General features: G+C 34.2%; 1 protein-coding gene and 1 pseudogene across 3 annotated transcripts; one reads left to right on the forward strand and one right to left on the reverse strand.

Moving 5' to 3' along the window:
- Nucleotides 1-8,025: 8,025 nt before the first annotated feature.
- On the reverse strand, nucleotides 8,026-11,511 carry LOC149560260 (uncharacterized). 3 transcript variants are annotated; one of them, XM_089824574.1, is made up of 2 exons: nucleotides 11,137-11,511; nucleotides 8,026-9,663 (listed from the first exon to the last, which is right to left on the reverse strand). In XM_089824574.1, the coding sequence occupies exon 2, from the start codon at nucleotides 9,191-9,193 to the stop codon at nucleotides 8,237-8,239; it is 957 nt and encodes a 318-aa protein (XP_089680700.1). In that variant the 5' UTR covers nucleotides 9,194-9,663; nucleotides 11,137-11,511; the 3' UTR covers nucleotides 8,026-8,236. The 3 variants fall into 3 exon arrangements, with proteins under 3 accessions (XP_089680700.1, XP_089680698.1, XP_089680699.1); XM_089824572.1 differs by lacking the exon at nucleotides 11,137-11,511 and adding an exon at nucleotides 10,955-11,118; XM_089824573.1 differs by lacking the exon at nucleotides 11,137-11,511 and adding an exon at nucleotides 10,936-11,058.
- A 3,862-nt stretch (nucleotides 11,512-15,373) lies between these two features.
- LOC149560261 (T-complex protein 1 subunit delta pseudogene) lies at nucleotides 15,374-47,530 on the forward strand (annotated as a pseudogene).
- Nucleotides 47,531-68,682: the final 21,152 nt, after the last annotated feature.

Raw genomic sequence — 68,682 nt, forward strand, 5'->3', positions numbered from 1 at the left:
TTAGGTATCTGTTATTTCTTTATGATCTTGAGACATTGTACTTGGAACTGAAACTAATTAATTTTAAAATTATTAAATGTGACTCAACGTAAAGGAATCCTTGAGGAATTGAAATTGTATCTGTAATTGCAAATGTGTATTTGATGTGTATGTTCATGTTGCTTCCGCATTAATGTTATCTTGATGTTGTTTAAACTTCAAAAAAAAAATAGTTCAGTAAACATTGTAACATGTTAGGTTTATTTTACTTCCGCATTAATGTTATCTTGATGTTGTTTAAACTTTAAAAAAAAAAAAAAATAGTTCAGTAAAAATTGTAACATGTTAGGTTTAATTCTCTTGGGTTCCCGAGCGGGGCGTTACATATGGTATCAAAGCTTGAGTTTCAACATTGGGAACTCTGGGCATTATGTGCGCCATCACTTGAGAAATTAGTAAACTTGCAACTTATTTAAACAACAAACTTATATTGACATCAAACTTGAAACCAAACTATTGAACAACAAACTCTGAAATGATACAAAATTCTAAACATGGAACTAGAAAACTTATAAAACTTTCTAGATTATTGCTTTATGTCAGTAAGTTATGACCCTATGATTATGATGGATTCTTAGGTGTCATTGTTGTGTTTGGGTGTTGTAGGAGAGATGACTTCTAGTTCTAGATCCATTACTAGGGGTCGTAGCTCAGGTCATGGTAGAAGTCATGGGAGAGTTAGTCATCGTATTCCTTCCTTGGTCCATTTAGGGGACCCTATTCAGGAAGAGGCTAGAGAGGATGCTAGTGTTAAGAAAGATGCTGAGACAGAAGGACCGATCACTAGAGACTTGGTCAAGGAGATCCTAGTACACCTACCATTTCAGGATAGAGCTCATCATTCAGAGCATGGAGATAGAGATAGGTCCATGAGTCCTAGAGGGAGGATCCTAGAGAGCAACTGGCGGTCTAGTCAGTCCATCTAGATGAAGGACCTATTATGGGTCAAGATCAAACCTTTCAATGGAGAAGGTACTGGATATGATGCTGAGAATTGGTTGATTGCACTAGATAGATGTTTTTCCATGCAAGACTTTGACTCCAATGTCAAAGCAAGATATGCCATTACCCACTTAGAGCTCTTTGTAGCGATTTGGTAAAATATGGAGGAGAAGAAACTTGGGATAAATATGCAGACTGTTACATGGGAGTTGTTCCTTGAACACTTCCATGAGCGATTTCTATCAAACCAGTGGCAACTTCAAAGGGCAGATGAGTTTCATGATTTGAGACAGGGTACTAAGATTGTGGTGGAGTATGAGCGTAAGTTCTTCGAGCTTATGTCTTATGCAGGAGTTAGTGATAGCTCACCATTGATGGTCCAACATTTCATTAGAGGACTTAATGCTAACATCATTGGGTGTGTTAAGGTTTTCCAACCTAAAACCCTTAAGGATGCTATATTGCAAGCTACTTTGGTTGAGATGAGTGTGACTTCGGGTCAAGGTGGCCTACCAGGTGTTCAGGCTAGAGGGTCACTTTATTTAGGAGCATTGAGGGATAACCAGTCTCAAGGGGCTGGAAGTTCTAGAAATTCTCCTAACTTCTCTAAAGGTATTCAGAAGAAGTTGAGAAGAAAGTTCTTTCATGGTAACAGTGGTGGTTCACAGTCAGGGAACTATCGCAACTGGAAGCGTAGTATGCGCAATAGGTTGGATCGAGTTCCTCGGGCTCTTAGTGAGGATGCTAGTGTTGGTAGTTTTGATCAGTCTCGTGCACCTAGAGCTCAGGGAGGCTTTAGTGGAGATTGCTACTTTTGTGGACAATATGGTCATAGAGCGACCAATTGACCCGATGGTGGACCTTAGGTTGTGTTTGAGAGTTTGATTCATGTTTCTTTGTAATGGGCTTCCAGGAGTAAGCCAAATTCTAGGGGGGGTGGATGTAGTGCCTGTCCCTAGTTCACATTTCTGTTATCATTGTCAAATATTTTTAAGCTGATTATATGCATTGATTAGTTTAGAGATATTGGATTTACAATATTATGATATTATTTCATGACTTTGATTACAAATGTATCAGTTATTATTGCTTAGTTGATTTCATTCATGTGTTGTTAATGATATTTTGATGATCCTAGTTAGTAAATGTGGTTTCTTTCATAAAAATGTTAACATGATGTCTTTAATGATGATTATGTTGTATTGATAGAGATGCAATTATTATATGTACGCATTTGATGTTAGACTTGTGATTTTTACGATACTTACCCCATACTTGCATGTGTATGGTGCACGTGTTTATTTTATATTTCTATCTAACGTGTTTGATGTGGTGAAGGGAGGGAGTCGTAGTCACCTGCTAGTCGGGATCTACACAATGAACCACTCCCTGCCATTGTCTGTTTAGTTTAGATATATTATATACATGTACATGCTCGTCTTTTATGTAGGATGCAGGTACCGGGCATCAACTTCCCTGAATTGCCAGGATGAGCATGCCCTATTACAATACTCAAATGGTGAGAATGGGAAGATAATGATCAGGTCCAATCCTAGCCATAGCCTAAAATACTTGTCCTGCAAGGAGGACTCGTAACAGACTGTCTACCCTTTTTAAAACCCATGAGTATTTTGTGTGTATGTTGTTTTGTGAGTCTTTGATGAATTTCTATTAATTAAGTCTAATTGATAGATTAAATTAATAATTTAATTTAATGAAAATTATCATGATATTATGAATATTTAATTATATTTAATTAATTGAGAAATTAATTAAATATAAAGAATTGAATTAGAAGATAAAAGCTATAAGATTAAATTTAGAACATGATAATATTAATTTAATTTAATAATAATATATTTAGAGTTCATTTTTAAATAAAATGCTAAATATTATTTTTATTTAAATTAATAAATATTTATCAAATTAAACGTTCAAAAATAAATTAAGAAGTGAAAAGATATTAAATTATGAATATGTTTTAAGTTTGCATGAATGCGTTTAAATATAAGAAATTAATTAAAAGATTAAAAAAAAAATGTGAACTTGAATAAAGATATTTTAATAATGTGCACATGAGATTAAAGTTAATAAATTAATTTAAAGAAAAGTAAAGTGGAAAGTTAAATAAAGTAATTTAACAATTTACTTAAAGTGCATGAAGGATTAATAAAAGAATATCTTAATTAAAAAAAAGAAAATTAATTGTGCATGAATGAATTAATTAAATAAAATTATTCTATTTTAGAAGTGGTGGTGACAGAAACCCTAAAGGTAATTAGATTCTATATTAGAGTGTTATCGGGTCATTATTGGACACACAAATTTTTAGACACAGGTTTCAGGGAACACACTTTTGGAAGGGGAACAAAGAAATCTTTGAAAGCTTGAAAGGGTTTGGATTAGCAAGGGTTTCACTAGATTGTTAGCATCAGATCAAGGTAGTGTTTGTGAATCATTGTAGAAATACTTCGGATCTCTGTCTTCTTCGTGCTTGTTGAAAGTTGTTTCTCAAATTTTGTTGTCTGAATCTTGCCATCCTTCGTTCTGGATCTTTTGCTATTCGATTTCATCTGTGAACCCTGGGTTGAAACAACTATTTAGAAAACCTTGTTTCTACAATTGAAAGGAATTAGTATTAAATCGAGATTTGGTTGAATTAAAATGGGATTGAGAAATTTAAATTTGGATAAATGTTTGATTTTGGAAATAAAAATTCTAAATTGAAAATTTGAATGGTTAATAGGATTTTCTCTATCAGATTATTAATTGCAATATATATATATATATATATATATATATATATTTTTGATTATTATTAGGAAGGAGAGTTTTGATTATTTTAAATCTTTTTATAAAAATAAAATAAAAACCAAAATTAATTATTAAATATAATATAATGTATGTTGAGAGGGGTTTCACCACCCCCGACTTACCTCTCATACTGTCAGCAACTTCGTGTTTTCTATGCCTGCGTGGATCGCAGTTTGCATGCGATGGGGGTTATTTTGCTTTAAACATAAAAATAAAACACATCTTCATTTTACCCCTTACCCCACATATTTCTTGGTTGGTAGCACATTCCCACAGTCTGCATACAGTGTTCTTGCGATAACCATAGGCAACATTGATGTCGTCGCACGGCTATCAAGCCTGCGATTACCAATTCTCATGGCGAATTTAATCTAAAAAGTTCATACTTTTGTTTTACAAAGGGTGGGAATAAAGAGCATGGTGTTGGAGCGAGCTGAGAGCCTACGTGCAACAGGAGGTGGCTTAGGTGTCTGGACTAATGCCTAGAAGGCTCTCACTGCCCTTGGCATCGCCGACCAACTCCATGAACAAAGTCTTGTTCTTTTACAAAGGGTGTTAATAAATATTATTAAATTAAATTTAAGTTTAAATTATTAATTTTTATAAATTATAATTTACTAAAGATTATTTAATATTAATTGTTAAGAGTTGTAATTAAATAACTATAAAAGATTAGTAATTAATAATTAATAATTATTGATTTTTATTAATAAATTTTATTAGTAATTATTAATTTTAAATAATTATTGATGAAAAGTAAAATAGTTATTTTTATAATTATTAATTAATTTAATTAGTTTAATTGATTTTGATTAATGATTAGTATTGCTTAGAGAAGATATTAGACTTAACTTATTATTATTATTATTAATTGATTTTTTTAAAACAAAAGTGGTATTATTTATCATCTATGATTAATGTTTTTAATAATCAAGTAAATGACTATCCTTAGGCTATTTTGGAGGAAATTTTTTAAAAAATTGATATGTATGTTCTTATTGCTTCCGCATTAATGTTATCTTGATGTTGTTTAAACTTTAAAAAAAAAAAAAAATAGTTCAGTAAACATTGTAACATGTTAGGTTTAATTCTCTTGGGTTCCCAAGTGGGGTGTTACATAAATATTTGAAAATGCATTCTTGTGGAGATGATGCCCATGTTAACATGCTTCTAGGGGCCACTAAATTTCTCCATTAGCAACAAGATAAACTAAAGGTATTCTCCAAGCTCTTTTTTTTTTCAATTATAAGATTGCCACTATGGTTCTAGGTAGATTGGTAATGAATGACTTACTTCAAACTATGTAAGGAATCAAAACCAATAGATTTGAAAAAGTTTGCAAGCATGTAAAGGTGGAACCCATAAAGTCAACTTTATTGTTATATCATCTTAAATGAATCATAATTTAGGAATATGCATAGTTTAAGGTAAAGCACAATAAATACTTTTACATCTGACACAACTTATATACTAGGTAAACCTTCATGACTTGAGGCTCTATACTACCCATTTGGCTAATGAACGTGTCTTGTGAACCTTGTAGGGGGGTATGACTTATTTTTCAACCGGTAGAAGAAGGAGGTGCAAGTGTTTCTCAAATAACTAGTGAAGGTGCACTTGGCAATGCATAAGCTATATTTGGAATGCATGTTGCACCTAAAATATGGACAGACACAATAACTTCAAGCCCAAGTCCACTTTTGGCTGGTTCATATTTTTTTGAAGATTTTATAAATCTTGGACTACTCATAAGTAAGAATAGATCAAATACAAAAACTCTATCTATCAAAGAATTAATGTTTTTCATTTATCATCGTCTCCTCTACACAAATTCTTGTGTACAAAGACATCGATTTTCCATAGATCTAATTACTTAACAAATGCCATTTCAACTTAAAACATGTTGGTAATGTTGACCTTGACTTTAGTTTTGAATGGAAATATGCCTCCCATTTGTTATGTAATTTCTTGCAGGAAATTTATGTCTTTTTACTCAAGAATTTGTGAAGAGGAGGTGATGATGAATTTTTTTTACAAGATTACCATCTTGGCAATGGTTTCCAACATGCCTAAGGATTATGTTAATAACTTCTGTAGGTGCAATGATGTAGATCTGGAATAAATATAATCCATTTTCAACTTTGGGTTACAAGCACAAACCTTATTGAATATAAATTGGGTCAATATAACCTAGGATTTTAGTGCATTTAAATACCCTTGAACCTTTATGCCCCGCTTTTTCATCTAAAAATGAAAGGACATATTTCGCCAAATTTACTTTTATGCAAGCCTAATCGACAAGTCTTTTTGTTGTAAAAGTATATTTTATGAAAATATGCTTGGAAATCCCAACCCATTACATGAAGTTTTTATGTGAAAATAATCAAACTAAGCTGGGAATTCCATTTTAAAAGTACTCACACATAGCCACTATCATCAATAAGGAGATCGATACATTGGCCTAAGTCTTGCTCTAATAACTTTCTCAGCATGTAGTTATAGCATTGCATTGCTTCCTTGAGCATCAATATTTACACTATATAGTGCGCTCACATGGTGTAGTGCCCACATTTTTACTTGAAGCATCACACCATAAAAATAGAACCATAAATTTTACAAATACTTGGCTTCTAGAATGTCATCAATTTATGTTTAGGAATAACACTAACTTGATGAATTGATTGAATTGTCGATGCAAGATTTTAGAGGTCTTAGTCAAACTGGAAAAGAAGCTCCGATCATGGCAGTTGTCAGACAATCCTTTCTATTTAGGGTAGAAGTTGGAGACTCCTTTTATATTAATAAAATCAAACATAAAAATGGAAAACTTGATCCATTCATTTTGTTCATGGGAGTGTCAATGTTGATAGCCTCTTTTTTCGACTATTGTGTCACATTCTTGTTGGAATGCAAACTCCTAATAACAAATGTTGGTCATATGACAATGTTTGTAGCTGTTTTAATGACAATGTTGCTTGGTTTATTCTTTCTATAGTAGTTACACTTTTAGGTTCAGATACAAGACCCATGATAGTTGTCTGGATTTTTCTTTTTGGTATTGGTTTTATTATTCCAAAGTTCATTATTGTGAAGCCTCTGAAATGTTGGCTATGTTGCCAAACTCTTCGCAATGACTATGTTGATCAACTCCATGTATGCATCATAGTTATTGGAGTACTATTATCTCCACTTGCCAACAAATGTAATAGATATAGACATACTATTTGGTGCATTTATCTTTGGTCTCATCATTCCAATCTCTCTTTCTTAGAAATACTAATAATGAGGGGAAGGTGGGTTGGGGGGGGGGGGGATCAGGCGAGGGAGGGGGGAGGGGGAGGTTAGAAGAATTTGTTTCTATTTTAATGTTACCATTACATTTTGTTGTTAATTACATAAAAACCAATACTATTGGGGCATTGCATTGCATGGTTGATCATTTGATATTGTGGGGCTTAAATTCAACTCAAACCATGTTAATCTTGCAAGAATGTTGCACAAATGCATCTGTGTTTCTTGTAGCGTATACACTTATTTCTGTGGATATCGTGCATTTTATTATGATAACAAAGTTACATTTCTCTTTGACCATCTGATTTTGTAATCATTCAAGAGGAACTTTGGCAATTCTTAAATCTAAAAGGAGCTTAAATTATAGCACATGAATATTGTGTTGTAATAACTCTATTTTGCATAATACGATGCTTGATTGAATTTTATATTCGATGGTCAATATAAAAATAAAAATAAATTATATACATGTTTAGATATCCTTATAAAACTTAATTATTAATTAATTTTAAGTTCCAATTTCAATTTTAAATACATATTCACAATTTAATATTAATTCAATAACATATAAACTAATAATATGATTTTATGTAATTATTATTATTTTTAATATTATTTTATATTGAAAAAATATATTTAAATATATTTATTTATTTTTACTTCAAAAGAAGTATGACATATGAACTATTTGAAAGAATGTTATATCGACTTAACCATTGCACCTTAACATAATACAAATCAAAATAAGTAATATGAACTATTTGAAAGAATGTTATATCGACTTAACCATTGCACCTTAACATAATACAAATCAAAATAAGTCTTGAATGAATAGGTCATAACTTAGAATGTGTCCCGCCATTCCATATACCACATGAAAATGAACTCAAGAACAACTAAAATCTTGGTAGATAACGAAGGAGTTCCCATAACATGTAGTTCAGATAACTCACCCGACTTTTATTCAATCAGGGGAAAAAGAGATTGTCAATAGGAAAACAATTATACTACGGAAATTATTTTGGAGCAGTGGAAATTTATTACAAAATAAAGAGGTCACGGGAACCAATAACTAGTTTAATTTATGAAATAGGGCAGAAGAGATTCTAAGAGTGGCCTCTGGCCATATAGCCCGTTACAGCAAAAAGTTTCAAGCGGAGTCTTTAACAGCTTTGAGTTTTGCACGAGTTTCCTTTGGAGCCGCACTCTCTTTGGGTGCATGGAAAGGAGTGTTGGAAAGACCAAGATGCACACCAGGGTCCCTGTGAACACAAGAGCTATTATACAGAAGCGAATTGTTAGCAGCCTGAACGTTGCTATTAACATAGGCTAACATAGGGCCTGCCACTGAAGGACTATGCATTCCTTTCCCATTTGCATCCTTCTCATTCATTGTATCATCCTTATGACCCAGCTTCTGGCTGTCATATATGGCATTGCTTCTCGATTCAGAGCCCAAATCCATAGTGGCTCCCCTGTTCTCACCCGCAAGAGTGATTATCCTAACGCCCAAATCAGATTGCCCTGCCATTGGCCTCTGATCTCCATTGAGAAGCTTGTGCTGTGCCTGGAGCTCGGACAGGCGCCGACTGAGGCTGGTTATGTCTTCCTTGATTCCTGTCTGGAGAGACTTTTCTGGTTCAGAGCTCGATCCCTTCACAATGGCCTTGCCTTGATCTACAGGTACTATGCTCAACTCCTTATTGGTGTTCTCTGAGGCAGATAAGTTCACTGATTGAGTAGGGTTAGATGATTTGACTACAGCTGTAGGAGGAGGAGGGTTAGGAGGAGGCGTGGGTGTCTCTTTTTTAATCTCTGTAGCAGTAACCCTAGCTTGCTCTGGCTTGGGCTCAGCTTGCTTGGGCACTTGGGGTTCTTGCTTTGAGGGAGCCCTAGCAGGTTGAGTGGGCTTTGAGGGCTCTTCTTTCTTGGCCTCGGCCTTGGGAATCTGTTGCTGTTGCTGTTGCTGAGCCTGAGGTTGGGGACGAGGCTGAGGCTGAGGCTGAGAAGTTGGGGCACTGGGCCTGGAGGGCTGCCTAGAAGTCTGAGTTCTATCCCCTATTCCATATATTGAATAGGGATTCCTGTAACCTCCTTGTGGATACATGATTTCTTTGGTAGTGCTTGAGATGATGAGACTAATACTAGGCAAGCTTATTGAAATCCCCCAAGGGCAAATAAAGCCTAAGAAAAGTAGAGAAACTCAAACAGGGAATGTTCAGGGGCTCTCAGATCTTTTTCCAGAGTGATATGGAGAGAAATAAGACCGGATTGTTGTGGAGGACCTAAAAGAGCAAATGCTGTTGACTTGATAGTCTGTTGGAGGAATTAGATCACTAAGAGTGGGAAAAGCTCAATGGCAGTAGCTCCAAGCTTACAATGAGAAGCTCAAGTCCTATCCGAAGCGTATTCAGACAATTGCTTACAAAAGTTGCAATTAACTCAAGCTGATGAGAATAATTGCTTGTTTATACAGAAATTCTACAAACATAGGCCTTGAGCACAAGATGCAGAACAATAGCTCTGGGCAATCAAAGATTACACCTCATGACAGAAGGATGCGTCAGCTTGAAAATCCTGCAAATCAAATGGCAACTTCAAGATAGTTAGATTCTATCAGTGCATTTTATTTCCAAGGCAATTTTATAAGGAGCGAATATTTTCAAATTTTCAAGCTGAATATTTTTTTATGTTTATACAATGGGTATATGATTATTTTAGGTTTCAATTGTGTATTGCACTTCAATTGATGTTTCAGATAAAACACTCGGTGAACTCAATGATCTATCATCTTTTTTAAGTCAAAATATATCATTCCCTTCTTTATGATGAATCATTGAATGTGATCCAAAACTTCAACGGAAAATGAATCATCTAGATGAATCATTGAATGTGATCCAAAACTTCAACGGAAAATGAATCATCTAAACATATTTTCATACTGTCAAGAGCTCATGTCAGCTGTTTATATACAGAATCTCCTAAACAGTAAACACTTTGCCATGAATATTTATAAATATTCCTGTCTTTCTCAATCGATAATGTTTAGGTAATCTAAAAATAGGGGCAAAAATAAATTCCATAGTAAGCAGCGAACATAAATAGGAAACTCAGAGACATAAATGTAAACATACACAATTGCAACCAGATCAAACATGTAAACATATATTCATACTGTCAAAAGCTCATGCCAACTGTTTATACAGTATCTCCTAAACAATAAACATGTTAAATCTATCAGATTTCTACAATCTATTTAAATGTATTCTTTTCTTTTGGGATTGATTGTATAATATATTTTTGCATCAATATTTTGGATCATACTATATGATCAATCATCAGAATACAGAAGAGCAAAGGAAATAAAATTGATGGATCATGTAGTATAATTGGTAATGTTGATACAAAAAACTATTACACAATCGATCCCAAGAAAATATTTGCCACAAAGATATATCTCTGGCTTTCTAAAATGATAATATTTAGGTGATTTAAAAGAACAGTAAATATAATTCCGTAGTAAGTAGCGAACATAAATAGGCAACACAGAGACATCAATGTACATGGTAGTTTGCCTTTGTAGGCACCATTTCAAAGTTACACTGATGTGAATGCACACTCACAGATAATCCAGAAATTTTTCTAAAGCATTTTGTCAGGGTCCAATTTCTACCACAATAAAAATAAGTTTCCCCAGTGCATTTGTATAACAATATTGAATGCATATAAAATTTAAGAACTCCTTTAGACCATTTCTTAAACAAATGTAAGAAATTACTATACAACAAAAAATTTCAAACTATCTGCAATCAAGAAGATATCTTGAATCACAAAAGAAACCCAATTCACCTAACTTCAGTAATCTTACCTATGCACATTTAACAACTGATGTTACTCCTAACCAAATTGAGTATGGGCTCAAAACAAAAGACTAGTGCTTGAATGCTAATAAGGCCTTGTATATTTATAGCTGCAGCAATACAAACGAAATGTTATTGTATGTCTCTACAAAGGTCCTGAGTGTGATTTATAGAGTATTCTGGAAAGTACCTGAGTCTCATTTACCAGCTTGTAGATGCCTTATTCCCCATCTGTACATTGACAAAACAGCCCATGGGTAGCTTTACGGAAAGAAGCATATCAGTGTGTATGTTAACCCCAAATGTCATGTCAAGATCAATTTCAGATACTCTATGAAAGACAGCTGCATAGGACTACTTGTCTAAGCAGCAGTTTCCATTGCTTCCTGCTACTCAGATGCTCTGCAATGACGTACTGAGTGGGTGAAGAATCTGCCATTGTAGGGAGCTTCTTGTAATTTGAAGAATCCGACTTTTTTTCTAAGCGGGTTATTGTGAATTGAGGAATCCAAACATTTTTTAGGGGGGTTGTTATGAATTGAAAAATCCAACTTTTTATTGTGTCTTCGACACAAATTCAAATCGGAATATGGCTTTTTGTGAAAAACAGTCTGCGGCTCTGGGATATGTTCAAGTCCATCGTGGAAGAGACATTTTTTCGGTCAACATAAAGCCCTACCTTGAAAAGGAAGATACCTACGATTGATGCATCGACATGTTTTCCCGCGAGCCTCAATGTCGAGTAATGTCACATCTTGAGCTTGGAATCTGTCATACCTTAGTGGAGAATATAAAAAAGCTGTTTCAAATTGAGTTGATCTATGTATAGACTAGTATAGATATCTTAAATATATCTATGATATCCACTACAAAATAATTATAATTTAATTTATGCATCTAAAATTATTTATATTTCATTTATTTCCATTTATTTAGTTTTTTACTAATTTAAGTTTTTTATTTTAATTTCTTTAAAATGATGATTTATATCTACAAATATTAGTTTGAAGTTTGAACGGATATTTTATGTTCTATTTATTAAATTATTTTTAAAAGTATATTCTATTTATAATAAGATTTAAACTTTTGACATGTAGATGGTTGTCAAATTTAACCTGGAAGAATAAAAGTTAACAATAACACGTTCACACCATCCCACTTCCCCATTCTGTCATTGTAGAATGCCTATCGGCATTAAAAATCAAGTTTAATTTCTATTTTATTAGGTCGGTTATTTTTAATGAAAAATAATTTATTTAAAAAAAGTATTAGTCATCAGATTTTAGCTTAATATGTAAATCATCTATTCAAAATGATAGAGAATGATAGATCAAAGCATGGAGGAAAAAAAATTACTTTATATAAGAGCTTAGGGTGCTAGAAAGAGCACATTTCTTTTGAAGGTATTGAACAAATTTAGAGTTTAGAAGGAATGGAGTTTTCAACCTTTACAAATTCGACATCATATAACTATTTCAAATAAAAGTTGATTTTAATTCAGCTTAGAAGTAGATGCTTGTATCAAATAGTAATGGCAATAGAGGTTGAACCAAATTCAACAATGAAAAATCCAAATATTTCAACTAGATGGATGAGGTTTTTGGTCTCCTTTGTTTACCCATGTCTCCAAAATTATTGTTTAATGTTGAAGCATGTACAACTTCAAACAAGATCTGGACTACATTGGAGGCTCTTTTTAGGAAACAAGATGAGATTCAAAATCACATATTGGAAAACAAGTTGAACTCATTAAATCCTACTAATTTTGAAAATATTCAAGATTTTTTCACAAAGTTCAAAGCTTTATTACTTTAGCTAAAAGGATGTAGTATCGACAAATCATCACAAGAAAATAATTTAATTCTTGCTATTTTATCAATATTAGGCCCAAGGTATGTTGTATTTGTCTTTGCTTTTACACAATCATGCTTACAATAGGAGCAAGCTAGAAGATGCCCAAACTCGATACTTTTATTGAGTCTCTAATACATGAGCATGATAAGCTCATAAAGATGGGCACTTCAAAAAATTCTGAAGCCCATGTACTTGTGCATGCAAATGAGAAGAACAATTAAAAATCAAATCAATAATCCAAAGGAAAAGGAAATAAAGAACATGATCAGAAAAGGGGTCCAATCCTAAGCCTCCAGATGAATCTACCAACACAACGGAAAACAAGGACAAAATGGACAAATCAAAGTATAGCTACTGTAATCGTGGTTACCATCCAAATTTAATATGAATGAAGAAGAGCACTTATCTCATGGCTCATACACTTCAACAAAATAATCTTGGTAACTATATTCTTGAAAGTGCCAATTAGGAAGAAAAAGAACTAGAAACAAGAGGTAATGCTCATGCATTAATTGCTATTCACTCTTTAGATGCATGGATCATAGATTGGAGCTTCACACCACATGGTAGGTACAACATATGTGCTTTCATCTCTTAACCCCTATGAAGGTCCTCTTATTCTCTTTGGAGATAAATCTTCTATGCAAGCAACTAGACAAGGGAGGGTAGAGCTTGGAATTGGTAGCTTTGAGAATGTCTTAAACACATTCCAAAACTTTTAGTCAATCTTCTCTCTATATATCAAATTACACATATAGGCATTGGAAGAAGAGTTGAACTTACCCTTGATTCAGTGAGCATAATGACATGCAAGACACTCCAAAATTGTATTTGGTAAGGCAGGTAACCAATCTCATTTGTATACTTTTTCCTCACTTTGTTGTTAAATCAGATCCTATTTTGCTACTAACATATGCAAATGATGAAAGTAGAATTTGGCATAAAAAGCATAGTCATTTAAATTTTAGATACATGCACCAACTTAGCAGAGAGGGGATGGTAAAATGATTGTTTTTCATAGAATTTTTTGATGGAGTAGGACTCTAGGAAAGCATCCTCAAGAGAAAGGGAATGGATGGAGAGCCTCTTCTCTAGAACTTGTTCACAATGATCTCATGGGTCCATTTTCAAAACCTTTCATAAGGAAAGCCAAATATTTGTTAACATTTATTGATGATTGCATATGATATACATGGATGTGTTGTTTGAAATTCAAGTATGAAGTTTTTGAGAATCTCAAGATTTTCAAGGCCCATGTTGAGAAGCAGTCTAATAAATGATCAAGATCCTCCATACACATAATGGGTGAGAGCACATGTCAACAATGACGTCCAACAATAAAGGTACCCCATATGCCCATGAGACTTCTAGCCTCCTTTGGATAAATTTTGCGGGAGGACGAGGCTTAACCCGATTTTTCATTCATTGTGCCTTCACTTCCTTGCTTGTCCATGTGTAAAATCTAATCCTTGTGAGATTACTATTGTCAAAACACAGGGAAGGGTTTCCCATCTAATATCTCATAACCTTGCCCATCCACAATGCAAATGGCTTAGCTAATAAGTACCATGTGGGGTTCCGAGGAGAACAAAATAGCTCGAAGGAATACTGAGAATGTTACAAAAATTGAGAACTAAAGAGAACACAACATAATTACGCACACCTTTGCTTAACCTATTTTGATTGGCCTAAAGGTCAATTTCTAAATTGGCAAGTTCTTTCTCTTGAAAAATGACTGCACCCGACTATTAAGAGATGATTAAATTTATCAATCCTAACAAGAAGTTTTTGAAGACTTTTACTTATGCATGATCATGAAATCCACAAACACATGTTTTGAAGGTTCCTTGATGGAACATTACACTTAATTAAATATTATTCATTTTTTAATTAAAATTATCTTGTAATAAAACTTTAAACTCAATTTCTTTCTAACATGATTATTTTGCCTTAAATTATTATAAGTCCATATCTATTATAAATATTTTAGATTGTTTAAATTTTTTTTTAGTATATTTGACAATTTTAATGTTTTCAAGAAATTTTAATTTCTCCTACATATTGTAAACTCGTCATGTATATCCATACACACACACTTCTACATCTTGCAATTAAATACATTTTAGAATGTAATTAAAAAATAATACATCACAAACTTATTTCTTTCAAAATTTCTTCTTGTTATACCTGAATAAGTGATGCCTGGTACCAAGATACGTGTTGCTCTTCCTCCTTTCAACGTTATTCTTTTAAGATGAATTTCTCAAGGTCATAAAAATGTAGTTGATGTATACTTTACTTTAAACACAATCTGAATAAAGGATCTACCATGTGGCTTTCACAGCCCACCCAAGCTTTTCTTTCCTCTTTGAAGAAAAGCAAAAGCCACAAGAATCTCTTCATCAAATCGACTTTACAACTCACATTGATTGATACTTTGCTTCTCTTACAAATGATCCAAATCTGAGCACTACAAGGAAAAGCATTTCCGTCCTGTTATGTACAAAAGAAACATCATATTACAGCCCACAAATGTTTCTCTCTGTTTGTTCATTGAAAATCATCAATCAACCATGAATTCAAACAATGATAGAAGAATGATGCTTCTAAAAAATAAAGCTCCTGGGGAGAGAAGCAGTCAGAAAGGCTTTAGAAGTGATATTAGAAATCTGAGTAGAAGATTGGCTGAATTATATGCTCTGCAGAGGAGTTCTGTGAGTGAGGGGGATGAAGAAATGGCTGCCAAGGTGATTACATTGGTGGGAGAAAATAGAGGAGCTACCATGAATTTGAAGTCTAATAATGATGGGGAAGAACATTGCAGAGAAACTCTTCATTCTAAGGAAGCCCAACTGAATGCTTTTGTGAATAGTAATGTTCAGAATGCTAATAACTCTATTTTGTATGACAGCACTTGTACTTACAGAGATCCAGGGGCCAAATTATCTCTTTCTAACACTACCAAGGATTCTACTTGTTAGGGTTTTATGAATTTGTGATCTTATGAAAAAATGTTTGTTGTCTCTTCTATTGTATTAGAGCTAAATTCATTCTATCCTGAATTTTATTTGGTAATTGGCATTGAATTTTGACTGTTGAAGTTACTCCTAAAGTACCCAAGTTAGATTTAGTCTAAGTGGGGAAATGAAATTTTTGTAAGTCAATCATGTGATGACAAATTTGAGTTATCTGTGCTCTTTGTATTTCAAGGGTCTTCAGGCAGGCGGCCTGTTAAAATCTTTGGAGCATATTAATGTCAAATGATTATTCAACTGTTTATAGAAAAAAACATGATAATACTGCAGTTGTAAAACGCTCAGAAATGCCTTGTAAGAATTAATGTGATGGGTGTATTGAAGAATTCCGTAGGAGTTAAAAGAGCAAGATCTTTACCCTTTTCAAGCTCTTGAAGAGTCCAAATGTGGCATTTAAAAGTCATTAATTTTTGTTCTTTTCTTTGAGGAAACAACTACTGTTTGAAGGATGCTGTTTTGCATTGCTCTATCATTTCACATTCACTCTTATGATTTATTAATAAATTATATACATTACATTAACAAAGGCTGTGAGTACCTCCATCCAAGGAAGATTTGGATGTTAAAAAGAAAAAAGAATGAATCATGAGCTATAAAAACAATGTTATAGTATGCTATGAATGGTGATATAATAATTAATTTTGATTTTTGATATATACTATATTCTTTTGTATAGAGATTTTATATCTTTATTAGTTCACCCAATACAAGTCTATATTTTTTTTTTCAATTTGGAGCTAAATATTAAGGAATACTGATGTATTTGTTTGGGATATGATATTACTCTTCTTTTTTTTGAATCACACTTTTTAGGATTTGAATTTTTACTGATTAACAAATCAAGATTAAACATATCTTTATATATAATAATATATTTTTCATTTTTAAATTTCTTTTATTTGTATATTTTAAATTTATATTTATATTTCTTACTTAAGTACTGAATACTTGATTGTGATGGATATTATCATTCATGCAATAGTACTTTTAAATGTTAAAATCTAAAAAGATTGATAACTCAAAAAACTAGTGCAAAGAATAGATATCTAAACTATGAATGCAACTGATAAAATCAAAATAGCAGCATAGAGTTAGTCTCCAAGAGAGTAATGCAAATGCTAGAAGCAAAATAGCATTAAGAGGATGGAAATGAAATCGATCCCAAATACAAGCCAGGTAGCATGCTTATATAGACTAGGAAGAGGGAGGAGGTGGCAACACCGACCAATGAGGAGCAACCATCTATCAGACTAAAGATAGCAAAGTATCTTCCTAAGATAGCTAATGGATGCTCACATGTAGGAAGGTGACACCTCGCAACCACTTTCTAAATAAGACATGCTTTATTAACCTAAGCAAGATTATTAAAAGTGTAGGAAAACAAACTAACAATAAAGGGAAAAATAAATAACCCACTAGGAAATAAAAAAAACTACACTAACACCCCCCCATAAGTGAAGCTTAGGTGGATGGAGAAATGGGTCCCGACAAGTTAGGCCTGATGAGGTACCCATGTACAAAAATTCCCCCAAAAAAGAGAGAAGAGACCCCCAAAAATAATCAGGGCTTCAAGTGAGAGAACGAGGCCCCCCAAAAAGACGAAGCATCCCACACCCCCAACAAAGCTCACAAATGAAGGAACTTGCTCTCAGTGAAGGGTTTGGTGAAGATATCAGCAACCTACTCGGATGTCGGACAATAGCAAAGGTCGATGACATGACCATGGATGAGCTCCCGAATGTAGTGCATGTGGATCTCAATGTGTTTGGTCCGTTGATGATGGACCAGATTCTGTGAGATTTGAATGGCACTCTGGTTGTCACAAAATATGAGTGATGGCCGTTTGATCTGGATACCAAACTTAGTGAGAAGATGTTGAAGCCGATTGGCCTCAGTGGCGGCATTCATAGCCACCCGATACTCAGCCTCAGTAGAGGATAGAGTAATAGCAGACTGCTTCTTGCTCGAGCAACAAACATGATCGGAACCAAGTGAGAAGCTATAACCTAAAGTAGACTTGCGATCCTGAGAATGACTTGCCCAATCTAAATCTGTGTAGCCCACCAAATCAAGCTCAATACCTGCTACATAGTGAATCCCGTAACTGTGAGACCCCTGAATGTAGTGAAGGATCCGCTTGGCTGCTTTCTAGTGTAGCTCATAAGGCTCCTGCATGAATCGAGAGACCATGCTTACAGCATATGAGATGTCAGGTCTTGTATGAGTCAAATAAATGAGACTCCCAACAAGTTGGCGATACTGCTGCACTGGCAGATCAGAAAAATGCTATAGGAAGTAACATTGTTGAAAGTGTGACAATAAGTTAATGTTATGTTTTAAATTTTAATGATTTCAATTAAGTCCTATGTGCGGTGGCATAACTAGAATGGTAATTCGATGAGCCTTCTAGTTATAGCCACCTAGGACAACATATGTGTTGATTTTTAAGTTATGTAGTTTTCTTTAAGTCATAATTTTGGTGTTCAATAATTAATCCAATCAAATTTTGGACTGTGGCAGAAAGTTGGTGACAGTTTTTTCTGATTTCTTAGATTCTCATGATTTCAAGAAATGTTCTTGAGAAGGAGATGTTTTTCATATTCCAACGGGATAGAGAGAAAAAGCCAATTTTTTGATTTAAGAGGAGGATTGAATACAAAGAGAATAGAAAGTTTTTTTTTTGTTTAGTGTTGATTTTCTGTGTTTGCAGCTAGAAGTGTGATTTTTCCTTTCATACCATCTTTTGGAAATTGACATTCTGAAAACACACGAATGTTCTAATTTTTCAAATCATATGTAGATTGATTCTCTGTATTCCTTCAAAGTTTAGAGTTTTTCGGATTGTATTGCAAGTGCAGTATAAACTATTTTGAGAGTCATTTTTTTTTGCTGATGGAAATTTGTTAAACTCTCTGCGATCGGTTCTAAGATCGCAAAAGAGTATGTACATAGTGTTTATTTCCTTTTTCTTCTTTTTTGTTATCTTGGTTATGGGTACATGCAGCCGCATGGGATTACATCTGTGAATCGGTTGAATATTTCATATATTCATCAGTATGTGGAAGATTACAGAGTTTATATGTGATAAAGGGAAAAGTTTCTTATATATGTGGAATTTCAGAGTTTGTAAGGGTTTGAAAATTTCAATATCAGCGGTCAATTTATATTAAGGTCAAGTTTAAAAATCCACGCATGAAAAGATGGTGTAGGTTTAAAGATTAGTAAATTTTATTTGCCGGTTAGTCTGTGTTTGGGTTGATTTTAGGTTTTATTTTCCCGAATATGTATTACAAATACATTGCAAAAGATTTGGGTTGAATTTCATTAAGTTTGGTGCAGAAAAATGTTGCGACAGGAGCTTAGGAAAGTTCATGTCGCATGTCGGTTTTCACTGAGTATTGAAAAATCAGTTTGTTAACAGTCAAGTTTGGTTTTAGTTTGATCCTGGAGGGTGTATGTGCCCCTTGAAGCAACTCAGTTAAGTGACTATTTTCCTCCTGAGTTTTCCAAGGTGAGGCTCTGCATCAGATACAAGGTGCCATCAACAAGTGGAGAAGAACACTGAGCCTCAAGTTTGACTCTAGAAAGGAAGGGAGTTGGAACATGCTTAAAGTCAACCATATGAAACCTCAAGAGTAAATCTAGGGCATACTTGGACTGTGTGCTGGTGATCCCAAAAGAAGACTAAAAGATCTCAATCCCAAGAAAGTAATGCAATAAGCCCAAGTTAGTCATCAAGAAACTATCTTGAAGGGAAACTTTGACAGCATTAATGGTGGGTGAAGAACTTCCTGTAATCAACAAGTCATCAACATACAAAACCAAAAATAGGAGTGAATCACCTTGTTGCAGAATGTAGACATTAGGATCAGAATGGCATTGGGTGAACCCAACTGATAGAAGAATGGAGTCCATCTTGGCATACCACGCCTGAGGAGCCTGTTTGAGGCCATAGAAAGACTTTCGAAGATGACACACAAGTGAAGAATCCTGAAGGAAACCCTGTGGTTGCTCCATGTAGATCTCCTCATGAAGGTCACCGTGAAGAAAAGAACTCTTCACATCCATTTGATGTACTTCCCAACGATTAGTTGCAGCATTGGCAAGAACAAGTCAAATGGAATTCATTCGGGCAACTAGCGCAAAAGTCTCAGAGTAGTCAATCCCAGGAACCTGGGAGAATCCTTTAGCGACAAAGTGAGCCTTGTGTTTGTCAACTGACCCATCTGCTGCAAATTTTGTTCGATAGATCCACTTACATCGAACAAGTTTTCTTCCCTTAGGAAGAGGGACAAGATCCCAAGTGTGGTTCCTCATCAAGGAACTATACTCTTCTTGCATAGCTATATCCCATTCAAGAATACCAAAAGCCTCATGAAAGGACTATGGATCAGAGGCAATAGCAATGAAGACATGTGGAGCATCCTGAAATTAAGAACGAGTCCACCTAGTGTCTAATGGATCCCCAACCCAATCACCTGCAGACTGCAAGGTCTGTCTAGCCCAAAGTGGACTAGAAGATGGAGAATTTGGAGGAGAATCATCAACCTGTGAATGATGACTAGGAGAGGAAGGAAGTGAGTCCTCTATATCACTCTCTGCATCAGACGTGGAGGTGGAAGACTGTTTAGGTGAATTTGACCCATCAGAAGAGCTGTCATGTATTCCAAGTGACTCCAATGTCAAAGTAGAAGGAGTTGGAGAAGTGATAAAAAGGGAGAGTGACAAAAAGGGAGCTTGAAGGTCCCTCCTCAAACTGAACACTCCTCTCAATGAACAACTCATGTGTAGTAGGGTGGAGCAACCGATAACCCTTCACATCATCAGGATAACCTACAAATATGCAAGGTTTGCTCTGCGGATCCAAGGCCTTTCGTTTCTCTGTAGGAATGTGGGCCCATGCAGGAGAGCCAAAAACTCAAAAGTGCTTAACTGATGGTTTTCGACCATTCCGAGCTTCAAAAGGAGTAACTCCCTTTGATACTCAGTGAGGAACATGATTTTGGATATAACAAGCATAGTTAATGGCTTCTACCCAATATTGTGGTGCAAGAGATCTAGAGTGAATCATACAGTTTACCATTTCCTTCAAAGATCTATTCTTTCATTCTGTAACATCGTTCTGCTGAGGATTGTATGGAACTAAATGTTGTAAATCAATCCCCTTTGAAGTGCAAAATGTTTCAAACTGATGGTTGACATACTCACCACCATTGTCTGTGTGCAAAACTTTGATGGCTTTCCCAAATTGCTTCTCTACAAAAGTTTTGAAGTCTTGAAAATGATCAAATACCTTTGACTTCTATTTGAGAAAGTACACCCAAGTATATCGAGAAAAGTCATCAATGAATGTGAGGACATATCTAGCCTTGCTAAAAGAAGGATGCTAAAATGGACCAGCCAAATCACTATGAACTAACTCTAGCTCTGTGAAGCTCTCCATGCCTTACTTTTCTCAAACTTTTCCTTAGGATGCTTACTAAGAATGCAACCTTGGCAAACACCACTTGATAACTGAACTGAAGGCAACCCTATGACCATGCTCTACTGATTGAGCTGATGCAAATAACGAAAGTTAAGATGGCCAAACCGCTCATGCCATAATTTACTCACATCATTAGAGTGAGTGAGCAAAACAGATGAAGGAGGATCAAGAACAAAGTGAGAAAATAGATAGAGTTGTGACTGATGATCTACTCTTCCAACTACAACTATAGAATCACTATGCAACTCACATATCTCCACTAAATCAGGAGTGAACTCAACCCGCTTGCCTGAACCTATGTGAGTGATCTGGTATACCAATAGGAGATTAGTTGACAATGAAGGTACACAAAGAACATCATGGAATGTGCCATCCCCCACATCAACAGACCCTCTCCCACACACCTCAACAGGAGTGTCATCACCCATCAAAATAGAAGGCATAGTACACGGCTCCAAGGATGCAAGTTCTTCCTTAGATGAAGCCATGTGGTGTGAAGCACCCGAATCAAGAGCCCAAGTGGATGGTGAGGAAGCAACTACAACAAGGGTCTTGCCCTTTCCTTTCCCCTTACTATTTTCTTTTTTCTTGTTAGACCCTTCATTAGAACTTTGTTTGATAGGCTCAAGAACACTAATATTATTCTTCTCAAGAATGTATGTCAAGTGATCAATTTGTTTCTTCAAACATTTATGTTCATCATGACCAGGTCTTTTACAATAGGTACATTTGACATTTTCTTTCTTAGGCTTATCGCCGTTGGAAGATGGGGTATCAATAGTTTTTTTGAAGCAACCAGCATCTGATCCTTTGTTTCCTTACTATTAGTTTGTTTCTCATCCTTACTATTGTTGTTACTACTTTGTCCTTTTTGTTTTTTTGTGCCTTGGTTGGTAGCTAAGGCATCTGACTTAGAGGACTTAAGAGTGCCCATCTGGATTAGCTTGTCCTATTCTTGAGTGAGATTGACAGCAAAATCATCTAAAGATGGCATGGTGAATTGAGTACCAAGTGCACCCTTAGTAGCATAGAAGGTGAAGAAAAACACAGAATATTCTGAACTTAGCTTAAAGAGAATACTAAGAATTAGTTGTTTATCTTTCTTTCCAATTCCACATTGTTTTAACTGCAACCTTAGTGACTTCAATTTAGTGAAGAAATCTTGGATTGTGTTGAAATTGCCTAGACTTAAACTAATTAGTTCATTTTCCAACATATGACCCCTCATTGAATCTTGTGTACCAAATAGTATTTCTAGCTTTAACCATATTTCATTTGGTGTATTCAAAGATTCAATGTCAAATAGCAGATCAGGAGAAATAGACAAACACATTGTTCCATATGCCTTATCACATTTGTTAAACCACTTAGGCTTGTCTTCATCTTTAGCAAGTTTAGTTTCAAGTCCCAAAGTTATCCTATTTAATCTAGCTTTCTTTAAGTGAATTGTCATGCGTGATTTCCACTCAAAGTAATTGTATGGATTTAGGACGGGCATATTTGTTTGATCCATGATGAAGAAATGCAGAGAAGAAATGTCAAAAAAAGAGAATCCAACCACGACAATGCCCCCCCTTTTTACTCAATCAAAGAACCCCCCCAAAGAAATATGATTTAGCACTTTATTTTAGTGTGTTTACAACTACCACTAGAAAGAAATACTTAGTGGTCTTGATTTCAATGCATTACAAACCCTCATGAAGAGCATATGCTGAAAGTGAAACTCGGGCACAATAATCAAAGAAACAAATAGTACCACTACAATCTACTCAAAAAATCATGCACTTTCAAAAAAAGAATCGCCTTGATACAGGGTCGTATGAGAAAGTTATGATCCTCTGAAGTTTCCAAAATGAGAACTGTGTACAGTCACGGCTGAGAATCTGCAATTTTTGAAGAATTCATGCATAAAAATTAAAAAACAACTCCACTAGTGGATAGAGCACAAAAAAAAAAGCCAATATCATAACAAGAATTATCAAAATTGGAGTCTGTATGAGCAAGAATGAGACATTTAAAAACTGCGTTCAAATCTGCGATTGCCAATGGAGAGGGGTATGGCTATAGCTTTCCGTGCTCGATTCGGAAAAATATATAGATTGTATGCAAAAACTAAAAGATACCCAGATAGTTTTTTGGTGTTGTAAACAAAACCCAAAAAGCGATTTTCTTGCTAATGTACAAAAAATGTTGCTATAGTGTAAATCAGACGCCTTTAGCAGTAAAAAATGGCTCCAAAAATCAAGAAACGACCCCAGCAACCAAAATATGACATGCAAATACTGGATCAGCTTCTTAAGTCCATCAATGGCATGCTAGAACCTGCAATACTGATTGAAAACTCCAAATATTCATGTTGGTTGTCAGATTTGAGATTGAAACCCTAGAAGAAAAAAACGTTTTTGTCAAAACTTTTCTAATTCTCAAGATCATCGAAAGATGCAAGAGAAGAGCATACTTCGTTTTTAAAAAACTACAATAAAATTTATTAGCCCCCTCCCCCCCCGAATCTCTCAAATAAGGAAACTAAAATATACTCTTGCACATAGAAAAGCTTTGATACCATGTTAAAATCTGAAAAGATTGATAACCCAGAAAACTAGTGCAAAGAATAGATATCTAAAATATGAATGCAACTAATAAAATCAAAATAGCAGCATAGAGTTAGTCTCCAAAAGAGTAATGCAAATGCTGGAAGCAAAATAACATTAAGAGGATGCAAATGAAATCGATCCCAAATACAAGCCAGGTAGCATGCTTATATAGACTAGGAAGAGGGAGGAGGTGGCAACACTGGCCAATGAGGAGCAACCATCTATTAGACTAAAGATAGCAAAGTATCTTCCTAAGATAGCTAATGGATGCTCACATGTAGGAAGGTGACACCTCGCAACCACTTTCTAAATAATACATGCTTTATTAACCTAAGCAAGATTATTAAAAGTCTAGGAAAACAAACTAGCAATAAAGGAAAAAATAAATAACCCACTAGGAAATATTAAAAAACTACACTAACATTAAATATGTATATATGTAATAAAACACTAACTTTTAAATTTAGTTTTATTTTAAATTTCAATAATTATTTTTATTAAAAATTCAATTAAAACTAAACTAACATAATATAAATTCTTTAAATAAGATAAAATAATAATTGTGTAGGAATAAAAAACATGCATTAGTATCACATACACAACTATTACTGATGATGAAAATTCTATATTGTTTGTATCTATTTATAATTCATAACCTACACAACTTGAAAGGGAGTCAATCTAGTCTTATTTAAAATCTTTGTGAAACTTGATGAAGGTGAAAAAAGAATGTTACATCGTGCTACACCTTAACATACAAACCCCTCAAACATTCATACAACATTATTGTATTCTAATAATAATACATTGTTTTTGGCTAAAGTCCAAGTTTCAAGTTTCAAGATTACAAAAGGAAATTATGGTGAGTGATGTAAATTCCAAAATAATAATGCAATATAAGACTATTACACATGTTGCTCTACAAAATAAGACAATATTATATGTGAATTTGTTATGGGACTTGAAGATAGAAAAACAAAGACTAATTTAAATCCCAAGTGCTCTTCTTGAGCTTTGAGGAAATGTCAATATTTTTGGGTCAAATATACAACAAGATTTATTTAGCCCTCTTATCTTGCAATTAATTTGAATTCTAAATATTTTATATTTATTTCATTACTTTAAAAATGATGATAAGAGTGGTTAAACATATTTATATTATTCATGTAAAAATTTGACTAAGAATAATGAAATGCGATAAAATAAACAATCTTTTTTATTTTAATCATTTTGACAATCTACAAGCTTATTATTTATTAAACTAAATTTTGATAATTTTCTTATTAAATTGTTCAATGTTTTAAGTTTGTATTCTACAAGAAAAGAATTTCGTCAATACTTTGAGTCATATTTGCTCACCTTTTGGACTTTCTTCCTTAAGGATCTAGAGCTTTAATGCAAGACCATTCTATAAATGTGGGTAAGTAATATCATGAATTATTTTTTGATTTAATATGGTTTTGACAAGTTATATTATTTTGAAGTGAGAACATGTATCTACTCTTTAATTTTGAATTCAATTCTTCCTCTCAAAATTTAATTTCATTCTTTAAGAAAAGTTAGTTGAACTCCTTATGGAAATCCAGAATAATAATTTCCAAAAGGATTCTCAAGGTGGTAGACTAGATAAACAAGTTGAACATGTAATTTATGTAGTTTTCATAACTATGATCATAATTGCAGTTTCTACATGGAGTTACTTTAGAGGAAGCATCTTGCATGTTTGACATTTTCAGAGCTTATTAGGTGGAAGTTGCAAGCTAACTTTTGACTTTTGCTAGATTCCTAATGAGTGGATTTGACTTAGAAAATGGGTTTTGATATCGTTCAAACTCACTTTTTCCTTCTTTGCCAAGGATTTGTGGTCCTCTTAAAATTGTGAAAATGACTTGAAAACATTTTGTTCGAAGGATACATTAATAATACTACTTTCTTGTAATTTAATAGGTGACCCATTAATCAATTTTTTATGAATAATATAAGCTAATTGATTCCTACATAATTAATTTTTCATGCTAAAATTCATCTTTCAGTTGGATACTTAACCTAGATTACCAAAAATGTTTCTTTGTCACGATGAAAATTTATTTTTGAGTAACACATTATCCAAGATTTTGAGATTCAAAGTTTGGATTTCTAATCCTATTTTTTGGGTGCAATCATGCCTCTATTAAGGTTAATTCGGACATAAACTAGATTGATTGAAACTTTAGGTAGCTAAGAATAGTGTAGAACTACAAGTTCAAAGTTGATTATAAAAGTGATAATGAAAGCTTATGTTAATGCTATAAGGTGCTTGGGGGTGAATCGGTGTAATCTCAAAGGTCTAAATCCACAAACAAATAGCTTCCACAATATCCAACATGCAATGAAAACTAATTCATAATAGTAAAGTAAATAAAGCATCCACATATGAGACAAGAAAACACCAAGATTTTAAAGTAGAAACTCTTGGTCATAGGGAGAACCATGGCAGGATCTGGTACCCATAGACCTCACTATTGCAATAATAATTTTTCCCTATTGGGAGTATTAAGTTCACCATGTTAGGGGCATAGCCAGTTAAGAGTATCTATAGCTTGGTTAAAATCTATTACAAAGATAAGTTAGGATATACTTGATTAAGGGATTTGAAAATTCCTTCCAAGAGTCACCTTGTTAGAGGATTTTACCTTCATACCTATTAGGATCCTTCTCACTTTGATAGGAGTGAACTGATTAAGGGATTCAACTTGCAATTCTATTAGAATCAACAAGTGAATGTGACCTAATAATATAAATATACTACTTGATAGATCTAATGCACTTTTTCTCAATTTCTCTACTCCAAATTACTTCCTTAACACCTTTGCACATATATAATAACACCTTCAAGAACCAAAATCCACCAAAAAATCATAACTATATTGTAAATCAATCTAACATCTCCATTTATACTTGTTTAAAGGTGTTGAAAATATGTATTACCATGAACCAATTCCAAAAGAAATTCAAATTTCATGAGAGAGAACTAATCCACTGATTAATGTGCCATGATGTCAACCAAAAATATTTCAACAAGAAAATAATTCCTCCTTTCACTTTGAATCCACTAGATTGCCAATTCAACATAGCTAAATTTTTGAATTTTTCTATTCTAATTGCTAACACTGATTCAACTCATCATCTCTACTTTTGTACTTCAAATTGGATAATGCTATTCAAAACATATATTGATACGAGTCTAATTATGTTTTCATGTCAACCACATTCTCTAAAACATCAAACTTATTATCGCACATCATGAATACTAAGATTGGCTATTTAGTCACTGGTACAATGAACATTTCATAATTTTGATCCATTCTCATTGGCATGGCTGACCCATCAACTCTAGAAAAGATTATTGCCAAAATTGACAACACTCTTTAATGATAATCTATGGATTATGATCTCACCAAACTTCATCATGATGCTAAAAATATCCACCTTTGGCATTGATAGAAACACCTATTGAAATATTGGCTAAGTGTCTAAACATGAGAAAAAATGTACCTTGGATCCTCAACAAAATCCGGCTTCCCCTTAGCTAATGGGAACATCCTATACATGAATCCATGAATTCATAACCCCCCTTTGGTTATCCTATAAAAAATTTCACTAACCACTACTATCTACTCCCCCTGATAATGACAAAGGTATGCAAAAGGTGACAACATGTTGATACTGATTATTGGTATATACCTATATCCTTTGAATGCATCTGGTAAATTGATCATTAGGACCTAATGATTGCTCTCCCAATTCTTCATTATATTTTCCATTATGATTATGTGATCTCTCAATAAATATGCTAACTTCTTGAATACATAAATTGTACACATCTTTAGTGAAGCAAGTACTACCTCTGCTTCCTTTATACCTTTTTGCAACAAGTCCATCTTTGGAATCAAGTTTCTCGACAACACTATAAATTTTGTAATACTCCTTTCTTTCTTATTATTATATGTCTTTATCTTGTGATTTACAATGCTTACTAATACACCAATTTTTTTAGTTGAGTGGTTTACCTAGTCAAAATTAGCTACCAACTTATTCAATTCTTCTTGTGTCTATGCTCTTTTATTCTCAATATTTTGATCAAATTTAGAAAAGTCACTTATAGCGGAAAGTAATTTATCACCTTCTTTTAATGCCCCCTTAGCCTATTTCACACCCATTGTCAAAGCTAACTTCATCTAATACAATGGACTATACTAATTTCTCAGACCTTTTGATCTCATAGTCCTTTTGAACTATGTTTATGGAAGCATCTTTCAAACGATTCATTTTTTCACTTGCAACAGTCACCAATTTGTCCAATTGTATAATTTGTGTTTCACACTCATCAAAATTAACCTTGAGCATTAAATCTAACAACACATATCTATCTCATTTGATTACTTGAACATCTTTCTTGTGTGCCTTTAGGATTTGTTTCTTTTCCTTATATCTCATATAGTTGTACCAATCTTTATTATCTTATTTGGGCTCAAGGTATTAACATCAATATGCCCTCAAGAATGGTTGATATGGCATCATCATCCTATTCATCAACACTCTTCTTAATTGTAGATAAGATTTGTACTATGATTTCCTTCTCTTTTCCCTTATTTGTAATACCTATCTCAACTTGACTTTTCTTTTCATGTTTTCCTTCACTTTGAACATCCTTGGTATATTGATACACATCCTTGTGCTTATCTCCTTTGGTAAAATATACTATCAATACCTTCAATTGCTTCTTGGTAGATACATTCCTAGTGACATCATCAACCACGAGTACTTCTTTCTTTGGTTCTTGCAATTTTAGAAATTTCTTTAATATGACTTATGTCTCATCTTAGATAGATATAAACACATCATTCAACAATGTTGTCAACCTCTTCTTAGCTCTGAATGTCTGTTTGGTCTTATCAAGAATCTCCTTGATGTCCTATGTTGACAACTAAAATGAATACTATTAGACTAATGATTGCACTTGAAACTAAATTTGATTGGGTTCTTCATCAAAAAAATGTTAAGTCAATATTTTTTAAATGGTGATTTAAGAGAATAAATTTATCTTCTTCAACCTTGAACAAGCTCCAAGATTATGGTATGAGAAAATTAATACATTATTCTTTCAACAAGGATATATCTTGAGAGTAAAAATGATCCAAATTTATACATAAAGAATGATGGACATGAGAATGTTGTATTTATTTCTTTGTATGTGGATGATTTAAACATAGTAGGTAGCTCTATAGAGATGATTAACATAATCAAGGAAGCTCTATCAAATGCATTTGAAATGAAGGATCTTGGAAAAATGCATTATTTCTTAGGAATTGAAATGAAAATAGTAGGAATTTGATTACTCAAAGTAAGTATGCAATGAAGTTAATCCAAAAGTTTAATATGCAATATTGTAAAGCAATATGTACTCCATTAGAACAAAATTTCAAGTTCTCCTATGATAGTGATACTTCAAATACTTCAAAAGTCAATGGGAAATTGTATATGTAGATGGTGGGAAGTTTGAACTACCTGACCACTACAAGACCCACTGTTCCATATTTTGTTAGTATACTTAGCCAATTCATGGCTAATCCTCTTGAAGTTTATTGGAAGGAAATAGAAAGAGTCATACCATATCTACATGGAACCATATATTTTGGCATTGAATACACTAACCATTTGGATGATAGGGTATTGCGATTCTAATTAGGTGGGAGATCCCGTTGATTGTAAATCAAAAAATAATTATGCATTCAACATAGGATCAATTGTTGTTACTTGGACCAACAAGAAGAAACCGACTATTTCTCTTTCATCTATTGAAGCTGAGTGCAAAGCATTGTGTAGTGCTATCCATGAATCAATTTGGCTAAGGAGAATTCTTGAAGAAATGGGAGAAAAGAAAGAGGGGCCTAGTCCACTCAAGTGTGGAAATCAAAGTACAATCAAGCTAGCCAATAATCTAGTTTATAATGCAAGATCAAAGCACATTGAAACTCAATATGATTTTCTAAGAGAGAAAGTTAAATCTCAAGAAATAAAGCTACAATATTGCAACACAAATGATAACACGATTGATGTATTCACTGACCATTGAGAAAAATAAAGTTTGTAAAATGTAGAGATATGTAAGGATTGGATCATAATTCCCTTGTTGATTAAGGGGGAGTGTTGGAATAAATCAACAAGTGAGTCACAATTTTAGTTTGAATATGAGTCTATAAAGAATTGGTGATTTGTTCATAGTTCTAGTTTGTTGTCAACAAGGTTGAGTTTTTTGTCAATTAGGCATAGCTAGACGTAGAGTTTGTTTCCAGTTTTATAAGAGACTAGTTGGTCATAGTTTGGGTAAAAATATATATTTCTTATGCTATTCTTAATAGAAAAATCTAAGAGTTCTTCATTTTCTCTATTTTTTATGCTCTTGTTGTTCTATTTTTTAATTATAATAGCACTAAGACATATTCAAAAAGTTCTTTGAAAATTACACCGATTATAGAGAAAGAGCTTGTTAGAATGAAATGCATGAAAAGGTAATTGTTAAGTTTCAAGATTTGCACCCAGTGTTGAACTAAAAGACTTTAGTAATCCTTACTTAACATGGGAGTCATTTCACTATGTGAGACTTGCTAATGAAATGAAACCTCTGGGTTCTAGGCTGGCTCCTATTGGATCTTTCAGTGAAAATCTCTAAAATATCTAATGTAAACTTGCAGGGGAAAAAGGTAAAAAACTGCTGAAAGTAAACCTAAAACCTAAAACTTAAATTAAGAAAAGGAGGTGATACACAAAAAGTGATTACAAAGACTCAAATACACTTGATAGAGAGGGCTATATAGCTATGTGAAATGCAAACAAAGCACATCTTCCTGTAGAGATTTGCACAAATAATTTATGATAAGGTTTTAGTAATGAAACAACAAAAGGAGGAAAAATTAACACCTCACTTTAATTAGTTTCACCTTTAAACACATATCATAACCTGCAAATAAACTTACTTTTCGACAAACAGGTGCTAGAATGAGACAGAAAAAACAAGGAATAATAAACATTCTCAAGTTAATCTATCAAATCATTCAAAAAAAAATGCACACAGAACTTGTAGAAAGAAAAAAGGCTTAACAATGAACACAAAAGCATCATCACACTACTGTCACTTATATTATGTCTCCAAAAAGATGAATTACAACCTCTGCAACAAAGCTCAGGACTCAAAAAAGAAGTCTCAAAACTCTATCATAAAATTAGAATTCCTCCAAAAATGAGTTACAAAACTCATTAAGTACCCAAAAAACAACCTTGGGTCGAATGTAGCATAAAAGCCTCCAAATCAGGGTTTAGAAGCTTCTAAAAATAAAGTCCCATGATGCCTAAGACTTTACTAACCCATAATAAGGCCTATGCCTCATCAAAATTTATCCCCAAACTCTTCAACTAATTACAAATATCTTCAACCTGACTAGGTAAAAGAAAATCCAACCCCAAAAAGCCTATTTTTCCTCTAAATGTTCCCAACTGATTGTCTAAATTAATAAGGATATAATGGCTCTATTCTTTTACATGACAAATAGAAAAAAACATTAAATGATTTATAAGGTATCATTTAAATGCTTTTTTTTTGCAATATTATATTCATGTAAAAGAAAATAATTACAACAATCTCTTTTATTTTGCATTTAAAATAAACAAAATATTAAAATGATCAATCATTTTAATATTCTATTTTAAATAAAATCAAATGCCAAAACAAAAGACTTTATAAACTCCATGTCCATTATAAACAAATGACAAAATAGAAAAAAACATTAAATGATTTATAAGGTATCACTTAAATGCTTTTTTTTTTACAATATTATATTCATGTAAAATGAAATAATTACAACAATATCTTTTATTTTGCATTTAAAATAAAAAAAATATTAAAATGATCAATCATTTTAATATTCTATTTTAAATAAAATCAAATGCCAAAACAAAAGACTTTATAAACTCCATGTCCATTATAAACAAATGACAAAAGAAAAAAAAAACCCTATTCTCTAAGCCCGTGGACTCCAAATTTTATTGAAAATGACATAGGGTAGATAAAACATTGAAAGAGCCCTAATCTTGTCTCATTTCCACATTTTCATATTCGAAGCCTTCTGGAAGGGTCGAGAGTTTCTGGAATGCCAACTCTGTTGGAAAACTTGATGGTTTTTGCTTTCTTCCCTTCTCCTCCATATGCGTTTTTGAGGCTCACTCTGTGACAACCATTCATAGAAGGTATGCTTTTTGAAAATATTTGTTGTTGGAACTTGTGTTCAAATAACATTTTCAATACAGTTTTGTGGGCATTTGTTGAAGCTTTTCCTTTGTAATATGCTTCTTTATCTTTGTAAATGCCAAAGCCATCCTGTTGCTATGTTTGCCATGAGATATTTATTATATTATTTTGATGTATCTTGTTCACTGTTGCATATGGGTTTTAGTATTTACAACTTCATGTTGTATATTCACATGTCTTTATTATAACTTGCTGGAGATTTAAAATGGAACCACCATTAACTAGTATTTGCTTGCTAGTTGAGCTCATGGATTTTTGTTGGATTTTATTCTTCAAAACCTGAACATGGGTTTTACTATAGATTACAATAGCATTTAGCTTCTTCTTCTTTGCTAGAAATGTGCTTTTTCTAACTCGTATACTGTTGTAGAAGACTTTCCAATTACATTTTTGAATGAATTTGCAAGAAAACCCAGATAGGTTTATTATTTGCCACCATGTGATCTTTTGCTAGGTACTTTTCTTTTGGAGGCGATATTCTTACTATTATCTACACCCTTATACTTGAATCAAACAACACATTACAAGGCAAATGCTTTTATCTTTGACTGTGGTCTATGGGAGTCTTCATTTGATCCTTTGTTATTTGAGCTCATGGGTTCTTTGCTGGAACCATTTTCATTGGTAATGAAATGATGATACTACACGCACTGCTATCAATGTATTTGTTTTCATTTTATTGAATGGCTGCACTGAACTTGAGTTCTCCATTTTTTTCAATTGGAAGAATTGGAAGGCAATGAATATGGGTTTTTTTCTAATTTTGTTTAATGTGTTGTGAAGTCGATCTTCCTTCAACATCATTTGCACCAAAATGTTACCAACATTTAAAAGAACCACCTCTTGGAAGTTGAGCACATACACATCTGCTAGATCTTTTAACCCTTATACTTAATCATGAATTTGATTGCATACGAGTTTGATTCTTTATGGCTTCATCCCATTAAATCTTCAAGAGTACCACTCTTATTAGCTGCATTCTCATAATCACTGGCACTTTCAAAGACCCACTTGTTCATAAAAGAACCACTGCTAGTTTGGTTTTCAATGTTATTTAAATTTTTTTTTATAGTTTGAACCATTCCAAGAATATGTGAATGTTGTTTTATGTATTGTGTTCTTTAACCTTGTATTATACTTTTGTAACAATCTTCACTCCATTCAAAATGTAGGTTCATGGAATATGTTGATGTTATACAAGATTTTCTATTGATGTTTCTAAATCAGCAATGATACTTGAGTACTAGGGCAACATTTAGTTGTTACATTTCCCGCATTGAGTTGCTAGGAGTGCTAAATTTTTTAATCGAATCAGCTGTAGGAAACTTTCATACTTTCAATAATGATTTCCATTAAATCATTGGATTATGTCTGATGTACTTACTGGTATTTGTATTATTGTGCACATCATTTTCCATTCTCATGCTGTATTAAATGCATTGCTTTGTTTCTTTCTTGAAAAACTCATGTAACTCACCATTAGCATTTCAATTCAATAGATCCTTTTAACAAGAATTGCTATTCTTGATACTTAAGTTTTAGCTTTGTTATTATTGCAAGTCACTATAGTTGTTCATCTTTTAAGAAATGCATTAAATCCTAAGGTTTTTTGAAAACATTTTCCCATAACATGTTTTACATTTGCAATGAAAACCCCTCAACTTTGAGCATAGCTTGAAGTATTTCTTGTTGATTATCTTGCATGTCTTCTTGTCGTAAGTACACATTTGCAATCTGTGATGTCAATCATCATTTATTTGCTATAATCCTGCAGCATATTATTCTATGAAGTTCGAGCACGAGCTCATGACACTCACAAATAACTTCTTTCAGCTTATTTTCTTTTGTCATGAAATGCATCAACATAGAACATGTGTAGTTGTAAAGATAGGCAGTCATTGCTTAGATCCTTCAGGATCTAACATCAATTTTCTCTCTTTTTTGCAGCTATTGGAGAACGTGGAGCTTGGAGCTGGAAGAGTATGGAAGGAAATCCATAACCAGTCAAAGCAACAGACCATATTTCTTTCATTCATATGTATCTTTTGTTTGTGTATTTCTTTATGAAATAAAATTAGATAGCTATACTCATGGCTTGTATGAGATCCTTTCTTTTTAGCATATCAATTCATTTCATTTTTTGAAAACATCAATTGTATATTTGAAAGTGAATAATACAAGGACGTTTCTATTTTTTATATATGAAATGAATGGAACTTATGTAGTTTTCTCGTATGCATACTTAAATTTTACACATGTGCAAAATTTTAGTCATATTTTTTGGTGACTTCTATTATTTGTTTGCCTGTTGACATTTGACCAGTTGTTCTTATTTATTGGGCATAGAGTCTGAATATGCATTCCTAGCACCTAGACCTACCAAAAAGTGACTTCTAAAGTTGCTAGTTCAGTTTTGAATGCATGCATGTGAGTTTAGTAAGATTGGAAACTCTTATTAAATTGACGGATATGCAAGGTCAGAATTCAAGTGTCAACTTTAGGAGTCAAAACCATCATAGTTGACCATTTTGTTTGCATATGGGTGAATGTATGGGCTTGATTGAATGCATGTATGTAGCGTATGCATGAGTATGCAGATATGTATGGCTGGCAGCTATACATTTTATTTGCAGCGATATGTATGTGTGTATGTATATGTGTGCTGGATATGTGTATGCATTTAAGCACACATATTGATGCATGAATGAATGAAATGGGTGGATATGAATGCTAAACAATGTAAACCATCAACTTGACTGAACTAAACTACAAAACAAAATAGGAAGCTAACCTAGAACAGAAATAGAACTAAACTAAAATGCAAACACATTTATTGAAAACAAGGGAAACTAACCTAGTATGTACAAGGTAGGACTAGAAATCATACCTCAAAGCATGGTTTGAGGTGGATCTCATTCATAGGGATCAATAGTACGTCTCCTTCCATGGTGGCCAACTGGTAAGCATTATGCTATTTACACTCAACAATCTGAAATGGCCCAACCCACATATGATCAAATTTACTATGCTAGCCTGGCCTGCTCTTAAGAACATCCCACTTTAGTACCATATCACCAACATGGAATTATCTTGCCTGAGCTCTTCTATCAAAGCTCTTCTTTATTTTCATTTGCTGATATTCCATAGTTTCCATGGCTTTTTTCCTGGTTTCTTCTAGCTCCGTCAGCTGGGCACACCATACTAGAATAGGGTCACCTTCCTCAAACAAAACTAGCTGTGTAGCAAGATCAAGCACTGGTAGTTCTATCTCAATTGACAGTCTGGCTTCTTTCCCATAGACAAGCCTATAAGGTGAGTTTCCAATAACTTGCTTTGGGGTGATCCTGTCAACCCATAAGGCTTCTTTCAATTTTGAATGCCAATCTCTCTGATTCTCTTACAAATTGTGCTAGATGATTCTTATGAAGTTCTTGTTGGAAGACTCTGCTAATCTATTACCTTGTGGGTAGTAATTAGAGCTCATACTAATATATATCCCATATTTAAATGCCCAATTAGTGACTTTCATTTCAACAAAAGCAAGCACATTATCAGAGATAATGGAATCTGATATACTCCAAATCTGTTCACAATGTCATCATAAAAAAATAGGATTGTTGTTTCATTTGCATCCTTTAATGCTAGTGCCTCAGTCCAACATGTGAAATAATTAGTGGCTGTAATGATCCACTTGTGACCTGCACTTGATGGAGGGTTAATGGGCCCTATAAAATCAACACCCCATTTCAGAAAGGGTTGCTCTGTCTTAATTGGCTACAAAGGCAAAGTTGGTAGCCTCTCTTTTCCCACAAACATAGTGCATTTAGCACATTTTCTAACATGTGCATGACAGTCCTTAAACAAATTAGGCCAATAATAGCCAACTCAAAGAATCTTATATGTTGTTTTCCTAGGAGAAAAATGTCCTCCTGAATGCCCATCATGGAATTCGTGCAATATTCCTGTAACCTGATCTAAATCAATGCATCTAAGAAGGACTCCATTACATTCTTTCCGGTATAGAATTTCATTAATTAGCACAAAAGGGACTAATTGCAAGCAATAATATCTTTTCTTTGCTCGATCCAAGGTGGTTGGACATTGACTAGTTTTCAAAAAATGAACCATATCTTTTAACCAGCTTGTTGTTCCATCATTGTTTCCAGAAACACCAATCAACAAAACTGTATTTGCTTGTTCCTCAAGCTCTCAAATGTCTTTATTTGCAACTTTCTCACACAAACCCTTCCCTCTAACTAACTTGGTTATCTGGATATCCACGTCATACTCCATGATGCGTGTGATCTAGCCAACTCTCTTCTCATTTAGATCTTTACTTAGGAGGAACTCTTTGACACTTGGATGTGTAACATGCAAAATGACCTTGTTATGTGTCAATAAGTGTCTGAATTTCTTAAGGCTTTTTACAACTGCAAGGACATGTTTTCGACAAAACTATACCATTGTTCGTATTCTTCAAGTCCTTTGCTGAAGAATGCGATTGGCTATTCTAATTCCTCTACATTTTTCTATACCAGCATGGTTGAAATCACATCATAACCACCATATGCATAAAGAATGAAATCTTTACCAAAATTAGGATTGATTAGGATGGGTGTTGCTACTAATACATCTTTAATGGCCTAAAAATTCTCTTCGACTGCCTTTGTCCATGCAAAAACTACATTCTTTTTAAGCATGGTTGTTAATGGCTTGAGAAGAGTTGTGATGTCAGGCAGAAATCTTCACACAAAATTAATGTGGCCAATGAAACTTTGAAGGCCTTTTTTGTGTTGTGGTAAAGGTAGCTCCAAAATTACTACAACTCGTTTAGGGTCCACCGTGATGCCTGACTTAGATACAACATACCCAAGTAATTTCCCCTCATGCACATAAAAAATACTCTTTTTTGGGTTTAATGAGATGCCAAAAGCACTGAAAAATCTGTCTTAAGTGATCAATATGATCTGCTATTTTCTGTGAATAGGTAATGACATCATCCAAATAAACTAAGACAAACTTATACATAAAATTGTTGAAAGCCATTTCCATGGATTTCTGAAAGGTAGCTCTAGTGTTGGTCAATCTAAATGGAATTCTTTTGTAAGCCATTGTTCCCCATTTTGTTGAAATGCTATTTTAAATTGATCCTCTTCCTTTACCAGGATTTGATTATAATCCGAATAACCATCTAGTAAAGAGAACCATTCAGCCCCTGATACACTTTGCAAAATATGTTCCATGGATGGAAGTGGGTGTCTATCCTTTAATGAGACTCTATTTAAGTCTCTGAAATCCACACATAGTCATAATTTTCCATTCTTCTTTCTTACTGGGACCATATTAGTGACCCGGCTGGTGTGTTTGATAGGAAAAATAATTTTTTTCTCAATCAACCTAAGAAATTCCTTTTGCATCAAAGGCTCCAGCTTTGAATTAATTGGCCTTTGCCTTTGCCGAACTGGTTTAGCTACTGGTTTCAGCTTTATTGTATGCTATGCAAGTTTCAGGTTAAATCCTTTCAAATCGCTGTATTGCCAAGTGAAAACATCACTAAATTCTTGGAACAAACGAAGAAAAGACTCTTTTTCTTCGGTAGAATTCACTTTGCCAAATTTAAGGCATTTACCTGATGCAATTTCTAGATCTGCATATTGGTTTTCTTTGACCAACAAGTTGGCTTCACCAAGTTTTAGCTGATCATCAGAATTGAAAACACTTTCCAACGTTACTAAACCTTTAGGTAGCTTGTTGTTTTTAAGTTGTAATACTTGATCACCATACTAATCTTTATATCTTTTCCAGTTAGAATTGGCAAAAACGTCCTCTCCAAGCAAAAATTGTAGAATTTGTTCATCACTGTCAAACACTTGCCAATTAATATCATTATTAGGAATTGAAGGCATGGTAATAATTCTAATATGCTGCTGATTAGTATGTGCTGAAACACTTTTTACAATATCATATTGAGCTCCTACAGCTGCTAGCCTATCAGCATGCTAGTTTTCTTTTATAGGAACAACCAATATGTTAAATGCATCAAAATTTTCAAGTAAATCCCAATCACAATGTTAGTAAGACTTAAGAATGTCATTTTTAATAGCATTCAGACATCTAATTTGATTTACTACTAATTCACTATCATCGTGTACTTTTAAGCACTTAATACCGCATTTTCTTGCCCATTCTGATCCATGAATTAACCCTTCATACTTTGCTGTATTATTGGTACAAGAAAAGTTGAATTTGAAAGCGGCATAGTACTTCTCATTTAAAGGTGATACTAACATAACACCTCCACCAACACCTTGTTTACCCCTCGAACAATTAAAAAACATGCTCCATAGTTAATTTTGGGACTTTCCCAATTGATTTTTTGGTTTGACTTGATTGGGAATGATTTCATTTTGTTCATGTATAAAATAGGTCCCTAAGTCAGCATTTGTCATATGATAGAACTAGTTTTCATAGGTTTGACTTGACGCTTATTCATCAAGAAGAATATTTGGGACATTATCTAGTTGGGTTCAATTTTTAGGCACTATATGATACTCTTCCTCGTCAAATGCAAGCAGATTTGCATTGACAACACTAGGTACATAAGGCTCTATGTGATTTTTTGCAAGTAACTTAGACTTAATTGTTACTTTTGTGCCATATCTAGTCCTAAAAAGCATGTGGGACCAATTGGATGACAAATAACCACCAATCTTTGCCATAAAGTCCCTAGATAAACAGATGGTAAAGTACAGGGGTAAATCTATGACATAGATATCCTATTGAATGGAAAAATTAGGATAGGCATGAAGGGTAATACTTGCATCTTTAATCACGCCTATAGTACCCATAGAAATCCCATCAAGTTGGACAACACCTCTTTCAATGGGCTGGAATTTTAGTCCTAACTAGTCAGCTATCTTTTTGGGCATGACTGAGCTTGTAGCTCCACTATAGACCATACTATTGTGGACTAATTTATCGCCAATTATCAATGAAAGATAGAAAGGAGGTGGTTTTATTATCTTACTTGATTCTTTGGTAGTTTTATCGCTGCCCTCCTTTTCTTTAGCATTTGTTAAAATAGCCTTTGCTGGTTCATTCATCACCTTCGTAGGATTTGCTTCATCCAAGAGAGCCTTTTGCAGGAAATCCATTTGGCCAAGAATAACTAAGGTCTCCCACATTGACATAGACACATTCATCTTCTTCATATTCTCCACAATATTAAATGACGCAGCAAAGTGTGATTTTTGATGTACTTTAATAGCACCATGTTTTACTGGCTTGTGAACATTTTCTTTGGTGATAGGGATGTGAGTGTCTCTCACCCTGTTTGTAGCATTTGATGGTGGTTCAACAATATCAGGTGATTTACCCTTATTTGTTGTTTTCTCTATTTCAAGGGCTCTTTTCTTGGCTTGGGTATTCGCTAATATTGGTGAGTCATTATTAATTGCACAAAACTCATCTCTTTGCCAGTTGAGGAAAGTAGTTTCAGGAGTCGGTGCATCATTCTACTGTTCAGGTGCATCAATTGTGACATTTTGTTATCCCACTATTGTATTTTGTACCATTAATGCTTGATTAATGACTCCATTTGTGCACGTGGCCTGATTATGTGGTTCATTATAGGGATAACACCACTCAAAGTCTACTACAAGATTGTTTTGCATGGGCATAATGTCTCTTACTAGATTGGCAGAATTGAGAGGAGTTGGGTTATAAGGCCAGAAAGGTCTTTGGTTAATATTTTGCCTATAACCCATTGCATTACCCTGAAATGGCTACCTATTTCCTTAAGGTTGGCCTTGATTTTTCTGTTGGTAAGGTGGATTTACAATTGGATTTTGTTGTTGGTAAGATGGCCTAGGTTGAAATTGTTGTTTTTTAAGGTTAACCAGCTCATTACTAAAAGTTTGCATCATATTTTCAATCTTGAGCTGACTATTCTTAATTTCTTGTAGCTCTGGTGAAGGACTTGTAGTACTTGAAGGGCATGCTAGGGTAATTTCTTGGCTGGGAACAACAAGTAATAGGTTAAATGGTGGAATTGTTAATGGCATATTTGGTTGAATGTCCATAAAAATGGGCATTGGAGGCCTACGAGCTATTTTACCAACCTAAATAAGATTATTTTCAGCTCTACTGACAATATCATAAGCTTGAGGCAATGAAACACCTCCCATAGACTAAATCATCACATAAACATTGCTATTTACGCTTTTCAAATAGTAAAGGAAAGTATGGTCTGCTGAAGGTCTTACCATAATGGGTATTCTAGTTTAGGTCATTTGAAACTGGTTGTTGAAATCCATCATTTGTTCTTGTGGTGCATGCTTTATGGTTGTGAGCTACTCCACAAGCAAAGAGAAGTCTGACTTATCTTAAAAATGTCTTATCAAAGCGTCACCCAAAGCGTTCCATGAGTCTATGGAACCAACAATCAAACTTCTGAACCACTAAAGTACTTTCCCCTTTAAAGATGCTGCAAGTAGTTTAGTAGCAACATCCTCCTCTATAACATGATGTACATTGCATAAAGTGGCAACATCCCTTATATGCTCATATGTTGTAGTCTACTTTTCTCCAATAAAATTTGGTAAACTATTCAATGCAGCAAGTGGTATTTCATGATGTTGAGCAAAATTCAAGGGACTTCCTTGATTAAAAGGCACAAAAGCATATGCCCTTAATATTGGTGGAGGTTGCTATACAGGATGTTGTATAGGTTGTTGTTGAACAAGAACTCTCTATTGAAAAGTCGTATTTTCTATACTTACTTGTATAAAACCAGTACTTGCTGAAGTTTCAGTTGAGTCAGTAGATATGTCAAATGATTCAACCCTTACTGATGGACTTTTTGAATGCTTGACTTTCCTTTGATGTGTTCTGCTGAACACACGAAGACTAGGGGCTGAAAGTTTCCTTCTTGATGTTGGCTTTGTTCTAGCAAAACTCCTTCCACATCATTTTGGAGTTTCCAACTATAGATACTCAAAAGAATTAGAACAACATGTTTGAATCTTTCTCATAAACTCATCATACCCTACTAGCTGGTTGAAAAATGACTTTTAGCTATACTAGCACTATTGAAAAATGTGCTCGTGTCCCACCGAATGTACCAAAACTATTAAGTTTTAGGATTTGCACCTAGTACTGAATTGAAAGAGTTTAGTAATCCTTACTTAACATGGGAGTCATTTCACTATGGGAGACTTGCTAATGAAATGAAACCTTCGAGTTCTCAGCGAAAATCTCTAAAATACTTAATGTAAACTTGCAAGGGAAAAAGGTAAGAAACTATTGAAAGCAAACCTAAAACCTAAAGCTTAAATTAATAAAAGGAGGGGATACACCAAAATTTATTACGAAGACTCAAATACACTTGATAGAGAGGGCTATACAACTATGTCAAATGCAAACAAAGCACATCTTCTTGTAAAGATTTGCACAAATAATTTCTGATAAAGTTTCAGTAATGAAACAACAAAAGGAGGAAAAATTTACACCTCACTTTAATTAGTTTCACCTTTAAACACATATCATAACCTACAAATAAACTTACTTTCCTACAAACAGGTGTTGGAATGAGATAGAAAAAATAAGGAATAATAAACATTCTCAAGTTAATCTATCAAATCATTAAAAAAAAATGCACACATAACTTGTAGAAAGGAAAAAGGCTTAACAATGAGCACAAAAAGCATCATCACACTGCTGTCACTTGTATTATGTCTCCAAAAAGATGAATTAGAGAATCTGCAACAAAGATTAGGACTCAGAAAAGAAGTCTCAAAACTCTATCATAAAATTAGAACTCCTCCAAAAATGAGTTACAAAACTCTTTAAGTGCCGAAAAAACAACCTTGGGTCAAATGCAACATAAAAGCCTCCAAATTAGGGCTTAGAAGCTTCAAAAAATGAAGTCCCATGATGCCTAAGACTTTACTAACCCATAATAAGGCCTATGACTCATCAAAATTTATCCCCAAACTCTTCAATTGATTACAAATATCTTCAAATTGACTGGGCAAAAGAAAATTCGATCCTAGAAAACCTACTTTTCCTCTAGATGTTCCCAATTGATTTTCTGAATTAATAAGGATGTAATGGCTCTATTCTTTTAAATGACAAATAGAAAAAAAAAACATTAAATGATTTATAAGGTATCATTTAAATGCTTTTTCTTTACAATATTATATTCATGCAGAAGAAAATAATTAAAACAATCTCTTTTATTTTGCATTTAAAATAAACAAAATATTAAAATGATCAATCATTTTAATATTCTATTTTTAAATAAAATCAAATGCCAAAACAAAAGACTTTATAAACTCCATGTCCATTATAAACAAATGATGAAAAAAAATAAAAACCCTATTCTCTAAGCCCGTAGATTCCAAATTTTATTGAAAATGACATAGGGCAGATAAAACGTTGAAAGAGCTCTAATCTTGTCTCATTTCCACATTTTCATGATCGAAGCCTTCTGGAAGGGTCAAGGGTTCCTAGAATGCCAACTCTGCTGGAAAACTTGATGGTTTTTTCTTTCTTCTCTTCTCCTCCATATGCATTTGTTGAGGCTCACTCTATGATAGCTGTTCATAGAAGGTATGCTTTTTGAAAATATTTGTTGCTGGAACTTGCATTCATATAACATTTTCAATACAATTTTGTGGGCATTTGCTGAAGCTTTTCCTTTATAATATGCTTCTTTATCTTTGTAAATGCCAAAGCCGTCCTGTTGCTATGTTTGTCACGGGATATTTACTATATTATTTTGATGTATCTTGTTCACTGCTGCATATGAGTTTTAGTATTTACAACTTCATGCTGTATATTCACATGTCTTCATGATAACTTGCTAGAGATTTAAAATGAAACCACCATTAATTGGTATTTTCTTATTGGTTGAGCTCATGGGTTTTTGTTGGATTTTATTCTGCAAAACCTGAACATGGGTTTTACTGTAGATTGTAATAGCATTTAGCTTCTTCTTCTTTGCTAGAGATGTGCTTTTTCTAACCCATATACTATTTTAAAAGACTTTCTAGTTACTTTTTTGAATGAATTTGCAAGAAAACCCAGATTGGTTTATTATTTTCCGCCATGTGATCTTTTGCTGGGTAGTTTTCTTTTGGAGGCGATATTATTACTATTATCTACACCTTTATACTTGAATCAAATAGCCCATTACAAGGTAGACACTTTAATCTTTGACTATGATATGTGGGAGTCTTCATTTGATCCTTTGTTATTTGAGCTCATGGGTTCTTTGCTGGAACCATTTTCATTGGTAATGAAATGATGATACTACACACATTGCTATCAATGGATTTGTTTTCATTTTATTGAATGGCTACATTGAACCTAAGTTCTCCAATTTTTTCAATTGGAAGAATTGGAAGGAAATGAATATGGGTTTTGTTCTAGTTTTGTTCAATGTGCTGTGAAGTCAATCTTCCTTCAACATCATCTACACCAAAATGTTACCAAAATTTAAAAGAACCACCTCTTGGAAGTCGAGCACATACACATCTACTAGATCTTTTAACCCTTATACTTAATCATGAATTTGATTGCATATGGGTTTGATTCTTTATGACTTCATCCCATTTAATCTTCAAGAGTACCACTCTAATCAGCTGCATTCTTAGAATCATTGGCACTGTCAAAGACCCACTTTCTCATAAAAGAAGCACTTCTAGTCTGGTTTTCAATGTTATTTTAAAAAATAATTACAGTTTGAACCATTCCCAGAATATATGAATGTTGTTTTATGTATTGTGTTCTTTGACCTTGTATTATACTTTTGTAACAGTCTTCACTCTATTCAAAAGGTAGGTTCATGGAATATGTTGATGTTATAAAATATTTTCTATTGATGTTTCTGAATCAACAATGACACTTGAGTACCAGGGCAACATTCAGTTGTTACATTTCCCGCATTGAGTTGCCAGTAGTGCTAATTTTTTTAATTGAATCAGCTGTAGGAAAATTTCATACTTTCAATAATGATTTCCATTAAATCATTGGATTATGTCTATTGTACTTACTAGTATCTATATTACTATGCACATTATTTTCCATTCTCATGCTGTATTAAATGCATTTCTCTATTTCTTTCTTGAAAAATTCATGTAAGTCACCATTAGCATTTCAATTCAATAGATCCTTTTAACAAGAATTGCTATTCTTGATACTTAAGTTTGAGCTTTGGCATTATGGCAAGTCACTGTAGTTGTTCGTCTTTTAAGAAATGCATTAAATCTTGAGGTTTTTTGAAAACATTTTCTCGTAACATGTTTTACATTTGCAATGAAAACCCCTAAACTCTTAGCATAACTTGAAGTATTTCTTGTTGATTACCTTGCATGTCTTCTTGCAATAAGTACACATTTGCAATATGTGATGTCAATCATCATTTATTTGCTATAATCCTATAGCATATTATTCTGTGTGGTTCAAGCACGGACTTGTGACACTTACAAATAACTTCTTTCAGCTTATTTTCTTTTGTAATGAAATGCATCAATAGAGAACATGTTTAGTTGTAAAGATAGGTAGTCATTGCTTAGATCCTTTAGGATCTAACATCAATTTTCTCTCTTTTTTGCAGCTGTTGGAGAACATGGAGCTTGGAGCTGGACGAGTACAGTAGGGAATCCATAACTAGTCAAAACAACAAGCAATGACTGGTTATCTCTACTCTTATTTCTTTCATTCATATGTATCTTCTGTTTGTGTATTTCTTTATGAAAGAAAACTAGATAGCTATACTCATGGCTTGTGTGAGATCCTTTCTTTTTAGCATATCAATTCATTTCATTTTTCAGAAACATCAATTGTATATTTGAAAGTGAATAATACAAGGACATTTTTTTTTTTTAATGAAATGATGGCACTTATGTAGTTTTCTCATATGCATACTTAAATTTTACACATTGGCAAAATTTTACTAATAGTAATCATATAGGCAAGACATGTGGAACATTGAAGTGTTATCTCTAGTAAAAATTAAGTCATATAGTTATAAACCAATGTAGAGTGTCCATGTGTTTTCCTTCAAAAGAATTTAGACCTATTAGCAAAGGAATCTTGACTAGTAAGAAGATGCTTGGAAAAGAAAGTTGTGTGAGTATGAATTTTGATGAAAATAATGCATGAAACAAGAGAATACTCAGGTTTATCATGGGTCACCTAGTACCTTAGATACATGTGTCCCTTGATTGAAAAATTTGGTGAACTAAAGGCAAAGAAACCATTCAAACATATGCTAAGCTGATAGATAGAGAAACACTAAGCTCCTAAGGTGCATTGTTGAAAGTTTTAGTGATAAGAGTTTACTACATATGGTGAATTTGAATCAAAGTTTTATCACATCTCAAAGAAATCCTACCAATGGGACAAGAACCAATCAAAGATCAAAGTTTTCCATCTAGCACTAGTAAATTTGGACCTATTTTTTTGACTTGATTCTGGTCAAAATTTTGATAGTTAAATGTTGAAAGTCAACATCACTAGAATTGCATCGAAAGTTCAATTCAAAAGTTTGACGCATTCCACAACTAACAATGTATTGATGAGAAGATCCTTCAAAAAGCATCCCTATCTATGTCACATTTTGACGCTAGACAACTAATTCAAAACATCGAATTATCAATGCCAACCAAAAATGATTCAACAGGTGTGGTATACCGTCAATGACAAACTCTTTCAAACTATTGACTTTAGCTAGAGATGATTTGATGAGTTTTTTATACCATCAATGATAAATTGCGTCAAAATTTCAATGATAGCTAAGCTTTATATAAATAAAATAAATTTTTAGTTTTCTTTCTTGTGGATGGGCTCTATATTGGAGTCATCATCTTTACTTGAGCTCATTGTATAGTCTTTGGATTCACTAGTGACTACAATGAGAAGTAAGAACAAACTTGTTCAAGTGAGAGGGATTTAATCTGACACTTGAAGTCTCATTAGAGGGTATTCAATCTACTGATTTACTACTAGGGTTTTGAGAGGTGAAGCAAACAACACAAAGAAGTTTTGGAAGAAGTTGAAAATGGTGACCACAATGTAGCACTTGTGGGTAGCATTGGCTACTAAGATAGAAAAATACATTGACACCAAGTGCAAGGACATTATCTAGCATGCCAACATCATTGCAATGAAGGTCATTTCAGATGCAATTTGAACCTTACTAAATTCCAAGGGCATGGACAATATGTTTAACACCTCCTTAGGTGATGTGATCATCACCAACGATGATGCCACCATTCTTAATGAAATGGAGGTAACTCAACTAGCTGCTAAAATGCTTGTAAAGCTTTCAAAATCTCAGGATATTGTTGCTAGTGATGAGACGAGAACAATTTTTTTCATCATCAATGCGATTCTTAAATAATGCAAGAATTTTTTTGTCTAAGGGTGTTCATCCTACCATTATGTCAGAGGCCTTTCACAGGGCCTCTAAGAAGGTCATCAAGGTTTTAACTACCATGACTATTCTTGTTGAATTGATGAACCATGACTCTTTGGTGAAAAGTGCAAGCACTTCTTTGAATAGTAAGGTTGTTAGCCAATATACTACCTTATTGGCCTCACTTTCTGTTGACATTGTCATGAATTTCATGGATCTTGCGAAGCCTGACATTGTGGATTTGAGGGACATCAAAGTTTTGCAAAAATTGGGCGGGACTATCAATGATATAGAGATGGTTAAGGGTTTGGTGTTTGATAAGAAGGCAAGCCATGTAGCTAGAGGCCCCACCAAGATTAAGAATGTGAAGATTGACATAATATAGTTCCAAATTCTATCTCCCATGATAGACATTGAGAAAAACCTTGTGGTCTTTGATTATACAATAATGGATAGGATTTTGAAGGAGGAGAGGAATTATATTCTGGGCATGATAAAGAAGATAAAAGCCACTAGATGCAACATGTTATTGATCCAGAAGTATATTCTATGAAATTTCATGACTAATATTTTGTTGCATTATCTATCCAAGGAAAAGATTTTGGTGGTCAAGGATGTGGAAAGGGATAAAATTGAGTTCATTACTAGAAAGCTGAATTTTTTACCAATTTCTAATATTGAACACTTTAGGGAGGAGAAGCGGGGGCATGCTGATTTGGTTGAAGAGCTTTTGACCAGTGACATTGACATGGAATGGGCTATCCAAAACTTATATGCATTTTTCAAAAAATCCCATATCCCCAGTCTCTCACACAATCTATTGCTACGTCAAGTAACAACTTTTAACTAACAATAGTTGTTGGTGTTGCAAGTTTTGGTATAGTTTCTAAGGAAGCCCTAGCTGCAACTATTGGACCATTAATTGAGGTTCCAAATTTACTTTTATTGGTATATGTAAAAATTTCTTTTAGAAGGCGCTGGTTTGGAGAAGTTGCTAGCAAGTCTAGAAATATTTGACATCAGTTCTGATTGCAAGAGATGCTTCTAGGACTGGCATGTATACAACACTATTGGGGTTTATTTTGTTAAACTTATTTTGTACCTATTACTTAGACAATGCATTTTGAGCCATGAGGCTAAACATGGATGTCTTTCATTTGGTGTGCTAATTCATTAAGATAAACACCCAAGTTTGCATTTTAAATCATGATTTATTTATTTTGGGCTTAAGAATTGGTACAACAGCTTAGAAAATTTATCCTTTAACATTCATTAATAGTAGCACATGAAAACATAACATTCAATAACATGTGAAATAAGGTATTTAAACATGCATCAACCAATTATGATTTAAGTTTGGATCACCTACCTAATACATCTACATGGTTAAGTGCTACCTAACTATGTCCAAGGTGTCTGCACATTGGAGGCATACTCTGCCTACTAGGCTACCTACATACTTGTATACATAGGATCAAGACCCTTGAACTACTCACTCTAATGAATATGTAGTTCTGGTTTTTAATTGTTTTGATGTAGTTGTATTCCTATAACCACTGGTGAGCTTTACTCACCTAATACAACTCTTCGCCATCATACACTCACTTGGGAAAATTAGGTGGTTTTTTATAATTACAATTCTGTAATACCCTTGTGTAACCCTTGTGTTGTAGTTTACAGTTAATGCAAGGTTAACATATATACGTCCTAACTCACTCCTTATATAGTTATGTTTAAAAGCTTGTGACAATAATCAATGGGTCTAAATAGACTAGTCAAGTTAATGCTAGTTGGGAACAACTAATTGTTCATTTTATTGTACCTAATCTAATGACAGTTTCACAAGAATTTGTAATCAACCCAACTAATCAACAACTACACCAATTGAACTAGGTTACGACTTGTCACTTAGCATAGGTGGCATGATTTTTATTGTTTTATTATTTGGATTCTAGAATATGTATGTAGATGGAACAATTTTTCTGTTGTGCCAATATGTACTAAGAAACTTAAAAAAGATCTCTCTCTCTATATAAATACTACAAGTTGTGCATTTTGTCATGTATTGCATCTGCATTTTCTTTTCCATTTCTTAAGTTATAAGAGTGTTTCAAGGTTGGGAACCACTTCAACATCCTTTGCATGGTTTAGAGGTAATGTCGCTGTGGTAGTGAGAATAACTTCAGTGAAGAGTTGAGTGTAAGGAGTTACCCCCTTGAACATTCAAGAAACATTCAATAACATGTGAAATAAAGTATTTAAACATGCCTCAAAAAAGTATGATTTAATTTTGGATCACCTACCTGATTATTTTGGAAGTTTGATCTCACCAAAAATCACAAAATGTAAGAACAACTATGCCAAAAAGAATGTAAAAAGATGATTATCGTGCACAATCATTTTTTTAGCTCTTTTGGAACAATTGTTCTTACAATTTTTTGCCTCAACCTCCAACTGGTCAATATGTGTTTTGAAAAATTATTCTTGGACTGGGTATGTGTAGGATCATGGTGTACCAAACTATGGCCTTAAGTGGTAGTGAAAAATTAGAAAATTAGGGTTATGTCAACTTGACACATAATTTTAAACTGGTTATGGACTTTATATCAGAAAGTTGTAAGAAAATAATCTGTAGGAAATTGAATGTAGTTTCTAAACTACTAGGCCTTATTAGGAGAAAAAAATAATTGATTGGTCAAAAGTTTGGATTTTAATGCATCACTACAAAAATTTCAGGGCGAAAATAAAAAGTAGGTGTATGTCTGACCACCTTAATCAAAATCAAATGATAATATTTTTTTAATATAATTATAGATATAAAATGTAGACTCATGCTTAAATGCGACACATATTTTTTAGTAGTTTTATTCCAAATAAATAATTAAAATTGAATTTTCTACCAAAACTTTTTTGGAAAAAAAAAAATCTTGTGTCTAACCACATTAACTAATAGAAAATTTTAACAAATTTAATTTTTTAAAAATATTTCTTATACTAGGCGAAGCATATAATGTGAGGAAACTTTTAGATTTAAAATTTTTTATACTGTTTGAAAGTTATAGCTATTTTTCAATCAGTATGTCAATCAACACTTTACAATAGTCTTCATTGAAAATTAACTAATAAATACTTATCGATCTTAGAATTTGACAGCAATTATATCAATGGAATCTCGAGAGTGACATTAAAAAACTCTTTTTGTTTCATTCAATTTTGATCAAAATAACATTGTCAGATGGCTACCCGAAGTCTGAGTGTCACTAAAACCCTCCTCAAACACATTTTTTGGGTTGACCAGATAGGCTTGGTAAATATCAGGCCTAATTGGATATCCAATATGGCCCAATAAGTTCCCACCAATTTTTGGAGGGAAATTTCAAAAGCGATTTTTTTTTTTTTAATTTTAAATTTGGAGGGAGACAAATTTAAAGGGAAATAAACTTAAGAGAATAACTTTACACAATTTTAGAAGAAAATATATTTTGTGAATGTGTGAAAATTAATATTACAATTATTATTATATTATAGTAATATATATGGTTATTATTATTAAATATAATATAGTTCTAAATATAATATAGTGATATATATGATATATATTATTATTAAATATATATAATAGTATTATATGACAAAATTATTCTATATAATAATATATATTGTTATTTTTATTATTAAATCTATAATCTAGTAACATATATGATTATTATTCTTATATAATCTAATAATATATTATTATTATATTAAAATATACAATATAATATAATTATTAAATATAATATTGTCCCTTCGACCCATACGAAGGATTCTAATATGTCCGTAGGGGTCCTAGGACCCCTAGGGACATATTTCATCATCTAATGGGTTGAAAGGGGTCATAGGTCAACCTATGACCCCCTTTGACCCATACGAAAGATTTTAATATGTCCCTAGGGGTCCTAGGAACCCTAGGGACATATGTCATAATGTAATGGATCGAAGGGTGTCATAGGTCACCCTATGACCCCTTTCGACCCATAAGAAGCATTCTAATATGTCCCTAGGGGTCCAAGGAACCCTACACATATGTCATCTTACAATGAATCAAAGGGGGTCATAGGTCACCCAATGACCCCCTTCGACCCATATGAACGATTCTAGCATATCCTTAGGGGTCCTAGGACCCCTAGGGACATATGCCATCATTTAATGGGTCGAAGTGGGTCATAGGTCAACCTATGACCCACTTTGACCCATACGAAAGATTCTAATATGTCCCTAGGGGTCCTAGGACCCAGAGGGACATATGTCATCACATAATGGGTCGAAGGGGGTCATTGGTCACCCCATGACCCCCTTCAACACATATGAAGGATTCTAACATGTCCCTATGGGACCTAGGACCCCTAGGGACATATGTCATCATGTAATGGGTTGAAGGGGGTCATTGGTCACCCCGATACCCCCATTGACCCATATGAAGAATTCTAACATGTTCCTAGGGGTCCTAGGGACATATGTCATCATGTAATGGGTTGAAGGGGGTCATAGGTCAACCTATGACTCCCTTTGACCCATATGAAGTATTCTAACATATGTTGTCATATAATAGGTCGAAGGGGGTCTTCAACTCATAGGAAGGATTCTAATATGTCCCTAGGGGTCCTAGGATCCCTAGGGACATATGTCACCATGTAATGGGTCGAAGGACCTATGACCCCCTTCGACCCATATGAAGCATTCTAATATGTCCCTAGGGGTCCTAGGACCCCTAGGGACATATGTCACCATGTAATGGGTTGAAAGGGGTCATAGGGACCTATGACCCCCTTCGACCCATAAAAAGAATTCTAATATGTCCCTAGGGGTCCTAGGACCCTTAGGGACATATGTCGTCATGTAATGGGTCGAAGGGGGTCATAGATTCCTTCGACCCATAGGAAGCATTCTAATATGTCCCTAGGGGTCCTAGGACCCCTAGGGACATATGTCATCATGTAATGGGTTGAAAGGGGTCATAAATCAACCTATGACCCCCTTCAACCCATAGGAAGGATTCTAATATGTCCCTAAGGTTTCTAGGACCCATAAGGACATATTTCATCATGTAATGGGTCAAAGGGGGTCATAGGTCACCCCGTGACCCATTTCGACCCATATGAAGGCTTCTAACATGTCTACAGGGGTCCTAGGACCCCTTTGGACATATGTTGTTATGTAATGGGTTGAAGGGGGTCATCGATCACCCCATGACCCCCTTCGACCCATATGAAGGATTCTAACATGTCCCTAGGGGTCCTAAGACCCCTAGGGACATATGTCGTCATTTAATGGGTTGAAGTGGGTTATAGGTCAACTTATGACCCCCTTTGACCCATATGAAGAATTCTAGCATATGTCATCATGTCATGGGTCAAAGGGGGTTATAAGTCAACCTATAACCCCCTTCAACCCATAGAAAATATTTTAATATATCTATAGGGGTCCTAGGACACCTAGGGACATATGTTGTCATGTAATGGGTCGAAGGGGGTGATAGGTTAGCCTATGACACCCTTCGACTCATATGAAGCATTCTAATATGTCCTTAGGGGTCCTAAGACCCATAGAGACATATTTCATCATATAATGGACCAAAGGTAGTCATAGGTCACCCTATGACCCCCTTTGACCCATTAGAAGCATTCTAATATGTCCCTAGGGGTCCTAGGACTCCTAGGGACATATGTCATCATGTAATAGGTCGAAGGGGATCATAGGTCAACCTATTACCCCCTTAACCCATAGGAAGGATTCTAATATGTCCATAGGGGTCCTAGGACCCCTAGGGACATATGCTATCATGTAATGGGTCAAAGGGGGATTCTAATATATCCCTAGGGCTCCTAGAACCCCTAGGGACATATGTCCTCATGTAGTGGGTCGAAGGAGGTCATAGGTCACGCTATGACCCCCTTTGACCCATAAGAAGCATTCTAATATGACCCCTAGGGACATATGTCATCATGTAATGGGTTGAAGGGGGTCGTAGGTCAACCTATGACCCCCTTTGACCCATAGGAAGGATTCTAATATGTCCCTAGGGATCCTAGGACCCCTAGGGACATATGTCATCATGTAATGGGTCAAAGTGGGTCATAGGTCAACCTATGACCCCCGTCAACCCATAAGAAGGATTCTAATATGTCCCTAGGGGTCCTAAGACCCTTAGGGACATATGTCATCATGTAATGGGTCAAAGGGGGTCATCGGTCACCCCATGAACCCCTTCAACCCATATGAAAGATTCTAACATGTCTCCTAGGGACATATGTCATCATGTAATGGGTCAAAGGGGGTCATAGGTCAACCTATGACTTCTTTTGACCCATACGAAGCATTCTAATATGTCCCTATAGGTCCTAGGACCCCTAGGGACATATTTCATCATGTAATGGGTCAAAGGGGGTCATAGGTCACCCCATGACCCCCTTCCACCTATATGAATGATTCTAACATGTCCCTAAGGGTCCTAGGACCCATAGGGACATATGTCTTCATTTAATGGGTTGAAGTGGGTCATAGGTCAACCTATGATCCCCTTCGGCCCATACAAAAGATTCTAACATGTCCCTAGGGGTCTTAGGACCTCTAGGGACATATGTTATCATGTAATGGGTTAAAGACCTATGACCCCCTCTGACCCAAAGGAAAGATTCTAATATGTCCCTCGGGGTCTTAGGACCCCTAGGGATATATGTCATTATGTAATGGGTCAAAGGGGGTCATAGGGTGACCTATGACCCCCTTCAACCCATAGGAAGCATTCTAACATTTCCCTAGGGGTCCTAGGACCCCTAGGGACATATGTTGTCATGTAATGGGTGAAAGGGGGTCATAGGTCACCCTATGACTCCCTTCGACCCATACGAAGGATTCTAATATGTCTCTAGGGGTCCTAGGACCCCTAGGGACATATGTTATCATGTAATGGGTCGAAGGGGGGTCATAGGTCAACCTATGATCCGCTTTGACCCATACGAAATATTCTAATATGTCCCTAAGGGTCCTAAGACCCATAGGGACATATGTCATAATGTAATGGGTCGAAGGGGGTCATAAGTCACCCTACGACCCCTTTGACCCAAAAGAAGCATTCTAATATGTCCCTAGGGGTCCTAGGACCCCTAGGGATATATCTCATCATGTAATGGGTCGAAGGGGGTCATAGGTCACCCCATGACCCCCTTTGACGTATATGAAAAATTCTAACATGTCCCTAGGGGTCTTAGGATGCCTAGAGACATATGTCATCAAATAATGGGTCGAAGGGGTTCATACGTCACCCCATGACCGCCTTCGACCCATAGGAAGGATTCTAATATGTCCTTTGGTGTTCTAACACCCCTAGGACCCCTAGGGATATATGTTGTCATGTAACCTTCGACCTATATGAAGCATTCTAATACGTCCCTAAGGGTCCTAGGACCCCTAGGGACATATGTCCTCATGTAATGGGTTGAAGGGGGTCATAGTTCACCCTATGACCCCCTTTGACCCATAAGAAGCATTCTAATATGTCCCTAGGGCTCCTAGGACTCCTAGGGACATATGTTGTCATGTAATGGGTCTAAGGGGGTCATAAGTCAACCTATGACCCCCTTTAACCCATAGGAAGCATTCTAATATGTCCCTAGGGGTCCTAGGACCCCTAACAACATATGTCATGTAATGGGTTGAAGTGGGTCATAGGTTGGACCCATAGGAAGGATTCTAATATGTCCATAGGGGTCCTAGGACCCCTAGGGACATATGTCATCATGTAATGGGTCAAAGTGGGTCATGGGGTAGGTCACCCCATGACCCCCTTCAACCCATATGAAGGATTCTAAGATGTCCCCAGGGGTCCTAGGGACATATGTCATCATGTAATGGGTTGAAGGGACCTATGACCCCCTTTGACCCATAGGAAGCATTCTAATATGTCCCTAGGTGTCCTAGGACCCCTAGGGACATATGTCAACATGTAATGGGTTGAAGTGGGTCATAGGTTGAATAGGAAGGATTCTAATATGTCCTTAGGGGTCCTGGGACCCCTAAAGACATATGTCATCATGTAATGGTTCAAAGGGGGTCATCGGTCACCCCATGACTGCCTTCGACCCATATGAAGGATTCTAACATGTCCCCAAGGGTCCTAGGACCCCTCAAAACATATGTCATCATGTAATGGGTCAAAAGGGGTCATAGGTCAACCTCTGACCCCCTTCGACCCATACAAAGCATTCTAATATGTCCCTAGGGGTTCTAGGACCCCTAGGGACATATGTCGTCATGTATTGGGTCGAAGGGGGTCATAGGGTGACCTATTTGGAAGGAAAAAATTTAGAAAAAACCATTCAGTTGTGGGCTTCAAGACTATATAAGATATTTTTCAGCAACAAGACAGTGGTAGAGCAATGTCGGCTTTTCATGCACTTATTAAAGATGCAAAAGATGAGACCTATGCTTTCCAAATTGAAGATTCATGTCAATAAAAAGTTGGAAGGAAATGCTATTATTGTGAAGAATCTTTTCAGTGCTCTCAATAGCAGTGGGAAAAATAGCAGGGAGAAGGATAACAAAGCTGCTCGAAGGGTTATTACAACCATTTTGGTAAGTCATCATTTGAGAAAGGGTAGATATATGACACAAACATGTATTAATTTGAATCTAAATCATACTACTTTGAGAAGAGCACCTAGTCAATAAGATTAAATTGATGATCCTCTTCAAAATGAAACATGGACATTTGGTGGGAGACTTCCACATTGTGATAAGAAGCTATTCGATGATGTGAAGGAAGAAATTACACAATTTTGGCACTCTAGCTCATGAGTATCACCCAATGCTAAAGACATGTTAAAGTTGAGAATTGGCATCAGAGACCACATGCCACATCCTAAACACTATTTGGAGGTAAGTCAAACTATGTTGTTAAAATAATTTAGAGAGAGTCATCCAAGTCTTCATATATCACAAAGGGCTTTTGAATCTTTGAAGCCATTTTATTGTGTGCCACTCAAAATTTGAAATACATGTTGCAAATATCATGTTGAGTTTTCTATGGACCATGAACTATTACGCTCCATCCATTATACTTTGTATAGTAAAGAAATGTTGGAGGATTGTGGTGCTAGTGGGCTTCCAAAATAATCAAGAGACTTGCTATATCAACTATTATGTCATAGAGTTGATGGTTGTTTCTTTTATAGAAATGCTTGCTTAAATGAGAAGTGTTCCAGAATGTGGTGGCTTATCCAAGTTTGACACATGTTTCCATGAGGCATGCAAACTAGATCTTGGAAAGACAATAGTGAAAAAAAAGGTATATGAAATGGTGATATACACATTGAAGAGTGGGGATGAGAGCTCTAAATGTGAATTGGTTGGAAAAGATATCAGTGTGGCTAGTTTTATTTCAGATTTCAAGGAAAATCTTTTTTACAAGTATCCAAGACATAGTCACAGGTCTTAGTGGTTGGATCAACAATTTAGAATGTGTAAGGAGACTTTTTCCATTGGCACTATTATATCAGTTGTTGATTTTGCTGAGAACTACACATTGCAACCTGAAAATGAGACATAATCTCAGTATTACAACTCCATTCAGATTGCTACTTTTGTTCACATAACATATAGACATGCCCCTGATAGTGCGGAAGATAATCAGAATATTATTAGAGAGTATCATTTTTATATGAGTGATGATAGATCTCACTCTCACGAGTTTGTGCAACATTGTTTCGAGAATTATTTTGATTTCTTACATGAGCATGCAATTGCTATGGATAGAGATATCATTTGGTTAGATGACTGTACAGGTCAATTCAAGAATGCTCACATGTTTTATTGGTTGTGTAGGGTGCATGTAGAGAGAGGGGTGGCTCATAGTTGGAATCTTTTTGAGTCTGGCCATGGAAAAGGGGAACATGATGGAGTACGAGCATGTGTGAAGGGAGCTCTAGCTAAGGAGCAACTGAAGATTTCAGCAATAGAACTTCTTGATGCTCATAGCATTGTTGATTGGTGTAGTTTAGCATTATCACATGGGGGGCCTCTTGATTCAGTGGTATGTAGGTTCTTTTGGTTGGTTGAGGAAGGGTCCATAGCTAATAGATCAGATTGTGCTACAATGAGAGACTCATAAAAAATGCATTCATTTCAGAGCTTTGATTCTAGTACATGGACCATCTGGACACAACAACTAGCTTGCTTTTGTCATAGTTGTTTTCAGTGTGATTAGGATCATTGTGAGTCAAGTGAGTGGGTGGAAACATGGGCTCCACATTATCTTACTCCATTTTCTATCATACCCTCTATCATAAATGATGACATGGAAAGTTCACTTGAGCATAACCATCTATCAGATCTACTTCAACTAGGACATGTCTTTGCATTGGTTGCACCATAGGGGAATGCTGAAAAATTTGATTATTGGTTAGCACGTTGTGTAAGAGGTAAATAAAAACTTGCACAAACGATCACAAATGATGATGGATTCACATATCCTACTAGTTCAATGGTTGTTGTTGGAACATGGCTATGGACATACATGCTTAGAAGTAACGAAATTCCTACATTCGAAGACTATCAAAAGCATAAAATAATTCTCATATATTTGCATCTTATTATAGCAACAAAAGTAAGGTTGTTGAAGCATCAAGGAAGACCAAAAGTAAAAGAACTTTTTACTATTGTTAATGCTGATCATGAAGCCCTATTGGAGACCCTAAAATAGAGAGAGGACCCTACTAAAACACTCGACTAGGTATATTTACTTCTTATGTTATTTTCTTCATAATGATTCAATGAATTGATGATTATCTTGTTTAATACAATAAGTTACTAATTTTTTAATGATATTGGAATGTAGGTACATCATGAAGAGTTGGTGGGGGTGGTGTTGGGGAGAATTCCTAAGATTTATGATGTATTATGATGTAAAATGTGAACTTTTTTTGTATATGGTTTTTGTAATAATGAAAAAGACAGGTTAAATTAGTTGTACATTCTAATTTGTATTTTGGTAGGTTCTTTGTAAGGAATTATAAGAGGAAGATATTGAACAAGTTCTTGCAAATCATATTTGCATGTGATACAAGGCTATAAGGACAATTTTAAGAGTGTTTATAACTATATGAAAGATAATTGCTTGTGGATATCTTATTACAAGTTTGGCTTTTTTCTTATTTGACATAGAGCTAACATTATGATTATTAAAACTATTTTTATCAAACTAATCAAATAAGAAAAATCTAGAAAGTATGGATGAACAATTAGGATACTTGATTTCTTAAAAAATAATTTGGCTAAGGTTTCAATAAGTTTGAATATTCATTCACAATGAGGCATTGAAACAAAAAGTGATTTTATGATGCTAATATTGTGTAAGCCTTTTACTACAAGTCTTATCAATGCATTTCATTATTTTTTATGGTGTGAGGTTTCCATTGTATATTTTACTTATTATTTTATTCTAATAATGTGATCTTGTATATTGTCAACATTTGGAACTGAAGCAATATGTTGCATTTGATCCTCTCCATAATCATCTTCATGTTCAAGTGCATCATAGTTCATAGTATTTCTCCTTTTTGTTGGTTCATCATGGTTACCATGCATTATTGCAACCATGCCAACTCTTCCTCCATTGGTTACCATGTTTAGAATCATTAGGAAAATTGCATATACTCTGAATTTTTAGTAGCAAGGTTCTCACAATTTTTTTTTACAATACTATAAAAATAATCTTCTAAGCTTTGGTTAGCTACCATCTCCAGATGAGCTATTCATTAATATGGTGATTTAACATCACCAAAACATGTTGAGCTCTTAGGCCCACCCCTTGAAACAAGAGTAAAATCGACAAGAATCCCTTTGCATACAGTCTCAAGCCTCCCCAAATGAACTAGGCATTACCAAGGTGGTTCAACATCACCCATTAGTGTTGAACCCTTAGGCCCACCCTTCCAACTGAGAGGAAAACTGGTTCTTAGTCCAATAACATTAATGAAATACAGGGTTGTTGATCATCCACATACCTACTACATCTAATAAAAAGAATTTTTAAGAATGCACGACATGTTTCCAAATGCATATCCATGAAAATGCACAAAAAAGAAATTCTATAATATTAAAGGATGCTAGTCCCTTTGCATACACCCTTTATCATCTCTAGAAGAGCAAGTGATTTCCATGTGGATTCAATATCACCCAAACATGTTGAGCTCTTAGGCACACCCATTTAAATTAGTAGGAAAATGGATTGGTTATCCAACAATTTTCATGCTAAGAAAGCTTGTTAATTGATCACATACCAACCGCATCTCATCAAAAATAAATAAATCAACTAACGCATACATGAGGTATACACAATCACTAACCATTCTATGCACTTTTTTATCACATCAATACATGGAACACTAGTGCAAAGTACCTAATTGTTTTTCTTTTCTTGATGTAATAAGGTCTAGGGATAGATCTAATGATCTCCCTATGACCATCCACATTTGTAATGGACACAAGACCCCATGGTGCAACTATAAGCCTTGGCCATCAATTGGTCCAATAAAGTGGATTTTGGATAAATTCCATATTTTTTAGGCAAGTCTAGATGTTTTAAACATTATTAGGGTCCCTAAGAGTTTGTAGAGTCCATTTGCAAACAAATTTGTAATAAAACTTGTCTTAGTGCAAAAATTGCAAAAAGTTGCTTAGCAACTTTTGCAATTTTCTTGACAACTTTTCAAAATCTAACTCCTAACGGCTAGAACTATTCGAATCATTAGTGCCATTAGCTTCCGATGGGCAAGTGAACCCTAGTGACATCCTTGTTCTAGTCATAGAGACCATCCATCATCCGTGGCCACCCCGTATCGAGGAGTCTCCAAGGTGCTCTAAGTGTGTTTCAAGGTTGATCTTCAGAGGGTCATAACTTGGAGCTCATGAGGGCTATCAATGAACTATCAAATGATACAAGATGGTGATGCTAACGCCTAAAATAGCCTATCTCATTTTTTAGAGATCACATTCTATTTGGATTCAGCACAATGATCTCGCTTGATGCCAAAACTCGCAGTGTGCCTTAGTTCATAGGTGCACCGCAACATAACTTTGAAACCATTGATCTTGGCATCGAATCATCAGTGCCATTATCTCTGGGTGAATGGGTGAACCCTAGTCACACCCTTTTTTAGGCCATAGAGACCATCCATCATCCGCGGCCACCCCATACTAAGGAGTGTCCAAGGTGCTCTAAGTGCATTTTGAGGTTGATATTCTGAGGGTCATAACTCAGAGCTCGTGAGGGCTATCGATGAACTGTCAAATGCTATAGGATGGTGATGCTGAGACCTAAAATAACCTATCTCATTTTTGAGAGATCACATTCCGTTTGGATTCGACACAACGATCTCACTCGATGCCAAAACTCACAGTGTGCCTTAGTTCATAGGTGCACGTTGTGTAACTTTGAAACTATTGATCTTGGCATCAAATCGTCTATTCCATTCATCTAAGTGGGTGGGTGAACCCTAGTCACACCCTTGTTCCAGCCATGGAGACCATCCATCGTTCATGGCCACCCTGTACCAAGGAGTCTCCTAGTTGCTCTAAGTGCATTTTGAGGTTGATCTATCGATAAACTATTGAATGCTACAAGATAGTGATGCTAAGACCTAAAATAACCTATCTCATTTTTGAGAGATCACATTCTGTTTGGATTCGGCACAACGATGTCGCTCGATGCCAAAACTCACAGTGTGCCTTAGTTCATAGGTGCACCATAGCGTAACTTTGAAACTACTGATCTTGGCATCGAATCGTCAGCGCCATTAGCTCTAGATGGGTGGGTGAACCTTAGTGACACCCTTGTTCTAGCCACGGATACCATCCATCATCCACGGTACCTTGTACCGAGGAGTCTCCAAGGTGCTCTAAGTGCATTTTGAGGTCGATATTTCGAGGGTCATAACTCAGAGCTTGTGAGGGCTATCAATGAAATGTTGAATGCTACAAGACGATGATGCTGAAGCCTAAAATAACTTGGAGCTCATGAGGGCTATCGATGAACTATCCAATCAAGTCTCTTAAGTTGAGATATTTTGAAGTTATGTTGAAATTGAGAAGTTGTAGTATGAGGATAGTAACAAAGTGAAGTGCTAGTTATCAAAGATTATGAATCTATGAATGACTTGGTGGTTGGGAATAGAATCCATGGTTGAGGAGTGGAGTCCTTAACTCTATTGAGATTAGATTTGAAGCCAAGAGTTAGTTTCAAGGTTGAAGGTGGAGTTTAAAATCAGATTTGGGGTTATCTAAACCTTCTGTAGGAGGTTAACAAGTGTGTTTATGTCATGATAGAACTTCAAATTATACATTACATACAATCTTGATAATAAAGGTTGTTAAAATGTTATTCAAAAATTATTGCATTTGAATCTAATATAACAAACATAATCAAAATTAATGATATTCCATAAACATGAACAATACACATGATCCACGATAAATTGAACAATACTAGTTACTAAATTAATATGTATATCATTGTGCACATAAATGACAAAAAAAATCAAAATACATGTATCCATAGATAAAATTTTACACAAATATATATCAAAGATCATGTATCCATAGACAAAGTACTCAAATATATATTAAAATACATAGATCCATATACAAAACGTGCTTGATCATGCCATTAGAATGTGTATAATATCAATGTTTCTTTATACAATGTGGCATATCCCATCTCAAAATGTCTCATGATGCATCCTATGACAACTATACTATCCTAGGGTGCTAGTGGATGATAAAAAATGTAGCCTCTTCGCTACACTAGGTGGATCAGATGCCTCCTACATAAACAAAAAAGGAAAACCAAAGTTAGACTACTAAATTTATATGATTCTTTGTATCTAACATTGAATTACTCAAATGCATAATGATATTTTTTGTAATGAAGATTTATACTATCACAATTTCATAATAAATACCTCTCTCGTTGACCTCCTGTGCTGGTCTGGAGTCTTCTCGTATGCCCTCGACAATGTTTGTACCTCTCTAATTGTGGGCTGTATATGTTCAAATACGTTTGTCAGATGAATCTACAATTTAAACTATAACATTATAATTCATAGTATGTTAAATGTATAACATATTTAATCATGAATTCAAACTGAAACTTACTATTGTAGGCTCCTCCTTAGGAGAGAGTGGCCGTGTCATCAAATCTACATAACTCTCTCGTCAGACGTCATGTGCACTAGGAGTCTCCTATGAGATACAAAATTGTAGTTGTTAATATCACATAAATCAGTTTTGAATTTATTTATGAAGATAAGGATAGTAAAAAATAAATGATACTTATACATACAATGGGGCTCTTAGTGCAAATGGAAATCCTTGATGGTCTACGATGCAGAATCTGTACAGGCTCATTGCTAGTAGCCACACCCTATATACAATAAGGAATGTAACTAAATGGGATTATCACAAACATTTTAAAAGAATGCATCAATATTTAATCAAATAGAAAGCACCCAATTACCTTTCCTTTTTCAATGCGTGCTAGCTCACCCCTCACACTTTGTCCCCCTGGGATAGGTGGTACTTGCAAGATAAAAGAAAGATTAGCAACCATATATGCTACAATATCAAATAGGAAAAAAAATGCAAACACAACATAATGTACCATAGATGTCTCAAGGCCAAATGAAATGGCCAAGAGCATGGCATCATCAATCTGTCTGAGCTCCTCCTTAGTCATCAACTAAACATGAATGAAGATCACATACATATACAAGTCAATATGGCTTAAAAATTAAAATTAACTTTAAATCACATATGTTATAACAAAAAAATATATACACATACCAACATCAAAGGAGTCCATGCCTCTGCATTCCCCTCCTCTATTGCATCAGGGTCTATAGCCTCTGCATGTGTGTCTGGTGTATCCTCATCTAATACAAAATGATACTCAGGAAGATCACCTATGGGACCCAAGCAAATATTTTTGCACATAATGCAAGAGTGAGGCACACAAACATGTGATGAGCTAGCTGATGATGAATTGGCACCAACATCATCAAAATGAGGAGGCAGGACTAACCTAGCCTGAGATATCATTAGGCTACTCAGCCTATGAATGGCTCTGATGGTATGAGAGCTAGCCTTTGTCATAATATCTAGATGCTACACTCGAGGAGGGGGGGAGATATCAGTGGGGGGGGATGAAAGTGCCAGCTTTCTTCCACTGGAAAGAGGGTCTATCCTGAGGAGCTCCTAGTCCTAAGCCCATGTTGGGCTTCATGCTCCAATAGTTCACTTTAAGTTTCAAGACAAATTCTGCATACAATTTTCTAAGGAAATAAAATGGTATGTCTAAATTTCCATGTGGAGGGATATCAAAGACCATCCACCAACAATCCCAAAAGTTTGCACATATGGCGTCATTTGTGCACCATTTAATCGATAGTTTGGATTTTTTTGGGTCAACTGGTAAACTCATTTTCGGGTTTGCAAAAAGGCTAGCCAAATCGTCTTTGGTTATGTTGAGGGCCGCAACCTCATCACAATCCAAACCATCATAAAAAATCTCGTGCATTTCATCATGCCAATGAAGAGTGACATTTTGTTGGTTCGTAAAGGTTTCAATGTTATCCACTATGGTGTTTAACGTGGATAACATAGGAGCCAATGTGGGTACATTATTATATGTTCTATGAAAACCTCTCAACTCAGTGAGATTTTCATTTATCAAATCCTCGATTTGAGGAGGGTTTTGAGGGGGTAGAGGATCATTTGGTGGATGGTTTTGTGGGGGTATTGGATCATTTGGTGGGGGGTTACAAATAATATTATTCTGTACCTCAGTGTCATCATTTTGATCAGCCATTCCTATTGAATTGCAAAATGTAATATATATTAAAAAAAAACTTAATTTTAACCATTTTTTTCAAAAAAACCCTAGATTAAACTAAAACAAACAAAATTATCCTAAAATCTATTGAATTTAGGTTTAAAATGATTTGGAAAAAAAAACATGCCTTAATATTTGAAATTCGATCTTGAATTGTATATCCGATCACTCTTGTACTACTAGCCCCAAATTAACGTAATAAGAGGGCCCACGGGTCTGTGTTTTTATTTTATGTTATACATAGGCATCAGATATCCGATATTATATCAGATATTTAATATGCCCATAATATTATATATTAGTTATAACTTATAATATCTTACATTTTTATTATTATATTATATTTTATATATTTTTAAATTATATTTTATATATATTATATTACATTACTATATATTATAATATAATATATTATTATATTATTATAATATAATAATAATAATATAATATTATATTATTATAATGTATTATATTATATTATTATAATATAATACATTATAATATTATTATAATATAATATTATTATTATAGTATAATATTATATGATTATAATATAATAATAATATTATATTGTAGTATAATAATAATTATAATAATAATATAATATAATATAATATTAAATAATATATTATACCATTATAATATAATATTTTTATATTATTATAATATAATAATAATATTATATAATATAATATTAAATAATATATTATACTATTATAATATAATATTTTTATATTATTATAATATAATAATAATAATATTGTTATAATATTATTACGCTAATTATCAGATATTCGATATGTGATCGGATATCGAATATCCGATGTCAGGTTTGGTACCTGGATAGGTTAAAAAAAGTCAAAGCAGATTTTGAAGCACTTTTAAACGTCTTCAAACTCTATTTTTTTTCCATCGCCACTTTTTGGCACACCATGATCCTGCACATACCCAACTATGAGTAAGGAAAAAGAGAAATATCAAACTTGAAAAAGATGTACATAAATGCAATTAATTTTTAAACTTCAATTTTATAAACATACAAAGAGAACCATAGAATTATAAGAAAATATTGTGGTTTGTACCATTTAAAAATTATAGTTACAAGTGATAAAGTTATATACCTTTGATTAAAAGAGCTCAAATAATGGAAATGAAGTATTGCCAAAGGTACAATAATATTCCATTGTCAACCCCCATGTGGATGGCACTCTTAAGTAGAGAATAGATACATACATACATACACACACACACACACACACATGCATACATATATACATGGTTAAGTGCTACCTAACTATGTCCAAGGCATCTCCACATTGGAGGCATACTCTGCCTACTAGGTTGCCTACATACCCATATACATGAGATCAAGACCCTTGAACTACTCATTCTAACAAATATGTAGTTCTAGTTTCTAATTGTTTTGATGTAGTTGTATTCCTATAACCACTAGTGAGCTTTACTCACCTAATACAACTCTTTACCATCATACACCCACTCGTGCGAATTATGCAATTTTCTATAATTAAAATCCTATAATACCCTAGTGATCACAAGGGCATGACAACAAAATCCTAGATCTCCACTGATCTCCACAATCCACAAGATCTCTCTATATAACATACATACATATATACATACATAAATGCATATACATACATACATATATACACACATACATACATACATACATACATACATACATACATACATCTACATATGCAATTTTATCACCTTGGAATGCATTGGAAGGCATTTGATTAGAAATATGGAAAAGTTGCAAAGATTGACACAAAGTTGCCATGCAACAAATATTTTTGCTAAGCAACCTTTTTTGCAAATTTGGAAGGTCAATAGTTAGAGTTTTTTTTTGATTGAACAAGTGAGAATGAATATGTAAGGTTAAGAGATATAGCCTATAAATAAATTTTCTTCAACCTAGGAAAGGGTTGGAGTTGATATGTATGGATATCTCATGTGGACCACTATCAACTTGAGTATGAACATAGGAAGACTCAACCATGTTATTGGATTCATGTGAAATGGATGCTAATACCTTGGTTACATGTTTTCAAAATCTATAATGGGCTAGGCCATGATTATAATTTGATCCATTTTGTGATCAATGTGAAGTCTCAGTGGTGTACTATGTGCCTCCTCTTGATCCAAGGTTTTTTTTCTTCTTCTTTAGGGATACCACATGATGATTGATTTTTACATTGATTTTGATGAGTTGCAGTTCACAATTTATGAATGATTATCATAAAGTAAAGATTTATTTAATGTAACAATATTTTTTTCCAAACAAGTAATTAAGGCAGCAATATTTAAGAAGTAAAATAGTCAACATATAGATTTAAAATGAATCTTTTCCCTCTATTCTAAAGAAGACATCACTTTGTGTAAAGGACATGAATGCTGCTATATAGTTCTTTAGTCTAGAATAAGACAAAGATTATGATGAATATATCAGGTAGTGGACATAAAGCTAAAGTGATGACAACACTAAATGACATATATAGGCGACTATTTGGGAGTGGCAATTAAAATAGCACACGTGTATGACATAAATACATAGTTTGAATAACCTATCAATCATCATCCAATACATGGATATCCATGTTGGTGTTGAAAATGATTAGAAGAGTAAACATTTATAGTCAAGACTAGGACAATCATATTCAATAATGTTGTTGATGCTCCAAGACAATATTAAAAGATAAAGACAAGATTTTGAATGAAAAATTCATATATAATATAAGAAAATGGAATAATGTTGCCACATCATGATAGCAAGACAATTAGAAATTTAATAAAAATCCTGATAATCCAAAAGGCAGAGCAATAATAGGGGTGAAATAAATGATCATGATTCTAGCAATACATCCAAAGGAGGTTTGAACATTCACAAAATAGAATAGTGACTTACTGGTTGGCTAAGAAATGAGACACTAGTGTTTACGTTTAGAAGAAATGTCACAAATAAGGCTGTTTTGTAATCTTACGAAACTGTTTTGTAGAATGCTATGTTCTCTTCACCATTAGACACCCAATTCCCAAGAGATAGGTTCCATATTTCCTGTCATCTCATATTGTAAATAAGTGCAGCCTCCGTCTCTCTTAATTTTGTGTCTAAATAGGTCACATTTCAATACAATATTTTTATAATTTATAACTTTCTATTTCAGGGAGTTGATAACACTATTTTTTTTCTTCCATTTAAAGCTCTTTAAGTTTTATAAAGGTCTCTTACATATGTGCATTGCTTACAAACAAGCTACTAGATTTGTTTAATGGATGATGCATGTTGGTATTCTCTTCTGTTGGAGTCATCCAAGTGATTTTTTTTAACATTGTCCTATGTACTTGCAAAAATTATTTATATTGAAGGCTTAGTGTATCATGTGCTCAGAGATATTATAAATTTTTTTTTTTTTTGCATGTATTGGTTTTGATCACTTTCATCTAACCTTTGTAGAAAAACCTTTGTTTAGAAAGGTTAACTACCCCTTCAAGTTTGAAAGAATGTGGTTGGCTCATCTGAATCTTGAAAAATACATACATGAATGGTGAAGCATTAAAATTGAAGGAACAAATATGTTCAAAGTGGAAAAGAAACATGGACATGTAAAAGAAAGGATAAAAAATTGGAATAAGGAAGTCTTTGAAGACATATTCTAAATGAAAGTGGAAACCCAAAATGATCTTAAAATTATGTAGGATCAAATTTAAGAGAATGACATTCTAGTCAAGTACCAAGTAAATTCTATATTACCACAATATAACATTCTAGTCAAGTACCACAATATAACATTCTTAAATTTGGTACTAAACATCTAATAAATTTTGAGAATGAAATTCTAGTCAAGTACCACAATATAACATCTAAATAGTATATACTCTAAAGGAAAAGATCGAAAAATTTATGGTTGAAAGCCAAAGATAGAAATATTGAATATTTGCATATTATAGATCTTAAGCATAAGGTAAAAAATAGAATAAATAGCATTTAGCATGATAGAGAAAAGTTAGATAAGGATCAAGATATCAAGGAAGAAATGGTGGGGCATTTCTCTAATCTTCTATCTATTGACAATAATTTAAACTCTCTTGGTCAAAATGATCTTATCACTTATATTCCTTCTAGAATTGATGATATTTTGAATAAATCTCTTAGTTCTATCCTATCGTCCAAAGTAATTAATGAAGCAACCTTCTCATTTGAAGGAGAGAATTCCCATGGGTTGGGCAGTTTTCCTATGCTCTTTTCCCACAAGTTTTGGCATATTGTTTCTAAGAAAGTCTCCAATTTCATCAAGTAATTCTTTGGCACTAAATCTCTACTAGGGGAAATGAATTGTACATTTATTTCCCTTATTTAGAATAAACCAAGAGCTAATTTTGTGGATGGATTTAAACACAATTATCCTTTGCAATTTGATATAGAATATTATTTCTAAATTTCTAACTTTGAGGTTGTTGGCTCTTCTCCCTAAAATTATCTACGTCCACAAAATAGGTTTTTTTATGAGAATAAATTGTTTGGATTCAATCATTATTGTCCATGAGAACATCCACTCATTGGAAGTCTAAAAAAAAAAGGTTTTTTAATGAAATTGGATCTGACAAAATCTTACGATAGATTTGATTGGGGGATTTTGTGCAAAGTTTTAAAGGTGTTTGGTTTCAGTCAAAAATTCATTAAATTATTTTTTTCTACTTCCTCTACTATTGTGTTGGTGAATGACATGTCTTCTAATTTCTTCAAAGCTTCATGTAGTATCAAAAAGGTGACACCATTTCTCCCATATATTTTTATATCATGGTGGAACCTTTGGGTAGATGTATTGGAAGATTTGTTCAAGATGGAAAGATTTAAGGTCTCCAAGAATTTTCTAAATTTTCTCCTTATTCCCACAAGCAATTTTTTGATGACACTATTGCGATGAGAATGGATTTTGTGAAAGAGGAAAAAAAAATAATGTCTCTTTCTTCCTATACATAATTCTTTGGGCCAACTTATCAATTGGACCAAAAGTTCCACTTTCTTTATCAACAATCCAAAAGAGAGACAAAAA

This window comes from Cupressus sempervirens, chromosome 4 (genome assembly GCF_028749045.1).
Source record: "Cupressus sempervirens isolate cs-2001-9-10 chromosome 4, ASM2874904v1, whole genome shotgun sequence".
NCBI classification, from domain to species: domain Eukaryota; kingdom Viridiplantae; phylum Streptophyta; class Pinopsida; order Cupressales; family Cupressaceae; genus Cupressus; species Cupressus sempervirens.

Excerpts from the sequence above, each read along its gene's own strand:
- LOC149560260 (XM_089824574.1), bottom strand. The coding sequence starts at position 9,193 with ATGTATCCACAAGGAGGTTACAGGAATCCCTATTCAATATATGGAATA.